Source organism: Eufriesea mexicana, unplaced genomic scaffold (genome assembly GCF_001483705.2).
Source record: "Eufriesea mexicana isolate 0111107269 unplaced genomic scaffold, ASM148370v2 scaffold1482, whole genome shotgun sequence".
Lineage (NCBI taxonomy): Eukaryota > Metazoa > Arthropoda > Insecta > Hymenoptera > Apidae > Eufriesea > Eufriesea mexicana.
Window position 1 is genome coordinate 2013352 of NW_016909634.1, and position 72089 is coordinate 2085440.

At 37.4% G+C, this 72089-nt stretch overlaps 1 protein-coding gene across 1 annotated transcript; it reads right to left on the reverse strand.

Annotated features, from left to right (window-relative positions):
- Window positions 1-11650: 11650 nt before the first annotated feature.
- Window positions 11651-38437, reverse strand: LOC108548274 (protein couch potato). The gene is made up of 4 exons (XM_017901125.1): window positions 38420-38437; window positions 37652-38070; window positions 12361-12588; window positions 11651-11666 (listed from the first exon to the last, which is right to left on the reverse strand). The coding sequence occupies exons 1-4, from the start codon at window positions 38435-38437 to the stop codon at window positions 11651-11653; spliced, it is 681 nt and encodes a 226-aa protein (XP_017756614.1).
- Window positions 38438-72089: the final 33652 nt, after the last annotated feature.

The following is a 72089-nucleotide window of genomic DNA, read 5'->3' on the forward strand; positions in this document are numbered from 1 at the left end:
GTTCAACAATAATAAATGCATCGAATCTTGCATGTACAGGGCGATTCAAAAGCAGATAGCCTCAGGAGGTCGTGAAACGTATATACTGCACCATTTATAATTCGTTATACTCTGATTTAATGGTGGTTTTAATACAGATTAAGGTCTTTAATTTATTACTCCCCGTGCATTAATTCGAACGGGTCGTTTCAAAAATAGAAGTTGAATAAAGAAAGCAAAAATGGAAAGTTTTCCTTCAGTTGGTCCAATTTATCCGAGACTATTGTATTCGTGAAATATTGTAGAAAATAGAAAATTAAAGAAACGGGAAAGCGGGTCAACAGGACAATGGAAAAATCGACGAAAAATCGACGAAAAATCGACGAAAAATCGACGAAAAATCGGAAAATATGGGAATTGGTGTTTAAAAAAAAAAGAAAAAAAAATAGGAATATCGTAAAATGAAAAAATAGAGAAATACGGAAATTGATTATAAAAAAAAGATAAAAAAAAAAGGAATATCGTAAAACGAGAGAATAGGGAAATAGAAAACTGATCAGTAGATAAAATTGAAGAAGAAAATTGAAAAATGGAGGAAAATTCTTCAGTCCAGAAACATAAATGAAACTCCTGTTTCTTTACTAATCTCTCGTCATTCTATCAGTGACAGGTTGGATTGCCATATATTCTCCAAACAGGCAGTCAAACAACATCAGAAACCACTTTGCAAACGAATACTCAACCTGTTCCAGCCTTCCTGGCCAAGGATCGTGGAATCTCAGCTCTAAAGCCATTCAAACGATCTCTCCGCTCGACCCAGTTGCTACAACCGCCCACTGAGCTTCTTTTGTCTTAAACACACTGTCCATTATCGTAACACGTCATCCAGAGAATATAAAGCGTCACGACGAGACAGGATAACATCCAACAAGGAGAATTCCCGTGAGATTTCATGTACCATTTGCTGCGTGGCTGCTTCTTTATGGCACCCTAAACGGAAACGATTCGCAGAGGAGACCTGTGACCACGTGTGATGCCCGTGAAAGTAACGCGTGGACGACAGTTAAACGGGGTCGTGGCTAAATCGGCTGTTCCACTTCCGTGAGATAATTGTTACAGAGAAACGGTTTTCACGAATCCAAGTACTCTAAGAATCTGGTTTATATACTACTATACTACTATAGTATTATACTACTATATTATACTACTATACTACTATAGTGTTATGCTATTATATTGTGCTACTATACTACTATAGTATTATACTACTATATTATACTACTATATATATATTATTATACTGTAGTACATACTACTATATAATACTTACACGTATATATTGGAACTTTGGAAAACTAAGAATTTCAATGCGTCAGAAATGGAGCTGTCGTATTTTCAAGAGGAAGAAAATTGATGAATTGGGAAATAAATAAGTAAATAAATAAAGAAAAGATAGGAATATTTGGAATTTATAGGTAAATAGAATATTAGATGTCTGTTTATTTTGGAATTAGAATTAGTAAAAATTCTACTGAAATTTTGAAAAATTTATAATTAAAATACATCAAAAACGAACCTGTCGTATTTCCAAAGGGAAGAAAATTCACGAATTGGAAAGTAAGTAAATAAATTGGAAAAACAGCAAAATTTGAAATATAAAGGTAAATATAATATTAAGTGTCTATTTAGATTGGAATTTTTCAAAACTTGTATTTGTGTTTGGAATATATCAAAAATGAACCATTCGTATTTCCAAAGGGGAAAAAATTGACGAATTGGAAAGTAAGTAAATAAATTGGAAAAAACAGGAGGATTTGCAAATTTAAAAGCAAATATAATATTAAGTGTCTATTTATATTGGAATTTTGGACAAAATTGGAATATAGGTGCTGTATTGTCAAACATATGGAAAATGTGTAAATTGGAAAATTAACAGATAAAAGAACAGAGTACCTCAAATAAAAAATAAATAAATAAATAAAAATAACAAAACAGGAAAATTTGGAAATTAAAACCAACGAGTTAATAATAAATGAAATAATAAAGTAAAATTGTTCCAAGTGCCCTCTGTGGATAAAGTTGAATGTGCACGTTTGCTGTTAATTCAATATTCCATCACTCGCATAGTTACTCGCTCGAGACTGCTCGTAACCTAAATATATTTTCTACACTACCCACGCCATTTATTATATATTTAGTGCCGTTTAATGCGAGACTGCAATGAAAAGAACGACGAAAGCGATCGATCGACGCGAAGCTTCTCGGCCATCGGTGTCATCGTGGCTACGTTCAAACGAAGTTACAAAATTGATGGTGTAAACGGAACTCGATCGTGATTTCCGACGAAACTGGCGACGCACGACTGCGATGGTGATCTGAAATATCATCGTTAACCGCATTTGGACGGGATCCAAAATTAATGCCGCGTTTTTCGCGAAGATGCGACTCACTTTAACCAAGAAGAACCCCAAGACTTGACAGCTCGAGGCGTGTCCTATTTTTTTTCAAAAATAATGAATATTCTCAAGAAAAATCACAAAAATCCGTCTGTTAGGTAAACTCAGATCTCCCCTATCCAAAAATAATATTTTCTTTTTTCCAATTTACATTAGCACTGGAATCAGAACTGTCGCTGTAATAATCTAACAGGATTTCAGGCAAGATTGAATAAATTATTAACATAAGAAAATTTACAAATATTATATTTTATGATAATAATGGTACGAAAATGATTTATTCCATCATCACTGAAATTCATTGATCTCTAGGTATCTTTCTCAACTATCAACTCTGAAGTCTGACCTCAACTCCCTGATCACATATTTTTCACAACTTATCCCTGTACACGCAGAACTTGGCTCAGTTTCTCAGTTTCTCTTCCCTCCTGCTCTATCTTTCTATTTTCTTTGCTGAATATGGATATTCTTCGATGACACACAGACACTTCGCTATTCAAAATCTTGGGTACCATGCATTTCTTATTCATATCATGTTCTCGCACACTTTGGCTGGAAAGCTCTTCTTTCACGGTTTCGGTATATTATGCAAACTGACAGAGACGATAGTGTATCTATTCTGTCAAACAAGATGACTGCATCACGTGATAAGATCAAAAACCAAGCAGCAACAGGATCAGCATGGCGGACGAGGAAGACAGCCTAGAGGAGGAATCAGATCTGGATATTCCTGGCATACCTGACTATAGCTCCTCGGAAATCTTATTAAAAAGTCCCTCCGAAGGTTCCAGAGCTCGATCCCTCTCCACAGCAGTCTCGGTAAATGGGAAATCACCATCAATATTATCACAAGGATCACGCAGGAGCAGCCAAAGGGACCCTCCTAGTGTGCAGAGCAACGGTGTTCAAGAAGCTACGGAAGAAATGCTGTCGAAAAGCCAGGAAGAGTTGAAAAGTCCTCAAGATACGAGCTTAGGTAGCAAGAAGTCATCGTTGGAGCAACTTAGTAAGGAGAAAGTTCCGAGGGCAAAGGCCACCAGGGTATATCGACAGTGTAATCGTCGATTCAGAGAGATCATTGGTAAGAGGGAACTGAAGAACGAGGAACTAGAGAAGCACCAGAGCATTTTGAAGCAGCGACTGAACATCCTGGAGTGCTCCATGCCAGCTGTGATGGTTTGGAACATTTGGAGGATGACTCAGAGCCCGTGTGTGCCCAACCTGTCGCGTGTGCTGCAGAAGCAGTTCCAGGGTCCAGCTTCGGGGGAAGTATACTGTCCCAACACACCCAGTCGCCATTTTGACTGTAGGGTCAGAGAGGTGGAAGCTGAGAGGAAACAGGCTTGCAAGAGGATGGAAGAAGCTAAGGCTATTTGGACTGAAAAGATGGCTACGTTGGAGGACAGACACAAGAAGCTGGAAGAGGCTAAGAAGATCCAAGAAGAGACCAGGGAGAGGATTCAGCTGTTGACTCAGGAGGTGCAGAAGCTGAGAGAAGCTGCTAGTAAGGCGATTGATGATGGAGCTTGTGAGACTGGTTAGCTGAGACTTATTAAATATGTCAAATACAAAGTTGCTTTTAAGTGAATAAGTATTCTGGGAATGGAATCGAATAGATATGGTTCTGAGAGAATGTGAAGAGTGTTTGGCACATTGCATTGCAAATGATGGATGGAATGTGCAAGAGGATCGACTGGAAGGTTCAGGATGCACTTATCCCATGAGGGACAAAGTCTTGAGTGTGTCTGGAAAATGACTGACATAGCAATCTTGAGTGAACGTAATGAAACAAATAGAGTGAGAATGATCGAGGATTAGAATGAACAGGAAAATATATAATTTGTGAGGGTATAAAGGGTGTGAGGTAAGTGCGTTAGGAGATAGTTGTTGTTGAGAGAGTTGAGTCCTGGAGTTGACTTGGAGTCGAGTGAGTGGTCTAAGTCGAGTTGAGTCTAGTGACAGTTTCGTGAATAAGAGAGTCTGTGTCATCTTCTATTGCGAGGTAAACCTGTTATCACTAGCAAAAGAAGCGTCATTAGTTCTTGATGCTCCAAACATTTATCCACGAGGAATTGAATGAAGACTACTCCTATAGTATAGTTGTATAGTTGTATAGTTTTAAATAGATATCTTACTTATATCTGAACGTTCTATAATACATTCTAATTTGAGTTTAAAAAGCTCCTCTTTAAAGATTGAGGATTTACTTAATTAGTATTCCAAGACTTTAGTGTGCTAAATTAAATTAAATTTCTTATCTGTGAAGAAATGCTTTATAGTATGAGTGACATGCACAGTATCACTATTCTGTCATTGAATTTTTGCATTATGTGAGACAAAGTGTTAGTAAAAATTTGGAAACTTCCTCATTGAATCAAAATTAAGACTGTCAACCTCTAAGAAAAACCTATGCCTCGTTAGCTACAACTATGTCAAATAACTATAACTGAATATCTAGTCGCTGATACTTACTATAATATTATAGTTGTAGATGATAATCCTATTGCAGACAAAATAGCAATGATTCCGACTTTCACAATCGTTGTGATACCTAATCGAAAGCTAAATTGAATCCGATCCAATGATCATCCAGGTGAATGCGGTGTAATAGAGTGCAAAAAGAAATGGCTGGAGAAGGTGCCTAGTTGCACGTCAATTAAATCGGCCGACATCGAGTGTTTAGAGAAGCTCGAACTGCTGGCAGAGAATGAGGTGAGCATGAAGAGACAAATCGCCGACTTGGAAAGTCGGGAACAGGCCTACATGAGAACCCTCCAGCAAGCGGATGATCTGTGGTGCAAAGTAGAGAGCGACGCAGCTGGAACCATGAGCGGTTTACAGGACCAACTGAGCATGAAGAATGTGGCCAATCAACAGCTGGCTAATCGAATATGCGAATTGGAGGATGTGATAGAGAAACTTAGAGCGAGACTAGCAACGTGCAGAGGTGAACTGGAGAAGTACATGAGCGTGAGCAAAATAGAGGCTCTGATTGGCAAGGATGATGACTTCGCCGACGTACTTGACAAGGATGTGTTCGCCGGTGTGGATGTGACGGACAGGATGATTGGAAGGGTGGATGATGTTGCCGGCGTTGACGACGTGGGCATTCTCGCGAAAGATGAAACGAGAGATAGGGACATGCTAGCTGTAGCTGAACGAGCTGACGTTGACTCGGAAACGAGGCCTGAAATGGTAGATGCCGACTGGGGAATAAGTCCTGACTCGACTGAGACTGGCTTAGTGGCCAGACCTGACCTGGCTGACGTCACTGTGGGTGTTTACCGCGCTGATCTTGTAGGCGTGGATGATGCTCAGATGGGGATTCATCCGGATGACTTTGCCTACGAGGATGAAAGATTGAAGGAAGCTAGAGAGTACTTAGCGAGGATAGGGTCTCTGTCCGAGTTGGACAAGTATGGCGATGACTACATCTGTGCTCCAGACTTCATCTGCAACGATGTTGTGCTTTCTGAAACTGGTTTGACCGAGGAAGAAATGATTGCTCTGAGAGAGAATCGCGTCACGCCACAGATGCTACTGGAGAAGCATGGTTGGCAACTTGACTTGGAGTCAGGGCAGGTTACAGTGGTACCTAAAACAATGCTGAGAACTATTCCACGTGTTGAAGAGATAACCGAGGAGTTAGAAGCAGCTAAGGTTGACGTTGGCAAAGTAGAACCTATTGATAAAATAGAAGAAGAGAGTGGTATCGTTGACGAAATCGAAACTGTCGAAGATATTAAGCCCTTCGAAGAAATATCATCGATACAGGAGTCCAAACCTACCGAAGAAATTAAACCTACTGAAGAGATTAAACCCGTTGTGGACATTAAACCTGTTGAAAGAATTGCACCAAAGGAAGAGCCCACGCTTGCTGACGAAATTAAACCAGTTGAATTTCGAGCAATTGAAGAAATTTCACCAATAAAGGAGATTAGATCCAAGGAAGAAGTAAAGCCTATGAAAGAAATTCCAGCACCTGTTGAAGACTCTAAACCTACTGAACCGGTCAAGATAGTTGAGGATACTAAACCTATACTAGAAGCTGTCAAAGCAGAAGTAGAAGAACCTGCAGTTGTAAAAGCAGAGATGAAACCACTTCCCGTATTCCCAGAAGAAGTAACGGACAAGAACAATATTTTGATTCCACGAAATGAAATATTGTCGTGGCAAGATGACGTAGACTCGATTCGAGCAATGATCGCGGTACTACTTACATCATAATATTTATTAAATAAAGAAAGGGAAAAAAAATAATATCTAACCACTTTAACTGTTTTGAAACATAGAAATGTATCGACTGCGTCGTTGTAAAGCCAGATGCTGATAAATTGGCAGCAATGATGGCAGCGCACACTGGAGTAAGTATTTCAACATTTAGTATCTGTATTACCTGAAATTTTAAATCCAATCTGATGATGTCGGATAAAATACAACCCTGCCGTTTGAGTCTTATTTATCTTTAACGAAGGTTCAATTATTCGTGCACATTAGACAGGAGTGAAAGAAATAATCGAGACTCCCAGACCTCGTGACGAAGCAACTGTGATAAGACCTGAGGACGAACTTTCTGCAGAGATCGAAGTGCAAGTGAAACCAGAAGTTACAACGGTCGAAGTGTCCGCCGTGGAAGAAGTACCAAAAGCAGAAGTCGAGGTAATGGTGGAACCTCCTGCCCCGGAAGAGATAGTCAAGGAAGAAATTGAGACAGACTATACGACAAAGCCACTCACGACACCGTTGATGCCAGAAATAAGCGCGATGCAAGAGGATTCCGCAATACCAGAAGTGGTGGTTCCACGAGAAGAAACTTTGCCAGGTGCTGTTGAGGAGGAAGAAGCAGCTGAAGAAACGGTGAAAGTACCAACAATAACCAAAATGGAAGAAACTGTAGTTCTTGTAAAGGAAACACCTACGCCAGGTGTAACAGAAGTTAAAGAAGAGGAGAAACCTCCTACAACGTATATAAAGAAAGAAATTTCACCAGAAGGAATAGAAATGGCGACAGAAAAGCTACCAGCAGAAGAAGTCAAAAAGGAAATTGTTGAAAAGAAAGAAGAAAAGGTAGTTCCAGTCGAGAAGGAAGTTGCACCAGTAATGGAAGCGAAAATTGAACCATTAGTAAAAGAAGAAACAGAAGAGGCAGTCAAGAAGGCAGAGGAACTAGTACCAAAAGAAGAAAAGAAGGAAGCAATAGAAGTAGCGAGAGAAGAAAGAGGTGAAGAAGTAGTCAAAGTTGAATTACATCCAGGAGTAGATGAAGTTAAGGAAGAACCGGTAAAACAAGAAATCAAAGTCGAAGTGCTCGCAGAAGTAGAAGAGGTTGGAAAAGAACCTGCAGAAGAAGTAGTCAAAGTAGAATTGCTTGCTGCTGCAGAAGAAATTAAAAAAGAACCTGTAAAAGAAGTAGTAAAAGAAGAATTGCTTGCTGAAGCAGAAAAGATTAAAAGGGAACCAGTAGAAGAAGTAGTAACTGTAGAATTGATCCCTGAAGCAGACAAAATTAAGGAAGAACCTGTAGAAGAAGAAGTGGTAGAAGTAGAATTCATTTCTGAAGTAGGCAAAATTAAAAAAGAACCTGTAGAAGAAGTAGTAGAAGTAGAATTCATCCCTGAAATAGACAAAATTAGAAAAGAACCCGTAGAAGTGGTAGAAGTAGAATTGATTCCTGAAGTAGAAAAAATTAAGAAAGAACCTGTAGAAGAAGTAGTTAAGGTAGAATTGATTCCTGAAGTAGAAAAAATTAAGAAAGAACCTGTAGAAGAAGTAGTCAAGGTAGAATTGATTCCTGAAGTAGACAAAATTAAAAAAGAACCTGTAGAAGAAGTAGTCAAAGTGGAATTGATTCCTGAAGCAAAAGAAATTAAGAAAGAAGCGATAGAAGAGGAACTAGTAAAAGTAGAACTGATCCCTGAAGCAGACGAAATTAAGAAAGAACCGATAGAAAAAGAAGTGGTCAAAGTAGAATTACTTCCAATGGAAGAGAAAATTGAAAAAGAGCCAGTGAAAGAAATTGAAGTAAAACTGCTACCAGAAGTGGGAAAGGATATAAAAGAAGTGCTGATAGAAAAAGAGGAAGAAATCGTGTTGCCACTAGACATTAAAGATGAAATTGAAGTAAAAGTACCAGAAAAGGAAGATATAGACTTAGACGTGAAGGGGCTGCCAAAGGAGAAGATAGAAACTGTGCTAAAAGACGAGGAGGAAAGAGAACCAATCGAAGAGGAAGTACCAATAGAAGCTCCAAAGCTATCCACATGGATAAAGCCGGAACTAATTCTTGCAGAAGAAAAGGAAATCGTAATTCCTTGCACCTGCCCACCCATGCAGCCTCCTGTTAGTATTAAAATCCTCTTTACCATATAGACAGTCTGAAAAATTGTTCTGCGTCTTCATGAACATCCAATATTTAACTAAACCGAACACTCGTGTCAGGTTCGTCTCAGTAGAAAGTCTAACTGACGAATTTAATTTAAACAGATAATAATTCTTCGAACTGTTAATTTACAGCCCACAAAGAAAATCGAAATCACCCAGACAGAGGTGACAAGAATCGAGACCGTTCAAGTGATCACCCAGACAGTTGTCGACGTTGAGACTCAAACGACACCTAGAATAACCAGACAAGTTCAGCCCCAGCTGGTAACAGTCACAAAAGCAACAGATCCGGACTCAGAAACCATGAAGCGGCTGCTGACTTACAGAAAGCCCCTAAAGGAGCAGATGACAACAATGACTATAGCCGAAAGCTCGCATGCACACCTCGGTACTTCTTTCCATATGAGAAGCACTGGCATGGATAGGTATCCTCCGGCTTACGTTGCTCCCTCTCCACATATCCCAGCTGATCCTCGTGGTCTTGTTGCTTCTCATGCGTATTCCCCATCCCATCCACTCTCCGACGTTCTTCGATCCCTGAGAATGGAAGGTGTCCACATGAAATCCGACCCAGAGAAGGAACTGAGGTCTATCTATTACGGCAGGATATCTGGAGAAGTGGAAGAAGGCAAATGCAACTGTTGCCAATGCGGGAAGACAATGTCTAGTCCGCTTCAAGACTCCAGGACTCAAGCCGATGGACCACAGATTATGCCCACGTACAAGATCTTATCAGTCCAGCCGGTGTCAAAGAAAGTTGGCAGTCCGACTGACCAGACAACTCAACGCGAGGCATTCTGTCCAGAATGCAAGCTTAGGAAACTGCAAGAGGTTCTAAAAGCCCAAGACCCTCTGAAGAGGGTGGTCAAGAAGCCTACAAGAGATCAAGAGGTCTGCACGTGTATAACCGAACCTGGCAAAGGCCTGCCTTGCCAGAGGGTCAAACGAGTGTCAGATCAGAGCTGCATGGCGAAGATACCCAAGAGCAAACCTGACCGAGTGCCGAAAAGGATAGACGATGAGTATCAGGACCCAGTTCACTGTGCCTGCAGTGGTCTGATGGAAACTGGGAAATCAGGAGTGCTGAAAAGAGTGCACTGTGCATGCGGTGATCCCGATTGATCATTTGCATATCTCGTTCACCAAGGAAGTAGCAATAGAAGAGGAGTGGAAAGCCTTGCCTCACGCTTTGTTTCAAAATCCCATTAGCTAATGGTCCTCTTTCGTAGCATAGATAACCATATGAAGGATGACTTTCGTAGAGCACGTTCAGCGGATTTCCTATCAGATTCCAGCCTAGGCAGTGAATGCAAAGTTTCAGTCCTGTCTCCTCGTCGCTGCATACATCATCTGGAGGAAGTCTGCAATCTCCAAGCCTGTCTTCTGACAGGGAACAAGTGTATCGTGTTAATAGAACACCTGCGTCCAAAACTTCGCGAACAGGATGATGTATGCGTGAGAATAGAAGCTGTCTGGTCTGATAAAAGTAGCTCCTTCGTGGTGAACTTCTTTTCTCATCGAATCTCGGTGGTTCGAGGACAATAGCTTCGGCTGATGAAGTAGCCACAGGTACCCGTGAAGGGTTCCAGAGTTCTCTGCCGATGACAGCGCTTTGAACAATACTCATCGACTTCTAAAACGCCTTGAACGAGTAGAAAGAGGGCTGATTCGCTGCGGAAGAGAGGATCCCCTGTAGGAACGCATCGAGGAGACGAAGAAACGAAAGCCGGTCGAGGCTTCTCGCAGGGGTGAAAGATAGGGTCGAAGATGAATGCGACAAAGGAAACGGTATGTAATTTTCAATAATGTGGCCGAATGAATGGTGCTCTTTTAGAATCAATAACGCTCAGCTATTGTATCGAGGGACGATGGTCCTTTTCATCCAGCTGACGTGTAATAGGATCAACCGTCAGCATGAAATTAAATTTCGGATTATCCAGCTGGGGAGAAGCGAAAACGCTTGTGATATTCTGTACACGTGCTTCACGATTGTCTTGTGCTTTTTCAAATGAAAATTCGTCAGGTTGTAATAAATGCTGTTTGTCCATTAAGGAACGTTTATTTAATCCAGGCTTTATTAAGTTTGATTATCTCTGACGAGCGTATAATTTTCTGCTAATTTTCGTTCACAGCAAGCTACTGAGAGCTAATTAATTACGTTTACATTGAACAAAAGCGTTGTTTAAAAATTGAAAATAGTTGTCAGGAATCGATTTGCTTTCATACGTGATCTCGATAATTTACGCTTTAATAGATCCAGAGATATTAAGAGAATTCTAGGGGAATTTTTAGTACTTTTATGATTCACCAGATTTCGTTACCTCGTAGATCAAATAAAGTAGTTGGCACAGACCGATTACAATTTGTCGCCAAACTGAAACGAATCGAGTCCAAACGAATTTCTGTTCGATCGAGTGATTCATCGGGAACGCAGGCATTAAGCGCTGCAATGATTCATCGATCCTATTTTCGACCATTCCAGAAATTCTGATTTGTTGCTCCGAGAAGAATAGGGGCGGAAAGAATTCGCGTAAAATGTGGAAAGTTTCAGAATCTGGAAAAAGTAAACGTTGATGCAATGCAAGTTAGGTACCGTCCAGCTACAGGCTGCATCCTAATGGCTGCCCGACTAAACAATCAATACTGCAAGCAACAAGTAAAGCATAAAGAAAGGTCAACGAAATATTATCCGTCGCGATAAAACACGATGACTGCTTTGTCAAATCAATCACCTAAAGTTGTGTATACACTCATAAAAGTCTGCCTTCGATGATACTTTATTAAAAAGAAAAAATAATTAAATATCATTTTCATTATTTTACAAATTTCTTTGACTAAGAAGCACCCATTCTTTAAATATACAAACCTCTGAAGAGTTATATATTATATAGAAGAATTATAGTATAACATCATACAGTGTTTTATATACTCTGACCTTTCACTTCAACTAATATGATTAAAATAGGACTTTAAAAAATACGCGACCTTTAAATCATTCCCTTAAACTGATTCAAAATTGCCTAGACAGGATGAGCAATTTATCCCCGAATCGCCGAATTCTATTATTCTTTGCATGCACTCCCGGTAACGCAAATGTAATTAACCCACTTCAATCGGTCCTGCAAAAATTCCGATTCGAAACGAAATAAAAGTTAATCCCTGAACTGTAGCAAAATTATTTGCAAACGCGCTTTGTCTCTCAATCGTCGAATTCCATTATTCAATGCACATATAGTCAGTGACTCAAATGCAATTACCCGGAACCTGATTAACGCCTGAAATGTCTGAATTTGAAGTAAAATAAAAAGCAAGCCCTTAAACTGGGCCAACGTAATTTCCAAACGATGACCAATTTGCATCTCGATCGCTAAATCTCGTTATTCGTATCATGCACCCCTAACAACGTAAACCCTATTTAATATTCGAGCTGGAAATACGCGAACGATTTCCATTCCAGGCATGTACACGACGAGAGATTATTGGTATGAAAGCTTCTAATATATAATTAGTGGAATATGAAATAAAAGAAAGGTGCCATACTCACCGAACGTTGGCCAAAGTGTGTCTTCTGGACCTAAGGTTGTGGTAGCCCCGTAGCTCACCGATGCTCCCCTGTTCAGCCTGCATCCTGGCCTGTGCAGTTGCAGCTGCACTGGCGATCACGTGGTGCTGATGAGCCGGTGCACCTGCCGTGGTGATGCTTCTGCGCGATCGCCAACCCGTTCTGCTGCCTCCACCGCCACTTGGGGTCGGCGATTTCTTCTGGTACGGCCTACAGATCACCAGCCGCCAACGCGGTCCAATTTTATATCTAGCTTTTGGCTATCACGCGTCTGGGAGGCGTTTGCTTGATCAAAGACAACGAGCTGCTCGATTGGACGACGCTTTCCCTCTGGGATACTTGCCCCACTCTGCTTACCCAGAGGATCTTAACATTCGGGGCGAATGGGTTTGGGTTAACTGTGTGGATCCTCGTGAGAAAGATTGGGCCCGTGCTGTGCTCGTAGGTTAGGTATATTTGGAAGATAGGATGGGGATGGAGTTGTCAGAGAAAGTCATGTATTCCTAGTTTACTTATGGTCTTGTTGAGAGACTTGGATCTTTATTTGGTTCTGATTATTAAGGAGACTTGAATGTTCTCCAAGTTTCCCAATTTGAGATATTAATTATAAGATATATATGCCTGAGAACTCTTATTTGTGACTTTGAGCAATAGTCAGTTCATGAGCCTGAGATTATTCAACGGGGGTGTGAATAAATACAGGTTCACTGAGTTTGAATGAAGTTTGGAGAAGGTTTAAACCAGCATGAAGAAGTTATTACACGTTCGAGTTAAAGGGGAAGATTTATCTGTACCTTCATTGTGTAAATGCAGCTTGTTGGCTTAAAAGGGATTTGGATTATCCGTGACGAAGGGTAATCCCCTGTGACGAGAGTTTGACCACTTTGGATGGTTATAATTACAGAGTAACTATCGTAACACCGAATACCACTTCGCTTTAAGTCGACGATGAACCTGACTTAAATCAAACTCCATGGAGCAAATTTCTCCTGAAAGATGGAGGCATTGAAAGCAGGAAGAGGAATATTACAGTGGAAATTTGCACAAGTAGGTTTCCTTTCTGTACGAAAAGTGGGTCTGTTTGTTAGTTCCAGTTATTCCCAGTAATCCTGCGAATCCAAGAAACCCGTGAACGGTTTGCAGGAATAAAACAGAGAGGCGAGGAACGGCGCGAAAGCAATTCGCCAGCAAACTATCGCGTATTTGCACCGAAGCGAGAGGACTCTCGCGTGTTAATGCATCCGAGGTCCTCGTTGATTAAAGGATCGTGCTCGAGAATGCATCGATGTGCCCTGCACATGCATGAAATATTCATGAACGCCGCGGAAAACTGTGTTGCATCTCTCGATTGCTGTTAAGCACGTTATGCAAACATTCCCAACAAACAACTCGCTGCGAAGAATTTTAATCTCTCTTGACTGATCGTTCACCTGCTATGACAAACTTCCATTCACTGCACCTTCTCGTTCGTCCTACGACCAAGTTCGGAAGGTGTCAAGAAGGAATATTACTTGCATAAGTTTTGTTCAGTAACGAGGATTCCTTCACCTTTCCTCACTTTCGATAACGAAGAAACGAGGTAGGATGCATCTCATCATCTATCTAACCTAGCTCCAGTGGTTAGAAACGTTCGAGATTGCTTCAGATCGCCGTAATCGAAGTTCAAAAATTGACTTCTTTTCGCTAGATCTCATCAATTCTGCGATATTATCTTCGCAAGGTGGAAATTCTCCAATATTTCATTCTGTCTTTAGATAATTAAATGATGGAACTGCTGATATAATCACGTCATTATGATATTAACTTTAATTCAGGTCCTTAATGTCCGCAAAAGATCGGTTACTGGGATTCCTTGACCTTTTCCGTTCCTCGATAAAGATAAAACAACGTAAATCGCATCTCATCATCTATCTGACCTAACTTCGGTATTCAGAAGCATTATAAGTTGCCTCGGATTGTCGCCATCGAAATTCAAAACCTAACTTCTGTCTGCTAGTTTATGTCAATTCTGGGATATTATCTTCACAAGTTGAAAGTTCTCCAACATTTTACTCCATCTTTAGAGAATATAAATGAACTGCTGATATAATCGCGTTATTCTAATATTAACTGTACCTCAACTTCGTAGTATCAGCAAATGATCGGTAATAGTGATTCCTTCATCTTTCCCGTTTCTCGATAAAGATAAAACAACGTAGGTTACGTCTCGTCATCTATGTGACCTAACTTCTGTACCGAGAAACATTATAAGTTGCCTCAAACATTGGCTGTCGTGGTTAAAATGGTGACCTTTTTCTGCTAGGATTAAACTGATCCTACGCAGCAAACTTCCAGTTATCAAAGGCTCCGGATGTTTTATTTTATCTTCAGCGAGTATATAAATGACATAGCTGTCGAGACAACAGCTTTTCCCCTTCAAAGAACAACTGGAAGCTGGTAAATACTATAAAGCCGAGTGGCGGCATCTGTCATGTTAATAACGCGGCTCTGTTCGAGCTCGGAATCGAATTCAGCGTGTAAGCGCGCTCCATACGTTCTGAATAAACACGCGTGGCTGATGCTGAGCGAGGGTAAATATTTCCATTGCATTCCGGCTTCTCTCTCTTAAGCCTTCGAACACGGAGACCTAATGAGCGACTGAAAACTCCTGGACATCGGCCAAAATTCTATGCTAATCTCTGTAGCTCGTGCTTCTTCTGGATAAACTGGCTTACGTATCTGTATAGACTACAGCTTTACTAAGTTTACACTGGTACCGCGGAATTATCAGTTGCTACCTGTCTAACTCGATCCCTGCAAAGTAACCTTGAGTTTCTGAGTTGGAACTGGAATAAACGTCCAAGGACCATAAAACGACGAAAATTTCGAAGAACAGACTTCATCGAGAATTTTGGTAGATACAAAATATTCGAAGCTCAGAAAATGGCGGAAATCCGCAACTCAGCTATTTGAAATTAGAAAGAGAGGATGCAGGCGCCAGTCAAACGTTTTCAAATTAATTTTGCGTCGTACTATCTACGTCTTTCTGCTGGGATGCTATAATTGAACGATAAATGAAAATGACATGGCGTTTCCGGTATCGACGATTGCTGAAATAACAAACATCTCCGCTTTTCCAAGCTCTCGAAATTAGATGCGAGAAAGACGATGATGGAAATTCAACGGGGAAATGTGATGCTTTTTTTCGCGATAGGAATAGGGAACAATGGAGGTCGAGGGGGATGGGGAAGTTACTGCAAAGCTGGCAAAGCTATGGAGAGCATCGCGTGGAAATTTAACGAAGCCAAGCGTTTTCGTCGGCCAACAAGGCTGCATAGCTCGAGGGGATTGAAATTTCGAATTTTCATGTGTCGGTGAAGTTCAAACGAATAATGCTTTATGGCGGAGAAAGGAAAATTGAACGTGGACATGGGAAAATCTCGCATGCTCTTCGTTATCAGATTTTTGAACCGAGCTCCTCGGAGATACGTTCAACCTTCGCGGAAGAACTGTAACGTTTCTAAAATGACGACAGAGCAATATTAATTCCTGACTCTCTAACGGAATCGAATTTCGATAATTGAAAGTCCGAACAAAATTGGAAACACGCTGAGAGAATCCATTGGGGGTAGGAGATCGACGAGAATTCTTTGTCCCGATGTCAGACGCAGGTAGCAAACACGAGGTGGTTTTCCACGTGTGGCTTCAGGGTGCTCGCAATTTCCACCAAGGGATTCGAATCGTTAATTTCCAAAGCGTCTCCTTTCCGAGGTATTCTCCTTCGACGAATACGGTTATATCCATCAATAGAGCTGCACATCGCGAGTCTGACGCGTAGGTGGCTCGAACAGCGTCAGAGTCTGAGCTATCTCATGCTGAGCGACGCTTTTCGACGCCATTATCGTGCAGTTGCACCTGACACGTTCCATCTAACGGAGCGACGACGTCGTTGTCGACTGGCAATGAGATAACATCGAAGCTGAACGCAAACAAGCATGTTTATCAACACGTGCTTTGATGTTTGGTTAGACGTCAGGCTTTAGCCGATGAAAGGAGGAGTATTGTGAGGATTATAGGAGATTCTTTGAAGGATTATGCTTTTCACAACTGTACCAGAGCTGTGCAGAGGAAATAACGCTCAAAGCTTATTGAGAAGCGCGAATTCTCTGGAAGCTTTACTTTGGATGGTAAGGTACACTGTTGGCCAAAAATTTGCTACCAGCGTGCAATAAAGATATTGCACAAGATTATGTAAATACCACTTAAAGACCTTGCACCTAAAATTATATTTTCTCATCACTTAAAGCGTCTTCAAATCGGTAATTATGATAAAATGTACGAAAGAATATCGTGATTTCGAAATTTTGTCTAACACTGTCTACAGTCTTCTAGGTATTCGCTTTCTGTGGAATGACTGAAAGTAGGAACAGTGAAAGTGTCTGTGGAAAAGTTTTGTTTCCAAAACGATAGATGTCCCTAGCTAGGTATTCAGAATCTTGAAATCCTAGTAAAATTATGTAAATATCACTTAAAGACCTTGCATCTAAAATAACATTTTCTCATCACTTAAAGCGTCTTCAAATCGGTAATTATGATAAAATGTAAGAAAGAATATCGTGATTTCGAAATTTTGTCTAACATTGTCTACAGCCTTCTAGGTTTTCGCTTTCTATGGAATGACTGAAAGTAGGAACAATCAAAGTGTCTGTGGAAAAGTTTTGTTTCCAAAACGATAGATGTCCCTAGCTAGGTATTCAGAAGCTTGAAATCCTAGTGAAACTTTTTTCAGAGTACTTTCTTCCGTTTCAGATGTCGCTGTTAGAATACTCATCAGTGATAAACGTCTAACTAAAGAAATTTTTAATCACATTACTATCTTCTGCCTGCAGATGTCGCTAGTTATATCGTATAACGTATAACCCTAGACTCTCAGAAGACAGAGTCTCCTGTCAATGCTTTTATTTCCAATAATTCAAGATACTCCAACGGAAATTGTTCAATATAATTACCAAAAATGTTCAATCTTGACAGGATAAAGAATAAAGAGAGAAAAGGAAGACTGGGATTTCCAAAATCCATAGGTTTCTGTTGTTGAGAAGCTTTGGCTTCACGGATAAGGTGCGAGTTCCCCTATTACAGCGATCGATCTTCGCTGGCGGTGTTTTCGACGCAAACTCACGACTGAAGCAACATCAACAGGTTGCAACGCGGCGCGAAACAAAGTGAAGACATGAGAGCATGCCGCATCTGCTGACTCGGCTATGTTCCGTTGGCTGGTACATTGGTCTATGTCGCAAAAGAAGGCCCAAGGGCAAATGTCTCGCAGCCAACAGAACCAATATTGCATACATTCTTTGTGTCTTACAGCAAAACGAATTAATCAGAAAACTTGATAGCGAAGTCTTTGTCTTTGGGATCCAACTGATATATCCATAAACCACATTCGACGTAACTCCCTCATTTATTAGTACCAATTTTCTCATTTTCGAACCAGACTCTACATTTTAATACATTTTGCCAAATTTCTCCATCAGCAATTCAAAACTTGGTTCACATTTTAATTATATAATACTTCAAGCTATTGATATATTATAATAATAATTATAATTGTAATTGTATAATACTCATATTTATTGAAATGTATTCTAATTTCAGTGACTTTCAGATTCATTATTACTCCAGAAGTCAATTTGTTTTAAGTAAAATATTGCCCTATTAGCAAGTCCTGTGCCACAAAGTACTGTCAATAAGAAACCCTCAAGATTCTTGCCATACTTAACCTAACCTAACCAGATCTAATATCTGCATCATAATTTTATAAGCGAGCAGTATACTCATTATAGTAAGGAGATAATATCATATATCGATGGTGCGATATATCCTGTTGGTCAAGCATTCGTAGTTTTGAATTTGGTATTAGGGTGTTAGATTATGGGGTGTGGGTAAGCCTGAGATATAGCGCTAGGAGATAACCGGTAGCCATGAGAACCTTGACCCGATCGCGACACTTGCTACGCCCATCTCTGTTGGTCCGCCTGTTTATCAAATCCACTGGAACCTAATATTGCCCCATGTATTTCGTAGCTGAGTGTGACCCAAATACCGTAGGCTCAGTCATCTATTCAGTCATGCGATGACGCAGAAACGGGCAGACGAAGGGAAATGATAGCATGGACTCTGAATTCGCCTAGGGAAACGTGGCTGGCATACTAAAATTTCAGTGCAGCTTCGTTGAGATTTCCTAAATTAAGGAAAGAATTCCAGGTGCCCCAACCGACTGCACCTGGTTGAGTGACAGGGCACAGTGAGATTAGATTTCGTTGTTAGATAGATATCCTGATGCAAGAATTGGATTTGCTAAAGTAGAGTGGCTGGAATGTTAAAACCGCTTCGTATACCTCCTGTTCAGTTTCTAACCTCGTTTATGGTTGCTCGCGTATGAGACGAATTAAGTTAGATTACCTTAGTCCAGTTAGGTTATGTTTGATTACTGGCAGTATGTAGATATTCTGATTCGTAGATTGAATTTGTCGAGGAAGAGCAAAGGGAATAATAAAATATAGTGTTCGGTTCGTCGTGTTTCTAATCTCGTGTCTGATAGCGCAGATGTGAAATGCATTAGGTTAGATTAGTTTAATCTAGTTAGATTATGATTGACTGCTGTATAGGTATACTGGCACAAGAATCGAATTCACTGAGAAGTAATGACTGGAATATTAAAACCGTAGGATGTTCAGTGTTTAATTTCACTTAGGTCAACTCACATGTGAGGTGCATTAGGTTAGATTAGCTTCGTTCAGTTAGGTTAGGTTTAGTTGCTGTATAAGTATACTGGTTTACGAATTCAATTTAGCGAGGAAGAACAAGTGAAATTCTTGTTGGATGGTTATTAAAATCGTTGAACGATTAATCTCATTTAGGGCAACTCGCGTGTGAAATACATCAGCTTGGTTAAATTAGCTTGGTTCAGCCAGGTTAGGTTTGGTTAGCATATAAGTATGCTGATTTAAGAATTTAATTTATCGAGGCAGATTAAGTAGAATATTGAAATTGAAGGATGTATATTTTGTTCTATGTTTAATCCTACTTATAATGACGCAGAAATAATATATGTTAGGTTAGGTTACCATAATTTACATAAATTAGAATTGTCTGTTAGGTATGTTTGTAAAAAAAAAATAATTAGAAACAGGAATTTATTGTGGAAGAATAGTTAAACTATTAACATTGTATTTCATATAAAATAACTCAAATAAATATAACACAATTTTAAATGAAATATGTCAAAATTAATTCATCGCTTTTCACAACTATGCCATATATTATGAGAACCATAAATTACTTTGTTCTCTTCCCATACGTCATGAAGAAATGAAAAATTTTCAAACTTGAAATTATCTTAATTAGGTTAACTCCAATTCTGGCAAATACTAGTGAAATCTACCTCCATTTTACGACGAATATAAAAATGAATTAAAATGGTAAAGAATACACTCATTTGCCTTACAAATTATCTCAGTCTCCCAAATAAACGCATTCATAGATAACAAAACAGGGATTAAAAATTTTTAGAAGAAACTTATAATGTACACACGATATAGAGATAGAATTCCACTTTAAACGAGAATTATTCTCCAACTTATGATACACGAGAGGTGAAAATTATATTAAGAATAACGTTTTAATTGGTTAAATCTGGTGACAAAGAATTCTAGGTATTTCTGGTGAGAAAATATTTTCAGACATTCCCAAATAAACTTCCCAATCACCGTCTAACCCAATCCGCCTCTTCGTTAAGAACAAAGAAAGATCGGAAGTAGACCTAACCTCTAACCAGAATCCCCTCTAATCTAACCTCAAAGGCGAAGCAAAAGGATGTAATTGGCCAATGCGCCAGGCGTTCTCCTACGAACCCCATCAAACTGTCAGCCCATAACTCAGCTTCAAAGAATTTCTTAACGCTCTCGAATACTCTGGCCGCGTTTCCACCGTTGACAGACAGACGAGATTCGACTGTGGTGTAACGGCGACAAGGAAATGGCCGCGTTAAGCCCCGTTCACACGTATCCCAGACTCCAGAGGATTTGCTTCGAGCTGAATACGTCTGTATATACGACAAGCCTGTAACTTCGACGAACGATCACCTTGGTCGTTTAATTATACGCGATTCGTTTCAAAATTAGCCTAGCCAACGCGTTTATAACGAGGAAGGGAAGATCCACGATGAGCCTGGCTAATAATAAGCGACATTATTTATACGAAATGGCGATCGAGCTTCCGCTCTGAGGGGTGTATTTGTGGATTACGAATCGTCGCAGAGAATAGCAGACCTATCGATAAATATTCTTCATTGTTTATCTATAGTCTTCGAGGTGAATGAATCCTGTTCGAGTGCTTGCATTAATCGATTGTTACACAAATAGGCTGTTTTCTATCCAGAAATTTCCGTTACACAATTTCATCAAAACTTATCAACTTGACAACTAATAAATTAATTCCTTTTAATTCCTTTTTAAATTAACGTTTAAAATATTTTCCATTATTCATTCGCCATTCCTTTCGTTCTTTCTTAATTTTTATTCGGCAATTTGTGGAAGGAAAAATGTTTTCGAACGTGGATTCAGTGTGGGGCCGAGAAGGGTAGAAATAAATACGTGTCTAAAGGGAGTAGCAAATTTTTCGAGATTTCTACGTTAGTCAGGAATTTAATAAGAACCCTCAAAGGCTGTCTCAGCTATCCAAAGCGACTTTCCAGGGTATGGACAACGTTCGTTACGCGTTTCCATGGCGCCAGTCGCAATTGCGTTGGACGCTGGATAAAAAAAGAAATCGGTTTCAGGAGAGAGAAAAAGGCAGGAAACCGCGAGAGAGTCGGGAAGGCGGGTGGCTAAAACGCGTAAATTCGTTCACGGAAGAATGGAAGGGAAGGAGCCTCGCTTGGTGATAAAAGCGCGACGCTGGCAAGGTGTTGCGATTAAAAAACTTTTCGCTATGGGATAAAAGCCGCGAGAGAAGTTTAAACGGGAACAGAAAGCTGGTTGTACACTGGGGGAAAAATATCCACTTTAACGCTGGTCAGCGAAAATTTGATGCGCGCGGGAAACGGGCGGAAAAATCATATCGGGGTGAAAATGGGGTGGAAGAGAGAGAAAATAACGAAGTATCGCATTTTATTCCTAATTTTTTCCATTTATTTTTCGTTCGCTCGAAATTCGAATTTCTCACGGGACGAAAAATTTGACTTTTCGCATTTAACGAGAGACATATACGCGATTCTGTGAAAATGAAAAACTTTGAATTTACTTGTAAAATATTCGATTGCACTCTGTTGAACGGGATTTTTCCGAAAGCGAATTTTCAAACGCCGATAATTTCTTCGAATATGATATATCGACCCTCGGGTATCTGGATTCTGGGTGAAGGAAATGAACTCGTATTGAATTTGTATCGCACCTTCCGGAATTGGAATGGAAGAGATGTAGTGAAAGAAAATGGATTATTTCGTGAGAAACCCTATATCAAATTCATAGAGGTATTGTGCTCGATATTTCCGGTATGGGCATAAATCATTCAGGAAGAGTGGCATTGAAAAGGACAAAGTCTAATATCATAAATAGATTATATGATTATCGATTACGAATGATTCACACTGGTGTCTTTGTAGCTCAGTTCCACCCTAAATCTGTCATTCACGGATTCCTGACGTGTAGTCCTTGAAAAAGAATTGGGTACTTTCGAGATCCTAAAATTGCCTTCGATCAAGATATTTTTTCAATGCTTTGAACTTTGTATTTTATATAATATTTTAATTTTTCGAAAATTTTCTTTTCCTTCTGTTTTTTCCAACACTGTTATTAATATATCTAATTCTTTTATCATTGAGATATTATTTCCTGGAGCTTCATCTATTATATGTTCATATTATTATTTTGATTACTAAAATTCCACCCTAAATCTGTCATTCAAGGATTCCTGACGTGTAGTCCTCGAAAAAGAGTAGAGTATTTTCGAGATCCTAAAATTGCTTTCGATCAAGATATTTTTTCCAATACTTTGAACTTTGTATATTATATATTTTAATTATTCGAAAATTTTCTTTTCCTTCTGTTTTTTCCAATATTGTTGCTAATATTTCTAATTCTTTTGTATCCCTGAGATCTTCTTTCCTGGAACTTTATGTATTACACATTCATATTATTATTTTCATTACTGGAGACTTCATATTTAGGTTGAAATATTGTTTAAATAACTTTCTTCCCTTTTTACTCTTTATTTTATCTCATTATATTTGCAAGCTGGTTTTACTGATGACATCAATGATAGATTTTTCTTCCTTTATTTCCTTCATGGAGTTTCCCTTTACGCCCTGCATATTGTAATTTAATTATCGAGATTGCAATTGCTGGAGTTCTTTCCTTCATATCCTGGCTCTACATTATTTACTGGATACCCAGTTTTTGTGTCCTGCTTTGCTTCTTTCACTCGTAAAATTCTCCTTCTCTCTTCCTCTGAAATTATGTTTTTAATCTAGCTATTCCCTTAATACTCTTTACTGCTTTTTCAGTACACCTGCATTGCCATTTTCATAGCCAAGACTCCTTTTCATTACTCCTATGCTATTTTCTTCTGTGGCTGCAACTTCTTTTACGTTCCTCGTTTAAGTTTTCTCGTTTCTTCGAAATTCTTTTGTTTTCTTCTTTTGCAGAATTCCCACTTAAATGTTTCAATATTGGAGGAACAATTCGTGGACTAATAGATTACCTTCTATCAGTGATCAGTGGGTGAATACTGTCCATTAAAATAGTTTGGAACCACTAGAAAGGAACATGTAGAAGCGTCTGCAGTAACCAAGTGGTCCATGGAAATTACCTTGGAGAAAGTGACCACTAATTACCACTACCTGACCACTAAATGGACGGTATTCATGGTTGGTCCTCAGACAGGGAACAACTTAGATAGTTGTGGCCTTCCTGACATGCATAGTGACTTAAGACGTAAGAATTAACCGACACTAAACTTGCCACGACTTAATTGGCCATTTTTAATTTTTCAAATAAAATTTCGCCTTTATCCTTATTGCTTTGGTCACTTGACTATGTTATTTACCATTTAGTATACATATAATTAATTTTTCAATATTTATTTTGGACTCTTCTACTCTCCTCTTTTCATCCAATGCAAATATAACTGACCGTGCTAGGTTTAGTGTTAAGAGCTTTTCGAAAAGTTGAACATTTACCTATCTTTCATGGAATCCTGATCATTAAATGGCTATTTTTCAAATCACTCAATTTTCTACGAATATTTTCAGATATATATAAATGAATGAACATGAACTCGATTTAACTATCCTTTGATAAGGTAGATTGATTCGAATAATAGTACAATTCTTATGAATTTATGCTACTTCACCAGACATATCGTATCAAATATTAATATTAATTATTACAGTTATTATAGTACGATCAAATTTTTCCAAAAAGTAGAAACTAACCAATAAATTAATTAACAAATATATATAAATTTGAAGCAAAATGCTTCAATGACTTTTAAATGGTTTATGCAACTCGCGAGAGTATTCAGTAAAAGTTATTAAACCAAGGTAGATTTTAAAACCGAGTTTGACGAAGTGAAATGAAATATCGCATGTATGAGCAAGTTAAATGTTTCCCTTGGCAAATTAAATGTAAATATAAAGTCAATTTAAAAAAATATATTACCCAGAGGAAATCCATTTCGTTATAGAAAATACGATTTTAAATACATGATTAACTATTTAATATCGAATGGGAATAGTCAAAGTTAACGAGTTTGAAATGTTATGATCGATAAACCGTTAAAAATATAAGATAAAGCTTGGGAATTATAATTAGCATTTAGGAATGCAGAAATGTGCTTTGAACTTTGAGCTGTTATATTTTTACTTTCTCATATCCATTAAAAAGGACACGATACTGTATATAACCTTGAGTGTGATTATATCAATCAGGTCCCCTACTTAATACCTTAATTTCAGACCTTGCTGTATCATAGAGGTTGCTATACCAATTGCACGCCCTGGGAAATGTCACGAAGCTAATCGCCCTGGCCTGACATTTACGAGGATACTACTTAAACTAACAGAATAAGACTTCTCCTCGAATCAGACCTTCGATCCAAATTCTCGGAAGCTAAGTAAGAAATATAATACCGAAAAAATTGGCAACCTACATTTCAGATTAGCAGGAAAATGAGACAATATTTAAACTCCTTATACAAAACGTCAAACACGAATAGCAAAGCCTCACTGGAAAACTAAAAATAATATTTCCTTCGCGAATTTCACATGAAGAACTTAAACCTCGATAATCTAAATACATCTATATATTCTTAATAATAATCTAGTCATTAAAATTGGAAAATGGACGAAGTCATAGTACATACAAATTTGGATTATACAAATTAGGAGACAAATTTTACAATATTAAAAAATAATTCATTGAAGAAGTATCATTTAAAGGCTCTGAACCCAGAGGAGGGATTTAAGCTTCTTACATATCCTTCAGAATTTTTCTAGCAGACATCTTAACCTGTGCAAGAGCCACTTGAGTGCCATTAAAATTTTACAAGCTCCATCTTTAAGCAAAATAAAAAGCAGGTATAATACCCCATAAATTAACGAGTCAAATTGAGTTTTATGACATTGAAAGTGGGATTCAAACCTTTTGTGGGTCGCCAAAATTTCTTTGGCAGTAATTTTTATATTATAGATAGTCATATCTGCAGTAAGCAATATTTACAAACGAAGTACCGTAACGATTCAATGGTACCGCTGTTACGTCGCATTCTGTGGTAACCCTTAGTCGGACTTAGCTATAATTAGTGGCACATGCCGATTAAACCGTGCCACGAGCCGGCTTCATCGTGTCGAAAATTTTCCCGACTCGTTTGCCAGCCACAATGGCGAGTTAAAGAGCGGCAAAGGCATGGAACAATGTCTCCCTGCTCATTCCATTGTTCCCGTCGCGTAAACGCATGGAAAGGCTCGCGATCGTTGAATATTTTCCACCCACGGGATCCCGCTTTTTCAGGACCTGCCTGGAACAACGGAGTCGGAAATCGAGTTTATTTTACCGTAGCGAATGTCCAACAATGGGGCAGCTCCGTTTTTCCATTGGGAAATCTGTTTCGTTGCGAATCGCACTTCTGAATGAGGGTTGAGATTTGGTTTGGTTTATGACGGTTGTTCGACTGGGATTTTGGAGAATGCTGAAATGTCACAGTGATTTAGGCAATAGATCGACGAGGACCGAGTGATTCCGGTTACACTGGGAAATTCCCTGGCTAAGCAACGCGTTTTGTTTTTCCTTCCGTCTTTTTCCCTTTTTTCAATGGAAATGCCTGATTGATAGTGGAGCTCATGGCTGGGGTTGAGTGATTTTTCGGCCGATTTAGATGCAAATGGCAGATGACCATTGTAGATAGCTGATATGTCAAGAGAGCGAAATTTTTTGACAGAAATATTCGTTTCCTTTTTTCCTTTTTTGTTGAATATATAAATGGTTCAGATATGCAGAAGGCTTATTAGTCAGGAGAAAAGGATTTTGTAAGAAAATAACGAATTGTAAAATCAATAGGATTATTACTCAATTAAATTTAATTAAAAATTTAAATTAGTATAACTTGTGTAATTATATACGAATAATTAAGGTTATTATTTACGCAGTCAACGTTGCAATTAATAAGGAATACTGATTATTAGAGAGAATTAAAGGAACAAATTTGTATTTTATATTTTTATACTGAGGGTTGTAGGAATGATGAAATCCATACTAAACGAGTAATAAATGTCTGAATGAGTGTGATAAAAATGAGAACAAAGAACGTTTTAATATGAAATATTAAAAGTATATAATGAGCACATGTGTTTGTATCACTGTGACAGAAATGAAAGTGGAAGATGAAAATAAAATGCTATATAGACTGTCTACAAAGTAAGACACGATAGAGAAGATATAAATTGCTTAAGTATACTTTATCTGAAAGTGCCAGAGTGTCTTAGAGTGCAATAGACAGAGAATGCAATAGTCAGAGAACTAGAAAATGGCAGAATCTCTCATCGAAAACGTATATACATGAGAAATAGCGAGCTCAATTATACTAAAACTGAAACTGAAGTTGCAGTTTAGTCATTAAGTGATTATCACCCACTCACAATTTTATAACTAACATACTTCCCTATTATTTCCTGTAAATTTTATTGGAAAGGAAAGATATCTGACTGTAACCCTGTAAATGGCAGAATCTCTCAACGAAATCGTATATAGTTGAGAAATAGCAAGCTAAATAATACTAAAACTAAAACTGAAATTGCAGTGTAGTCGTTAAGTCATTATCACCCACTCGCAATTTTGTAACTAAACATACTTCCCTATTATTTCTTGTAAATTTTATTGCAAGGAAAACATATCTGCCCGTAACCCATTATTCCTAGAAGAGGGAGAGGTTTGAAAGGACAAAAATTGAAAATATGAGTGAAAAGGGAAACGGGTGGTTTGGCTTAGGTCAAATTCGCAATCTTTCAAGAAAATAAATACATCACGCAGGTGAAATGTGGTTGAAACGAATCTTCTTTGAAAGCAATCTGGTTCTCCATTGAACAAAGTGTACCTACCACCACGTAAAGAGAAATATCGCGAGGAAAGGGAGCGATACACGATTTGCAGCGCGTTCTCGGAGAATGGCAAAGTGAATGTCAGATACTCTACGAAATTGCCGTGTTTTTCGTACACCATCGCGAAACATGAGATCTGGAGATTGGAAGAATCGAAAGGGCAAAGTTGATATAATTTCATGCGAGTTACTCCCGACTCTTCCTCGAGAATGGCAACTTCTTAAGGAGATGACAGTCGAAACGTGACTCGAAAGCTACGTTCCATTTTTCAAACAGCGAATATCGGAAACTTGGAAGACTTCGAGCCTCGAAGGTCGGAAGACTTTAAATCATTTGAACCTTTATCCTGCAAGAATATATTGTCCTTCCACTTTATGAGAAATTAATTTCAACGGAAAGTTGGAAACTTCCGGACATCCCTGAGAAGCCACCCTTATTGGAATTTCCATTTGCATCCCTCTCAGATCATTTTAAGGAGTAGATATTTCACCTACAGGGTATAGGATTCGTTAATTTTTCAACTAGTTCTCTTCCAGAACTTCCACGATCTAACTTTACCACGGAAGAAGCTACTGCAGTGCCAGATGTGGCACTCAAGGATCCAATAAATTGACATCCAACTTCCAAACTGTCGATAGAATCATCTAAACTTCTGAGTGACCGAAAGTGATTAACATCGTCGTCTCATTGAGTAGAAAAATTAATACCCTTCTCATTGCACCATAATTACTATCATTTACTCTAAGACTACTATGAGTACTCTATATATACATATATATATGTGGGATTGGAATAAGCACGGCCCTGAAAGAATGCCAAGTGTGTTTGGGCTTAGGATGGAAGTGACCGCGTGCAAGCGAATTAACTGCAAAGAATGTTTATGGTAGGGTCGAGCGAAAGATTAGGGATGCGTCCAGAGTGATTGAAGTACCTGACCCACGGAGGTTGCGTGGAAAAGGGCATGATTGGAAAGGAAAGCCTGGGTATGGAAAAGGACAGAATGAATGTTTTAAATAAGGGTGCAAGGGCGCGGGTAGCTCCAGTCTACGCAGTCGTCAGTCATGAACAGTCTACAGTCTTTAACAGTCTTCAGTCTTTAAGAGTTCTTAAGCTAGTGTCTAAGAGTATGTTGGTAAGAAGTCAGTCTAACGTGCCCATAGCGAATCCCTCGTGTTTCATAGCCGTCAATCTACGTATAAGCTTATTGTATTTTATTAAGAAGTAAAATAACAGTATTTTAGCCAATCTACCCAAACCGATCCCTACATATACGCTATGATTATATGGATAATTGCTCTTGGGTTTATTGTATGAATGTTATGATAATTTCTCTTTGTTCTACTCTATAGTTGCTGGTGATTCAGTGAGAGGTTAGAAAATTTAGAGTCACTGTCTTCGAATTCTGTTACATAAATTCTGATCTCTATTGGGGTCCTTTGCTATTGGAACAACCACGAAATACGATATTGAATCTCTAAAGAAAAGGAGAAGCCTTAGTATGGATTTCTTTTTTGCATATTAATGGTATGGCATCATGTTCGATCACACGACTCTTGCCTTATATATCGCGTTGTTGCTGTATAAATTACCACCACGTTCACATTGGTTCCACTCCTGTGTTATGGTCGATCATCTTATCGATAAACAAGCGAGCTCCAGCTAATGGTCCTCCCTAGGGACTTTTCTCCCTTCACGAGACGCGGCGAGTAGCTCTATTGAATTTCCTACGGGCTTTGATATTTTGTTTGCGAGTTTTAGAACGCTATATGGAGAGGGACAAGGGATGGAGATGCCTTTTACGTTCAAGTTTGATCAATATCCTCCGTTGTATCGTAAATTTTAGACTTCTTTCTAGGCCTAGGCATAATCTCGGTGCGAACCTAACCTAACTTTCGTGCGAAGCTAACCTGAAAACAAATCGAGTACGAATCTCCTCAGTTCTTTTCTCTTTTCATTCTTTTGGTAGATAATTTTGTTTTTATCTTGTTTCCAATATCATAAATTAAAAATTTTTCATTTTACTAGCTTTCATTAATGTATTTAGGATTTCCTTTTTATTTATTGCAATTCTCTACTAAAGTATTCTTTTCTAAAATTCTTTTTGTTCTACCGGTGTGAAGAATCCTTTTAATTCATTTTAATTTTCTTGTGTACAATTTTTTCTTAAAGCTCTTTTTAATACCGAAGTGAAGAATTTTTTTAATTCGTTTTAATTTTCTTGTATAACATTTCTTCGTGGAAGTCTTTTTAATGCCGAGGTGAAGAATTCTCATTCTAATTTATTTTAATTCTTTCGTAAAGAATCACTTTAAATTCTATTTAGTGTTTTATAAGAGAATCTTTTCTTTCATTCATTTCAATTTTTTGATAAAGGATTTTACTTTCTAATATTTCACAATTCTGTGGTAAAGAATTTTCTCTTTAACTTGTCCTAATTTTCTAAAAGCTGTATATAAATCTATATGTACAACAATGTTAAATATTTATATCGTATGTACATACAGTAAAACCACTTGAAGGTTGCTCTGAAAACACAAAGAAACCTCTGACAGTACGTTCCTCTCACGTTCCTCTCACATTCCTCTCATACACTTTTATGTACGTAATACGAAAATTAAGTATACGTTAGAAAGTAATTAAAACAGTTTAAATACCGTTTAACACAATACATCAAAAAATTTTCATGGATGTCTCAACAGAGAGCCATTGAAACATACAAACATCTCGCAACACAATCTTCGACCTAACCTAACTTTCTCAGAACCATCCTCTACACAAAGATATTATAACACCATTAATTATATATTAAATATCTATTATAATTAATTTCAATTTCCAACAACATCTGATTAAAAAATCACCAAAACATACTAGGTCCTTTCGATCAAATTTCTACCCAAATCTAACCTCACTTTTTCACAATCATCTGAGCACAATGTGATCTTATACCACCAGGTGTGAAATTAATATAACTGATATTTTTATAATTGGTATTTTAGAAGATACTGATCAATATATAGCTCTAAAATATTTGCATTGATATTGGATCAACGAATCCATACAAAACATAGAAATCTTTCTGACAATGTTTCTAACCTAACCTAGCCTAATATCTTGAGAATCCTTTATACAGAATGTGGCCTTATACGATCTTTGGTACAATTAATACAGCCTTCAATTGACATTCCAGAAGATGATATACACAATGGTCTAAAATATCAACCACATCCGGATTTCGCAACGATATACCTAACCTAACCTAATTTCGGTAGTGTCGTTTTAAGTGCAAAGAGACCTTCGATAATATGTTCAATTCTCGTCTACAATTCCAGTGGATCCTGTATCCAAGATGTCTCGGTAATCCAATATGTTTTGCCGGATATCCGATGCCGATAACCATTAACGCAAAACCGATACCGGATCATCATTAGTGCCAGGTCGATGCGAACTGTGGGAGGAACGCCATAATCAGGGCTAAGCAAGCAATATCGAACAGGCCATTTCCTCTAGGTCCTATACACGCGAGTACACGTGTAGATTGCGTTAGCCGTTGTTGGGGGAAAATGTCGAGCAAAAGGAACCGCCATATCCTTAATCACGGTTTCATGTTTGATCCGTGGTGATTGAAAGTACCCCATAAGACTGGTTGTTCTCATTTTGTGGGCAGTTTGCTATCGATGTCAGGGTGTTATAGCTAAAGATGCTCGAACGGAACACAATGTTTCTGTACTGTTAATTGCTCCCGATTCATCAATATCGTGTTAACACGGTATTGGAGTTAATTTGAGTACATCGAGTACCCTGCTCGATTGGCGCATGCAAAATACAGTTTATATGACGGGGCAATATCAGGTCTAAAGTTTTATTATATCGCCCACTGCTATCGACCACCACGAAGATCGATTATAATATAAATATAATGGAATAAATTATAATTTCAATTAACGTTGCAAATTTGTTTAATGAGGCAGATAGGGCGCAGACAAAACAGAATTTTGCTGAGTAATGGAATCCTGTCATAAGTGAGAAATTTACGAGAGAACTGATGCGAATTATATTATGTTGCATAATCCAGTTTGAAATACAAACATTGACACTGTTAGAAATTATAACGTTTCCTGAACCTTGCAATTGAATGCAGATTTCCATTCCAACAAATTGCTCGATGACTGAATTGGTTTTAAACGAAGTTCTTCAATTCCAATTAATACTTGATTAATCCTTGAGGAAAATCTACAGTACCTACTGAAAGTTCTGACTGTGATACTTTAGAATGGCAATGAACTGTAAAATAATAATAAGAAAAATAATTATAAACTTGTCATTAGAGGAAAACAATGTACACGGATAATATTCCTCAGCCCAATTTCCAAATTTAACAATAAAATAACAGAAAACTACTAGAGAAAAATTGAATTACTCGATGTAAGCTCCTTGTTTATTTTGGGTCCCAACTGAAACCGACAGTTCTCGGCATATGAGCAACAGTAATAATAATATCGAACTAAGGGTTCCACGAAAACTTAGTTGATATCACACGTAATTGCCCTACAACCTTTCCCACTGGTATAATTCCTGAAATTATAATCCTACCCTATTCCAAGTATCCGAAACTCTGCCTGAGCTCAATCCAGGGCACTCTAACAACTTTAGTCGGCAAAAAATTCCGCCATTTTTATACCATGCGACCGCAGGATGTCCTTTGTGACACACGGCAGTCCGCTTTCCCGTTGAAGCAGTTCTCCATAGAGACAGCTTCGCTTCCTCTTTCATTTCGGTCGCCATTCTTCTTGAGTACACGCTTTGAATATTTCACGTTCGCATCGTTGCACACGCGTGAGATTCTAGTTCGTCAGGAGTTGTACAGAAGGTGAGAAGGTGTCGTGGCAGAATTTACAATATCCGTTGAACTGATTGGAACTCCATACACCATCGTTCCTATAATTCCGTGCCACTTCGCGACACTCCTATCTGTTCCTCACTTTTATTTCCGGCGAATGGAATTCTCGAGGAGGTGCATCTCGTCTGTTCGAAATTTCACGTCCGTGTGTTAGGTTTTATATGTACATGTGATAGGTGGTGAATTATCTTCTGAGTTAAATCCAAGTTTCCAGTCTATGTTTAATTCGTTCGGAATATTTTTAACGAGATTTAGGATGGGTTGCTGTGACCAACAAGACGATCTTTAACGAAGAAATTTATATATATTCTTTAGCAACCAAAATATCGAATATTGATCAAGATCTACAAGAGAAAGTGGTTTAATTGATTTGAAACTTTTGATTGGATTCGTAAAATCCTCCGTAACAGTCAATGATGAACGATAAAACTTTTGTTTTAATGAATCTAGTGACTATTTCGAATAGTCGAATAACTATACCTTTAGTTGTACCTTATAGTCATCACTATACCTTTGAACACCTGAGTTATCTTGTGGTACTAGTATACAAGATATAACGAGTATTTTGCCCAGAATATTAAAAGCTCGATAGGAGAATGTTTGGATTTGATATTTGAGATTATGGCGTGAACGAAGAGTGCGTATATACCCAAGATTTTTGTTCGACGAAGCCGAATATTGCATCGAGTGAAGAAGACGTGGAAGTAAGCAGTGAAAGTTCGAAGTTCAGAATAAGAACAGAGCATATCAGTAGAAGAAGTTACGTGAACTAAGTGGTCTGATGTGATTCACTTTCAAACTTTTCTTTTCCAGACGTCGTACACCCCATAGACAAATATAAATTTATGGCTTAGTGAGCAACAGCATAGTAGGAAAATTGGAAAATTTAATCTATGATCTTGACTTACGGAATGTCATTTTGGGAATATGTCAAGGTGACATGAGCCATTAATAAGTGTCTAACTGGGAATTGTTATCCAGTCATAAGTTAGACTATCTGTACACAGACTGTGCGAACAGGGAACCACATCATTGGCAGAGGACGCTTAAACAATTTATTGGAAACCATACGTCGACTTGTGTACGTGTCTGGTCTCAAACCAAACATCCAATAATAGTCATTGAAGACGTCGTTGTATCGAAGACTGACTATCACTCAACCTCGTACAATAAACTCCACTATTATCAATTTAACAATGAAGATAAATTCATTGTTAACGTTCACAGTAAACATTCGTGTACTGAAACAGAGAGCTTTCATCGAGAATTTGATGTAAAGTTGAATTAAGTAGAAAGCTACTCCTATTGCAAATCAGTTTGTTTATTCATTTACGGGTTGAATTCCAATTTATATTTATTTATAGGATTTATACATTTTTCTACAGATGTGTTAATACGGAATTAGTATACAATCAAGTTGTTTCAAAAATGTGATATACGCCAAAGAGGAATCCAATAGTGTGGAAAACTGATTTGCATATGTTATCATGTGATTTATACAATTATACAATTATTGTATAGTAGTATATTTATATAGTAATACAATTGTATAATTATACAACTATACAACTATACAAATATTGCATTGTTAAGTTATAGTCATTGCAAAACCTATTTTTTAATCAAATCAATTACTATCCATTTTCATTAGTATTCTATGTCGTCCCTATATCAATACGTTACCTTAATACGGAATTAGTATACAATCAAGTTGTTTCAAAAATGTGATATACGCCAAAAAGGAATCCAATAGTGTGGAAAGCTGATTTGCATAAATTATCGTGTGATTTACACAATTATATAATTATTGTATAGTAGTATATTTATGTAATAATACATTTATATAATTATACAACTATACAACTATACAAATATTGCATTGTTAAGTTATAGTCATTGCAAAACCTATTTTTCAATCAAATTAATTACTATCCATTTTCATTAGTATTGTATGTCATTCCTATATCAGTACGTTACGTTAATACGGACTTAGTACAGAATTAAATTGTTTTTAAAATTTGATATACGCTAAAAGGAATTCAATCACGTGGAAAACTGATTTGCACAAATTATCGTGCGATTCATACAATTATACAATTATTGTATAGTAGTATATATATGTAGTAGTATAATTATATAATTATACAACTATACAAATATTGCATTGTTAATTTATAGTAATTGCAAAACCTATTTTTTAATCAAATCAATTACTATCCATTTTCTTTAATATTCCATGTCATCGCTACATTAAAATGTCGATACTGTTTTCTGAATTCTTCATTCGGAAGAAGGACGTCTGAAACGTCTTTATAAGAGATTCGATGACAAATGATGTTGTTGAAACAGCATAAAAGTAAAATGAGACACCCGGGACCCTAAAGATATATTCTTATCAAAGAACAGCGAGTTTCAGAGGGAAAAACCATCTGCGACCAAAGGAAAACAGATTCTCGCCCCCTCTATAAATAAACCGTCCTTCAAATTCGGAAATCCTTTTCTCCCCTTGAAAGATTAATCTCGTGGACTCGGCCCAAGCTCCGCCACTAAATAATTCATCGAATACGCGATTCAATGGCTCACGGACACACGCGCAATTTCGGGAATCCTCGGACGAATTTCATGCTTCTAATCGATATTTCAAACTTGCCCGGTCGAAATGTCGAAGGACTAGCAAGAAAAAATGAGAAAAAATTGTGATTTCTTTCAGGATCACTAAAGTCGAGCTGAAAGTATCACTCGGAGTCGTCCAATTTCTCCGTTTTCCCGAGCTCTGATCTCTAATTCAAGGGGACGGCACCTATCTATCATTCCTCCCCCAGTTCCCGTACCTGGCCCCCGTCCTCCCATAATTCCACACGCTCCATTTTCTCCTTCATTTTCGACCTGCTCCCTTAGCCAGTTTGTTGCCCCCAGAGTAAGGAAACAACGAAGGAGAGGCAGTTTCAGAAAGGGTGTACTAGTATAAGAAGAATAGGGGTGTAGGATGAGGGCAGCCTAAAGGGAAGGTTACGCGTTATCCATCTAGTGTGAAACTGAACAGATACTTGGAAGGCAGAGATATGGTCACGTTAGGCTTACCCACATTCTCCAGTAAATCCTGTTTTACAAAGAACCACTCGTCGACTTTTCTTCTCTGGGTCAGAAAGTCTGTGCCCCTCACTTGAGAGCTATTCGGATAATATTCGGTTCCAGGCTGGAGCTAACCCACGAAAGCTGATCTCAGAATTTAGTTTCCGTGGGAGAATATTTATCGAAGGCTACTTATTCGGTTCAACGGTATTTGGTGCGACAATGGGCTTGAGTTATGCAAACTGATCTGGATCTTGAACAGACCCATATTTATTTAAATCCCTTCGAGTCGTGCGACATTTGGGAACTGAATTGTCCCTTTCATGATTTGAAATACAGCTACTTTAATTTAATCTGTGCGCTATATCGATAAGATAGAACCCAGTTTCGTTGGACTACAGTCATGGAATCTCTTTGTTCGGTAATAACTCTGTTGCATTCATTGAGGAACTGAAAAGATACCTCGAAATTTATGTCACAGTTACACTACGTTAATCTGGGTCCTAAAATAACACGATACAATCTCCTTTTGTAGGACAGGAATTGTACAAACATCCTTCCTACTGCTTATCCTGTATCATACCTTTGGACACGTTTTGAAGTTAAACTATAGTCTCAGCAGGGTCCTAAGTCAATATGAACCATATTTTGTAAGATGACAGTAGAATTGTATCTCCTTTTACACTAATTTTAGAATACTAACTCTACAACTGAACAGACTTCATCAAATTTAAGCTACAGCTATTTTAGACTAGCTCAGATCTGAATTAATGACGAAGCTCCTAAGTGTTCTAGCACGATATTTTTAAAATCCCTTTTCCTAATGCAACTTTGATAATATTCGATATAAAATTGACGTATCCCCTGAAATTTGTAACCACGTTTATCCCTCGTTATCCTGAAACTTAAATTGGTCTCACATAACCTAGAATCTTCAGATAGCACTTGTCAAATCCCTCTCAAATTCCAAATATATAATATTCAACAGAGAGTTGAACAAGCATTCTAGAATTTAAATTTCAATTCTTTTCTTCATCTTCTTTTCAAGAATTTCATACTATAGCTGTCTTTAGGTTCATGCTGAAACCTAGACTAGGAGCAATCTTCCTTGACAATCCTCACGTTACGTAACGACGTCTGGAAGGTACACAATGCCATTATTTCCCAAGGCTGAAGGCGAAAAGGTGTGAGCAAATTGTCTGAATTGCGTTTTAAGCCATAGGAGAGATTTCAGGCAGTCTGAAGGGAACCGGCTGAACGACGATTACATAAAGACTCCTATATCGTGATCCCAGACCCGATGGGGTCACGATTCCAAGCAGATTGAATTGCCTCTGTCGCCGTGAGTCTCAATTGGGCCGACGGGGGTTGACAGATCGTTAAAGCTTTACGTGCGTCGATCTGCCCGATATATCGAACCCTTGGCCAGTAGGAGACGACGAAAAATTGACAACAGGCAGCTAGACAATAATAGATATTCGCTGGAAAACGAAGGGAACCAATTTCACTGATTTCGCTGTTGTTTTTCTAGCGGGCTGAAACTGGATAAAAAGGAAATGGAATTCCTATAATGGAACTCGTATCCCCGATAAACAAATCAATCCTCCCAATCGACTTCCCCGCGTGTTTTACACACTGACCTGGATCTAATTCTCGAATTTATCCTAATCTTTATTGTGACTGGCAGAATGCACGGAAAAGTTGTGTAGACAGGAAAAGTGGGAAACTCAAGGTAGAGTTACCATTCTTTCGCGTCGGGTCGATGGAGAATAGGGGAGTTTGAAAGGCAGCCTTGAAAAGGAGACGAGCTCTCAGACACGTATGACCCAAAAGGGAAAGTTCGTCCACCTAAAGACAGTTATCGCAGCAACAGATGTCTTGAATTTCCAGCGAGAACGATTGCAATTTCTCTTCCCCCCCTCCCCCCCAGGGTTGAAATTTCGTTACCAATAATCACGTCAAAGTCAACTGTGGCATGCACTTAACTATAGTTGCTAAAAATTGACACTTTGCGAGCAACAGGTTTCAAAATAGTTACTATAATTAACACAACTCTCCGTCCGGGTTTCAAGTACATTAAGTAACTGCGATATCTGGAAGCAGCGAGAGTAATTAGTACTCGAAGTCACAAAACGATAACGAATTTAATTGCAGACTTATGCCCATAGCTTGTCCTACACTCATTGACTCTGTCCCCTGTATCGTTAATTTTATTAACCTCTTCAGGGATACTGACATATATATACGTTTAATTTATTTAATTACGATTATTATAGGTGAAGGGAAAATTAGAATCAGTTGGAGAACAATTTATCATGGAATTCCTCGATAATAAAGAAAATAATCACTGTTTGAAAATTATTGTAACGTTAACTGAAAAATAATTCGTCCCTGAAGAGATTAATCTCTATATTAACAGTGAAATGAATTTGATCTTCTGAAATTGAAAATTCTTGTTAAAAGAATTCTAGAACTATCTAGAGTTAAGAAAAGTTTCCAATTATGGTTTCTGGGTCGTAAAGAAATTTTCTTCTCTGAAGTATTTGAAACAAAATGGAAAGATTGAAACAGTGATTCGGCGCGAAATTTGAAAATGGCATAGAGCACAAGTCCGACTGTGAAATGAAACGCTCCCAGACGTAAGAAACCTGAGAAGTCAGTGCACTGACCTTTCCTTGGTGTTTCGGCCGTCTTCATCGTCCTCTTCCTCGATGTCGTGCAGCCTGGGGCTCAAGCGGTGCTGGGTGCCACCCTCCTTGGCGAAGTCCTCCTCCTCGGCCCTCTGCTCGGGCCCCTTCTCGTCCTCAAGGTCGTCCAGGTCCTCGTCCAGTTTGCTCAAAGGTGCCAATTCGTTGGTCTGCACGACCGCCACTATTTTCTTCTGTTGTTGCTGCTGATCCTTCTCCTGTTGCTTCTGCTGATGCTGCTGTTGCGGCTGCTGGCTCGCCTGCTGTTGCTGCTGGCACTTGTGGCCGGTGGAGCCCTTCTTGGCCTCGGGGGTGGCCCCCGAGACAGCTGCACCACCCCCACCCCCGCCGCCACTGGCGCACGGCAGGCAGCAAGACCACGCGCCCCCCACCTCGGCACCCTAGCGCCACTCAGCGTCAAAACATCCAGGGCCGGCTGTACCTGGCTCTCGTAGGACTCTTTGCACCAGCTCGCCTTATATGCAACCACCTTTCGACCCGTTTCCAACGGGCTACATCGCTTCTTCGACTGAGGCTGGGTCTGATCCAGAAGACTAGATCGATTCCTCCGTTCCTCTAGGCTCTACGAGAGTAGACCTAGCTATCGTTGCGTCTTCCAGGTCTCTAGATAAGGGAATCCCTTGGTTCGTGACGATCAGGATGAGTTGGATCAAATTTCAGCCTCAGGTGCTATAGTCTTCGCCCAGTCTCGGTAATCCCAACTGTTTCAGCGGTTCCATGAAATTAGACTTGACCATTTCTTGCCATCTAGAGACTCAATGGTGAAGATCTCTGGCCTGGTAATGACCAGAAGAGTTTTAGCTAGTAGTTCGAAAGCGAATCAAATTCTTGGCTCATCTGGAATCTTCATAGATGGACCTGACTGTTGTTAGGTCCCCTACAACTCTCTGTCACAGGTAGCAAACGGATTTTCTGAATGATTCGTAGTTTAGGCTCTCGTAGCTAGTTCCTTACGTACTTTCAGATCGACAATTTCAAAGATGTTCAGGATTCGTCACAGCTGAAGTGTCCAGAGTGACTTGGGACAGTTCTTAAAGCTGTAGATTAGGGCTGATAAAGCGTAAGTGTTATTGTGTATAATTCAAACATGCGGTAAGAATTACCTGGCTCCTTCGAAGATCCTTGGAGGCTATCGTCGAGTTAATAGAATCGTTTTCAAGCTCCCACGGAAGTACTAATCTGCAGCCGGTACCAAATTACAGCGGTTTCCTTAATGATCCTTGAGAAAGCTCTTAGGGTATCCGGTTTTTATCAAATGCTTAAGACGAGAACTCGAAGTATGAAGCGATGGAGATGAAGTTTGAACTATAGGCCTTTGTTCTCAAATCACGTACAAAATTTGAATGATTCTTCTTGGGATATCGATGAAAATGCTAGTTTCTAAGACACCTTGTTCCTCGTTCCTTCAATACCCCGATTTCAATTTCTGCCACGTGCCGAGAGACTGACTCGTCCAGAATCAAAGTCGGGATCGACGTCGAAACGACTTAGCTACCTTGTATCTAACTTCGTAGAGGAACATTAGCCCGCAGGAAGCTTAAACTTCAATGGAACGATCTCCTTAGATTTCCACACGAAGCACTGAGTACTCTTCTAATGGCTGTTCACGGACAGTGATTTATAGGATGTTAGAAAACTTTTGAACTCTCACACATCAACTAGAACACCGATTGCACACCGTATCATTAACCCGATTACGAGATCTGTTCTACTCTCTGGGAACACACATCACAACGCGAAGACGGGACTACCTGGACCCTACTACCGTTCTTCCATCGCACAAACACCGTCGGGATTCATCGAAGAGGCCCTCAATACGTCGTTAGGCACCGAATACATCTCTAACGTTACCCACGCCTGCTATTATCCTCCTTCCTCGACGTGAAAGCGCGGTGTACCAGGTGGAACGCGAGGACCTGAGCTAGTAGGAGCGATCAGGCGCCGCATGCTAGGATGATATCGATTCCCAGCCGCATCCTTTCACGCCGGTCACTCATTAATCGCTGTTCCTCTTTGCTATCGAGCTTCTGGACTAATTGAACGGCTCAGCTTTCAGCTCGGCTGGCCCGGTCTTCTATTTCTTCCCCTTCTTCGTCTGATAGTTAAAGCCTTTCAGCTGCGCAGCTCTTGGATCCTGATCAGATCCCGTCTCGGCCTCTGTGTCGGCCAAGATGATAAATCCGGAGGTGTGGATGGGTGAGATATTCGAGGGTATCGAGGATCCTTCGGATCTGAGAGTTCCAGTTGGACTGGTTTGGCACAGGGTTGCGTAGGAAACGTGCGTGGAAACCGACGATTGGCGAGGATGACGATGACCTGGACTGGTTTCGAGAGACCTCCGCTGTGTCCTCGTGCCAAGGAACACAGAACTGATTGTCGATGGTGGAAGGACTTACGGTCCCGTCGCTAACGACGCGAAAGCATCTGCTCTCTGCAAGATTCGGGCTGTCAGCTGATAAATGAGCTACAGAGAGTAAGAGAGAGGGGAGAGACGAATCGTGACTGACGATTAAGCTAGCTCGCTGATTTTAAGTTAGCTCTGAAGTATTTCATATCATTTTCTCTTGGCCCTGAAGGCCTTTCCCATATGAAATGTTCAACTACTAATCAAATGTTCATATCCCAAACCAAATGTTCAAGTTCTCGTTATATGACAGAGTGACTAATGGTTTAAGAATAATATTTATATCATTCAATGAATATTTTTATATATTAATCCCATCGTTTTAAATTAAATACTCGATGATCTTTTACTTGTTTGCTTCTAATGCTCGTGAATGCAAGTTTGTCCAAGTGCTAACCAAATGTTCATATCCCAAACCAAATGTTCAAGTTCTCATTATGTGACGAGTGTAAAATGTTTTAACAATAATATTTTTGTCATTCGATGAACACTTTTACGTATTACTCCAGTCGTTTTAAGTTAAATACTCGAAAATTTTTGACTCCTTCGTTTCTAATATTTGTAAGTACAAGTTGGTTCAAGTGCTAATTAAATATTCATATCCTAAACCAAATGTTCATGTTCTCATTATCTGACAGAGTGTAAAATAGTTCAAAAATAATATTTATGTCATTCAATGAGCATTTTTATATATTAATCCCATCGTTTGAAGTTAAATACTCGATGATCTTTTACTCGTTCGTTTCTAATATTTGTGAATACTAGTTTGTTTAAATGCAAGTTAAATATTCATGTCCTAAATCAAGTGTTTAAATTCTCATTATCTGATAGAGTGTAAAATGGTTCAAAAATAATGTTTATTTCATTCAATGAACATTTTTACATATTTCTCCAGTCATTCGAAGTTAAATACTCAAAGATTTTTCACTCTTCCCTTTCTAATATTTGTGAATACAAGTTTGTTCATGTGCTAATCAAATGTTCATATCCTAAACCAGATGTTCAAGTTCTCATTATCTGACAGAGTGTAAAATGGTTCAAAAATAATGTTTATGTCTCTCAATGAACATTTTTACATATTACTTCCATCGTTTGAAGTTAAATATTCGAAGATTTTTGTTTCGTTCGTTTCTAATGTTTGTGAATACAAGTAGTATGGATTGTATGTAGTATGGATAGATTGTAATGCAAGTAGTAATTGACTAGTAAGTAGTAGTATGTATGCATTGTAATACAAGTAGTAATGGATTATTATATTTTTATTACATTTGCCACAATTTGTATTCAGAGTGTATGTTGTTTAAGCAAATTTTTCAACTTCTGTCTGGTTATCCACGTCACTAAATAAGGAAACATATGTTCAAGTATAAAATAATTAAACAGGGAAAGTTTTATAAGGGTGCATTTCAGAAAAGTGGCCGAAATTAATAATTTTCGTTTATCACGCTTCGAGAAGCTAGTTTCACCACATGGCCATATTTGTTGCAAAGTTTCTAAAGCTGGGAACACGGTGTAGATTTCGCCGAGAAGTTCAAAGGGAAGAGAAAGACTGCTCAGTCTTTGCCAACCGGAAGTATCGATTAATCAAGAGATTCTTCCACGAGATTGCACTGAAAGTTCTATACCGTGTATAATAAAGTGTTTATCGTTGTATTCTTGAAAGTTATATTTACCTGAGTTATTAACTATGCCATCCACCGTGGGACGTAGATGTCTTTCGCAAACTTTTTATAAGGATTTCGTGTTTGAAAGATAGTTTCGCGAAAGATCGGAAACTTTGTCCGAGATTACGCTAGGTTGATCGAAAAGTTCTTTATCGAAACTTCTATTAATTAGTCTTCAATAGAATATCCATCGTTATTCACTTCCTCCCATCGATCTGAAAATTTATTTATTGCGTGCCTGCGCAACTTCCCGTTTCCGTTCACAAGATACTCTTTCACTGCCTTAAAACTTTGTTCCTCGATATTCAAACTTTCTTCTCGGAAGAAAGTTCGGGCAATATTTTAAGTAATTACCTCATATTTTTTAATATATCTATTATCTGTCCCATTTTATCACGAGAATTTATTATACATCTCGAATACCCCAAAATTTATAGAATGTGTCCGAATAAAATATAACTAAAAGCCTTTCCATCAACTGGATAATTTAGTGGAAGCAAAATTGACATCTTTCTGCCGGTTTATTCTATTTCTCCATGGAATTTCAGTGAAAATGTCGATTGTTATCTAATTTTTCGCCCTATCGTGTGTCATTTCCTTCTTCATTCGGTTAGAAAATGATCAATTCTGTTCCACGTGATCTCGCAACATTTTGAACCCTGCGCAGGCAGGATTTTCAATTTCCTGGGAAACTTCTTAGAGAAAATTTGCGAGAAATCTCGGTAAATGGTTTCTCGAATATCGATTTCTCGTCGACTAATATCGAATTCGCGGACGGAACGGCTCGATTTCCTGCTCGAAAGAGCATTGGGTATTACATGAAAATCCAATGAATCATCCGAATGAATATCGTTCTTCGGAAATATACGTGTGCCTATTTTCTCCGCGTATTAACATCGCGTTAATTATATTCCCCGAACTTTCGATTGAGATGTTATTCGATATTAAATGTTCGCGTGGGTTACGCAAGAGATAAAATTGGATTGTAGGATACCAGGAAATAATTTCGCAAGTTATTTTATATAACCTGTATTCTCTATTACAATGGCCTCGTTGTTCAAATGGGATTGCCTCATTTCGTATGCGGAAATAATTTCCAAAATGGATTTATATAACATGTCCGCTTTGCCTGGTAATAACACGGACAGCGAAATGGTATTTCGCTGTCATATCGGTAGAAATAATTTTGAAAATTGACACATGGCATCGTATTTAATAATGCTAGTTGGCAAACAATATTGAATATCGTTTGTAAAATTTTACACGTGAAAGGAATTATGGAATTATTCGAAAAATTGAATGAGCTAATTTTGAATAAAACTTCACCCGGTTTAAAATAAAAGTTTTAAAAAGAAGATATTTTTTCGGATTTACTCGCTTCATGATATTTTCTTTTAATTCCGTTTCAAATTTTAGATTTTATAAAAATGTTCTCTGCGAATAATTTTTTATTACATCGCACAGAGAAATTGTACATTTTAACCCTTTGCACTCGACGATTTTTTGGCCAAAGAAGAGTAGGAGTTCAAAGATTTTCTGCTATTTTTTTGAGCAATAAATAAAATGTTATATAATAATTAACACGTAGAATTATTTGATTTCGTTATCGCGCACTGTTACGTTATTTTAAATTTGATATATTAATTAACATCGAACTTCGAAATTTTACCAAATGACGACTGAAGGGCGCCTCCCAAGTGCAAAGGGTTAAATCATATCCTAAGGAATTTTATATTCCAAATTTTATTTCATAACATTATCAAAAGTACGATTAGAATGGTATTAACACTTGGTTTAAGAACGCTACCTGTATACCTATCTCTACATATTTGACACCTATCAAATTGACTGGTAAAGGAAACCACGTGCCTTTCTTTAACGATTAGTTTAATTTAAAAACGTTTACAATATTAACAGCCTTAATATAAGTTAACTAAATCTGTTACCATCGTATAATTGGAGCAACCCATCCGTAAAATTGACGGGTTCCGTAAATCTAGTGTTAACAAACTATAAATAAATCCTTTAAGGGATATATTCCCAAAATATTCGTCATACTAAATTATCATCGTTTTTAAATTTCATTATTCTACGCTACTCAATGAAGAAATTCCCATTTTATAAAAATTCTCACGATAATTAAAAGCGAATAATAATTAAACTTTACAATAGGCAATCATCCGCGGTATTTATCTTCGTGAGGAAATATTTCCACAAAACGTTACCGTTTCCATAATCATTGATCTATTTCCAACCTTCAACAATATTCGAGCAGAAAATTTAAAAACGTTTCTCCAGTTCTCGTCGAAAATTCGCGCGATGAGTATCGCCAGCTGTAATCACGGTTAAAAAAATAACATAAACGCGTGACGAGGCAAGGTATCGAAGCAATCAACCAGGTCGAGGCTGGAATTTTTAATTTTCTCGCAATCTGCACCAGTTTTTATTAACCATTAGCCCGCAAATTGGTGAGGAAGCTCTTTTTAGATCGTGATTGGCTGCGGTCTCTCCCTTTCCCGACCCCTCTTGCTATAGAAGTTCTTCAATTTTGTCGCTGAGTGGAAAAAAGATACAGAAAAAAAAAATATCGTCCAGAGTTGCAAGGAAATTGGATCCACAAAGGGAGGAGGACAGTCAAGGACCGAGAAATTTCGTCGAGAAACGCATGGAAACGCGGTTTAAAATGGGAAAACGTTAAACAATCGTACTCTTAACCGATTCTATCTGCAATAGCGATAAATTCCACCAAGCTTCTAAACAATAAAACAATTTCTACCGTATTCCGATGTTAAAAGAATCTTTCTCAGACGCAGAGAATGATTAAAACTTGTTAAAATTTAAAAAGAGAGTGATACCATGTCTCGTCTTAATTTCATAAAATTCCTGAAAATTTGTAGCAATTCTAGGAAGCATGGAATTTCGTTATTAAATTTTACTGCTCGAACAAATATTTTCCTTTCTATCCCGATTCGCGTTTCAACGCGTCGCGCGATTTAATTCTGTTTAGTCCATCCTTTGTTCCTCATTAACGATTACCGTTTAATTTAATTTCTCTGTAGATGACAATAGAATTTTATCACCGGGAAAATTCTGTTCGCGATTCTCTGAAAATTATTCAAACGTTCCCCGAAGCTGCTGTGTGTCTTCCGAAACAATTGTTCCACGAATCTGGCGGAACCGGATAAGATGACATTCTAATTAAGATAATGGGAAAGGCCATGCTTGTATTTTCTAAACTGCAGCTAGTAACAAGGAAGGAGATCCGAAATTAAAATACGAAAATAAATATTGCCCGTGGAACGAAAGAAATACGATAAAGAAAATTTTCAATCAAGAAAAACGAATTACACAAATAAAATACCGGTGCTGGCAATTCCGAATGAGAAACGTACCCGGAGATTGCGAGTTTCGAGGCTAGTGGAAACCGCGAATTAACCCCTGGAGACCAGCATCGATGGAGCAGAATCCTCGAATTAAGAAGTTCTTCAATCAAGAATAAAATTTACAGACCAAACACTCCTGGCGATTTAAACATTTCGACCACGCGGAATGTTGTATCTGAAAATTGAATGTCACGCCATCTGGAAATTAAATGTCACCCCCTAGAGAGTCGGTCTTTTTCATTATTCATTCCCTTTTCTTTCCTTTTTGAATTACCTTTGGCCCCGAGGCGTGAGAAAGGAGGCAAAGGCGTAAAAATAAGATTCTCTGGTGTATCTGATTTTCCATAGCTCAGCTGGCAGAGGTTCTCCATAGGGTACACAGGGGTGGAAGTGGCAGCCCTCTGTAGGAAGCATTCCATTTTCTTTGGAATCCGATTAAGGACTTCCGTGTATCGAATAAACAGGAAATTGGGTTACGTTATTAGGTGACACTTTCTTCGGGCCCTTTCGCAGCCAATAATCTGCAGCCAAGCCGGGTGCTGATTAATTTCTCTTTAAACGAAAACTCGCGCAGCCACTCAACCGGCAAACACCAATCGATCCCACGCGCCACCCTTGTTCCATCGAAAACCGTCTTAACCATTGATAACAGTAAACAGGATTGTGCAATATCGCAGAATGTTATTTTATCAACTTGTTTCAATATTTCATTTTTCATTTGAATTGTTGACATAATTGAAATTGTGTATCGGTATAAATTTTCATTCGTGCTGTCAACATTTTCCTACTTTGTATTTCGAATTCTCAGTTGAGAGTTCATTAAATGCAATATTTTTCTGTTTTTATTTTCCTCGTTATATTAATAATTTACTCTTCTGGGTTTCTGTATATGGATTTAATTCATATCAAAATAAATTATGACAGATGAAGTATTTTATGATGTTCGATAAATTTTTAGGCCTCAAATGAAATATATGTCAATATAAATGTGCATGGTGGAGTGTAGAAGTGGTATTTTTAATATATCATTTGATTATAAAGTTTGTTTATTATATAGTGCATTTTTAAAGAGAATAGTACTTTAAAGATACTTCCAAAATATAAAATGATGCAATTTTTTATTATTCTGTAAAAAATGCTCATATAAAAATTGAATTAATTATGTTAAAGGCTACTCACTAATTTTTCTTCAATTTCTTTCTGCTTAAATTTTTAAATAGTAAATTGTTTCCAATTTTGGAAGGTCAGATGTTCTAGAAAAGATTACTAGAATAAAAGGATTAGTATTCTTACTGAAGAAGTTTATGAGAAATTAATTCACTATCACTTTCCTTCTCAACAATAGTTCTATTTTTATTTATATAAAAATATAAATTAGTTTCAAAGCATTGACTAAAATGATACTAAGACTAAGCAATGTCACGATTGCGAATTTTACTCTATTTTTCTTCAATGTATTCGCAAAGAAGAATTACTACAAAATTTTCATAACTGTTAAAATTTATAAATTATATTTCAAAATAACCTAAACAATAATACTGTATATCAACAATATTTTAAATGTAAATTAATCTTCTCTACTCTCCTGCTTTTGAAACGTGAAAATATATTATTATAAAATTTCTACAAGCTTTGAAGATTGATAATTATTTTCAATATTAATTAAATTATTTTCAATTATTTTCATAAATTCTTGGCTTAAATATTCACCAATGTTAATATATTCTGTAATAATCTTGCAGTCCCCAAGAATTATGAAATATGCCTCAAAAATAGCTTGAAAAATAATTGTCAATATTATTGAAACTAGTTTCCAAGCAGAGAGAGGTAATCTCTCAAATACCACTATAGCAAATACTAGCTCGAAATTCAGAGAAATTAGCTTTATTTGACGATGTGGTGTCGAGGTCAGAGTTCACGTCAGAGGTCAGGCAAAATGAATCGGATTGGACAGTGTCAAGGTTCGAGTTAATGAGACTAATTGTTACAAGATGTCTCGTGTGTACACCCGTAAGCCACCTTCCAGGTGGAAGTTCGTTGTAGGGCAGACGATTAACTATACGTCACGTGACTAATTAATATGTGTGCCAACATACTCGTAAGCTATTCATCTTGATCGTTCCGCGAGAATTGTTAATTCCGTTCTCGAATCTAGCTAATTGCGAGCGAACAATTTCACGAGCTAATCGTTTAATCCGCGTGTAAGTTCAATTACTGAGAAATTCATCGTTTGATACCCATTGTAATGCATGAAGTTCTGAAATGAAACTGCAGCCGAATTTTAAAGATTTTCTTGCCTCGAACGATCGTTAATCTCGGTAATTATTGATTAATAGGATTTTTTTTTGAGATTAATGAATTTATAATTTGGTAAGACAGGTTTAAATTGAAGGCAAGAGCAAAGAACAGCGGAGTAAGTAGAAAGGGAACGTAAATGGTCAGACGCGAATAAATTTAAGGAAATACGAAGTATATACTATAGTGGGTTCTTGTACCTAGAAATTTTCTAACTTTCTCGTCAATTTATTCAAAATACATTCCTTCTGAAGTACTCTGAGCGAAGGGAAAGTGGTGCAACTAAATTCTTTCAAATTTTGGTAAAGGGAGTTCCAACTTCTTCAAAGTTCCACCACTGCAAATTCTCACTAGCTTCAAAATTATCGCAAAACATGAAAACTTTACTTAAAAAATGGCCATAAAATGTCTGAAAAAGTGCATCCTCGAGTTACAGTGCAAAATATTTCTCCAGAACTTCTGAAGTACGAGTAAATTCTTCGAATCACCACAAAAGTACCTCAGGCTTTCCTATTCTCCCTTGACATCAAGAATACTGTAATTTCTAGTCCACTTCACTCTAGAAACACCTCAAGGCAGCAGCGAGTAAAATCTCCCTTAACTTCCATTTAATTCCACCCTGTTTAACCTTGCAAAAGTACTTCAATTATTTCTTCCCCAATTAATTACAATAACGAATTATTTTCAACTAAGACAAACCAAACTTAATTCCAAAAACTATATCAGAAAAGCAGAAGAAAATTACTTCAACCATTAAAAGAACTGGTATCTTCAACCCTCATTACTATTAAATCCCTTTTAATTCTGTTCCCTTTAATCCTCCCTTTAACTACTTCAATTATTTCTAGTACAACCAATGACGATTCCAAATTGCTTCCAACTAACCCAAATAGGACTTAATTTAGAGATAGAAAAATACTCAAGTAAATAACTGAACAGATCCAATTGGAGAAATCACGAATTCCTCTCAGAAGGGGTTGTTTCGTCAACCCTAATCTGTTGCAGAACTGTTTCAACACTTTGACTGCCACGTTGGTCATATATGACCGGCCACGATTTCTCCTGTGACGCCAAAGTGGTCATTAGTGACCGGAGCACTTGAACCACTTACAATTGTAAAAATCGAATGAAAATTAACAGTTAGTGCATTTTGAATATAACCACTAATTAGAAGATACTTTGAAATAGAAAGTGCCCCATTGAACGATTAAAAATTTTTATTAGAAGATCAAAAGGATATCAGAACAAATCTCGCATCTAGCCATGCATTCCCATGGTGTCCTGAGGGAAACACATGATTTCGGCGTGGCAGTCAAAGTGTTAACCGTTTTAACGTACCACGAGCCACTTTCACGCTCTTCAGATTTCGCGTCGAGGAATACCAGCGCATTTGACCGATACACACAACTGACAAAACCGTCTTAACCATTGATAACAGTAAACAGGATTGTGCAATATCGCAGAATGTTATTTTATCAACTTCTTTAAATATTTCATATTTTATTTGAATTGTTGACATAATTGCAATCGTGTATCGGTATAAACTTTCATTCGTGCTGTCAACATTTTCATACTTTGTATTTCGAATTCTCAGTTGAGGGTTCATTAAATGCAATATTTGACTGACAGTGCACTCGCAATTTGTCGAAACGTGCTTCTTTTCAGTGCTACACACTGCGCAATTTCGTAAGTTATGTTGTGACAACTTTACTAAACCAAACGTATTTTCATTTAACACTTTGACTGCCACTTTGGTCATATATGACCAGCCACGAGTTCTCCTATGACGCCACAGTGATAATTAGTGATTGGAGCACTTGAACCACTTACAATTGTAAAAATTGAATGAAAATTGGCAGTTAGTCAATCGTTAACAGTTACCAAGTCACCACGGTGATCGCCAGTAAGATAATCGCCCCATTGGATAAGAATATTATTCTATGTTACCACGCGTTGAGAATGTAGAAGTTGTTTCCATCTTAGGAACGCGTGGGATGCTCTAGACGTTTTACGGTCTAGAGCTGTTAATTTGGTAGACCAAATGTTAACTTATTTCGTCTTGACTCCTTTCCTCGGAGTCGCGATTCTAACTCTTTGAAGGATCGAATTTGACTGACTGGAGTTTGAATGTGACTGCTCGAAAGCTACAATGTGACACCTTGAGAGCTTAAATTTTACTGACTTGACTTTTTTCGCTATCCGGTCCTCGCCTTGGCATGTCGAGGATGCGCGCTGATTGGTTATTTAGAGAAATGTTAATTTCCCAATCAGCGGCATCCTAAGTGTCGTGATCACCCTTCCCTGCGCCCTTGGCGCGCCTTCTTTCGATAAGGGTGGGTCAATACCTGAGAGGGCGTGAGGTCATGGGTTTTGCCCAAGGGTTACGGTATTCCTCCAGGTCTAATGCGTCGGCAGTTGTTTACCCATAGCGGAACTTCGGGATGACATTTCAAAATTACCGAGGTTTATAACACGTCTTTTGGCTATTGAGCGTAGACTAAATTAAGATTTGAAAGACATTTGTTTCATTGCACTCCAATATACCTACAGCCCAACTCTAAATAGTATGTCTTTACGATCGTGTTATAAACCTTAGAAATACTAACCTCGCGACATTTGTTTCATTGCACTCCAATATACCTAGAGCCCAACTCTAAATAGTATGTCTTTACGATCGTGTTATAAACCTTAGAAATACTAACCTCGCGGTTCATTTAGGGATGCCAAGGCGGGATATTCCATGTGCACCACGTAACCATGTTGATTATGTCACCAATTTATTATTATTTCGCCATTATATGTTTTGAATAATAAAAATACTCCTGTGGCGTCCTGAGAGAAATAATTTCGGCGTGGCAGTCAAACGTTTAATCTGCGAAAGCCATAAGTGCATGTTTCTTTTGTGCCAGAATTTCGCTGTTGTTGTCGTCTTCCCTCATTGCATTACCTTTCCGGGGGATGAAATGGCGCTGATAAAAGGGCGATTCCTATTCAGGGTTGCTTAATTAAGCCACGGTGGCCGCCTGGTTCGCGGTGAAAGAGCCACTCGCAATTAAGCCTGCAATGCGCGATGTTTTCTTGTCTGCCGGGCTAAGTGTTGTTGATAAATTGAACGGGAAACGAGCGACTTTCTTTCTCGCCCTAGGGACGCTAGCTTTCTGCGCCCCTTGGTTTAAAAACCGTGCGCGCAATTTCGTTGCTCGATTAAAGAGTATCGTGAAATTCGTTTCGCTACGTTGAACGTTTGACTGCTCCGAATGCCTCGTACGATGTATTTAACCCCTTCGTTCGTGCTCTTTATTCAAAACCGTGGAGACCATTGCGCAAGAATTTACAAGAACGGGATGAAAGTGAAATGAAATGGGAATAAAGGGAAATTGAATTAGAGGTAAAGTGACTGAAATGTGAAGTAAGGGAATTAAACGAAGTACAATGACAATAATAGAGGATCCTTTGTGAGGTACTGTCTCGTTTTACTACCGTTTGGCAGCACCTCTTTCAGTTTTATTGGCCGTTATATTTTTCAGCGTTCGCATTTAATACTTTGGTGAAAGAATACGTAACGTAAATGTTGAGATGAAATGAAAATTCAACGCGTTCTTTATTTACCGAAATGAAGATAATTTTAGCAAAAATGAAATGTATGATAGATACTGTAAAAACACTTGCACTTAGTATAAAAATGTACGTATACGAAAGAAATATGAAAATGTATATTATTTTAGTAAATGAATATAATCTCCTCGAAATCACGCATAATTTGGAGTATGATAGAATAGTATGTAATAATAAAGTTCACTCGGTTACATCATAGCAAGAATAACCGGCTCGAGGGTTCATTGAGAGCTTCCTTTGAGGGTGTGGATAATTTTATTTTGTATCACGCTGTTAACCATCCGGTGCAATTAATTGACACATACCAGGGGTTCCGCTGACAATCGATGACTGCCCGCAGGCACAGTCATCGAACCCCTTGTAATTGATAACAGAAGCCGCGTACGATAACGAAGTCACACGCCGGAAATACCTGTATTGGAAACATCATTTCAAACAACACATTTTCCACATATCCTTAAACGTAAAATATAATTTTCCTATACAATTCAGTGATGCATTAAATAATTTGGCAACGGCACAGTGAAATTAATTAAAAAATCAGATAAAATGCAGTTAACTCGTTACAGAAATTCATTTTTCCCGTTCAACAACGCGTTATTAATAATATTATCCACAATGGTAGATTCTATATAAAAAACTGAACAAAAAGTGTGGAATAAAATTTTCACGTACACTGCTTCGTTTTTCAGATACATAAATCTGAAGTTTCGTGGGCTGCACCCAAGTGTCGTGCACCCTAAGAATCTTTGAAGTCTGCATACTCCTAAACGAAGAGTCGTATGAAAAAATTGTATAGTACATTTTTGGTCTATTTTTAGACGAAGAATCTTCCTACATTAGTTTGACGTAGAAATTTTTGCACCTGTAATAGATATCGCTTAATTTGTAGCACATTAAATAGCGAACGAGCTCGTTTCCGTTAAATGGTTCTGCAGTTTCCTGTTTAATCTTTCCCATCTTTTTCGCTTGTGCTATTCGATAAATTTCGTGGATCCGGCCGTTAATGAAACGAAAAGAAAAGCTGAATACGGGCAAGGCTCAGCGGAAGCTGCTGGAGGCAGCCGGCTTCCGTTGCAAGTTTTTTCATTGAGGTGGATGGACTTTTCGTTCGTTCGACCATAAACGCGATTTATCGCGGCAGCTACGATGAATTCCCTCGGTTTTTTACCCCCGGTTTCCTCAACCCCGCTATCCTTTATCTCCCCCATTTCCCTCTCTCGAAAACGAATATATTTTCCCACGAAAGATTGCGACCCTGGTGAAAACGTGATACCTGGAAAAAGTGCTATCCTTTGATACTGATCGCAGTATGAGGGAAGTAAATTTAGTTTCGATGAAAATGGGAAAATTTGGTAGATTTCTTTCGGTACGTCCGACCATATATATTCCTATTCTACTTGGCGCAGCGGATGGAGGTATAGCTACTGCATAGTGAACCTCTTTCCCGCGCGGTTCATTAATTATCGACTAATATAGTATACTTAAACTTTGTATTAAAATTTTGTTATGGTTTCTTAATTTTATTTTGTGTTATACATTTTATATGGTAACAGTTGCTCATTATCTTTATCGTGAAATATTACAGAATGCAAATTAAAATTATGTAGTCTGACTTAACAATATTTGGCAAGGGTTCAGTAGACTTTAAAATACAATATATAATTTTTTAAATAAATGTTAGTCCTTTATCTTAATTTTGTTTGCTATTGTAAAAATGGACCAATAAAAACGGAGCCAAAAATTGTATGAAGAGGTTAATTGTCCAGGTTCATGCTTGCTTCGCAAATGTAACTGAATGTATGCATCGCACATCCACATGACTTTTTAAATATATTCACTATCATTGTACATTTCAAATTCTAGGCTACACGAATACTTCGCAATAAGTTGTATTATACAAATTAATTTCCATAAAAACGTGTTTTTCCATTCATAATAAACAGGATTTTGCCAGACAATATTCTTATTTTGTTAATTTAATAAATTTTTAAAAATTAAAAGCTAATAAATATAATTTATTATTAAACTTATTAATTTTAATGAAATTTGTATGAAATGTAAAAAGTTGAGGTTCAAAATTTATTCCAACGTTGCATCCATTATTTCTATTAAAAGAATTAAATATTCATAACAAATATACACTGTTTCATCAACTAAAAGGATGAACCTGTAAAAATAGCCTTGTTGAAACAATTCGTCTTTCTCCATCACCAAAGTATAATTCATCTCAGTTAAATAAATCAGTTAAATATACACGTCAAAATATCGTCAAATAAATAAAACATCCTGTATTTATTTTATACCACTGAGATATTCTCTGTGATATAATAATTTGCTTCATAAACATCCGCGAATGTGTTCATACAGGCCTCCAGGGCTGGTCAGGTTTCCTTCAAACTTTATCAAAGCGAAAAGGTATGATCGCGAACTGAATCGAAACGACTCGTCTCTCTCTCTCTCTCCCTCCCTCTCTCTCTCTCTCTCTCTCTCTCTCTCTCTCTCTCTCTTTGTTTCTTCATCGAATCGTCTGGTGCGTGACGCGATACGACACAATCAAACTTCTCCGTGGGTTTGTCTCTGACAATGCCTCCGTTCAAACACGAATAAATCAGACATTTTTGCTCGCGAAAAGCAGCTTTGTCAAGCATCCGCTTTGGTATTGCTCCCTTGCCGGAAGTTTTGCTGAAGAGGTACCTTAATAATGTTGCCACAGTGCTGCGAGCATTGTTTAATTCGCTCATCGACAGTTTGTGGTAGATTATGACCCTCTCGCATTGGGGGTTGAAGAAGGTTGAGATATATTACGCAATAACTGGGATTTTGCTGTGCCTTAATCGCAGATTATAAACTCCGAAATTTTAAACTCAATTTAGGGTTGAATTTAAATTTTTCAAAAGAAAATTAAGTTGAAAGGGATTAATAATATTTTTATTTTTATTTTGTTGAACTTGAACTGATGCGATAAAATTATAAAAATCTACAACAGCGTGGGCTAGGCTAAAAGTAAGTTATATAAGGTGGGCTATTAATAATTTTTATCGCAATGAACAAATTGTGAGAACAATAGAACACAATAATTATGAAATATCAAACATAATTTGTGTATAGAAACGAATACGTAAAAGAATATAATATATTGTGGAACAGAATGGAATAAAATGTAATATAATTATAGGATATACAGAAAAATATAATGTGGAGCATAAAATAAAATAGAATGAAATATAATAATTATAGTATATCCACAAGAATATGAAATATAATATGAAGAATTGTGAAATAAAATATAGCAATTACAAAATAATTATTAGTAAATGTAGAATATAGAAAATAGAATATAGAATAAAATAAATAATAATATGCAAATAATAAAATATAGAATAAAATAGAAAAATTCGAAGTAAATATAAAATGAGAATATAAACAATGAAAAAAGTAAGTAAAATTAAATCATTTGATCTATTGTCACACATGACGCAACAGTATCATTGGATGTTTAGAAATATTCAAGTATGATAAAATTTGGGATAAAACAGTATGGAAATTTCCATTTTTGAATTAACACTTGAATCTATATATTAAAATCCATCTACCAGCCTATCTATAAAAAGAATTAAATTTTTCTATTGGGAGATAATATTGGAATATCTCGTTTCATCGCGGAGTTTGACACTTTTTAATAAAAGAACGGAATCACCTTTTTGCTCGTGACAGGTAATAAATCGTTTTCCTAAAAATATGAATTCGGGGGACGACCGTTTTAGTTCGTCAAGCTACGATTAAATTTTACAACACGATACTCACGATTCGTTGAAAGTTTCGCGGCACAGTTTCCCCGACTTTCAGTCCGGCAACAAACTTCTGCCGATTCCCCCAGGATTCGGCTGACTAGGCACGCTTTTATTTCACTGCGTCAGCGAACCAATTTCGCGCGAACTTTAAGTCGCTGCACCTTGCTCCAGACATTCGCCTCTTTCCACCTCCTTTTCATATTATTTCCTCCTTGACATTTCACCGTGGTACTTCGAAAAGGTATAAACAGGGGTCGAAGAATCTTCTTCAAATTTTTCCCAAGTTCAGTTTTTACAAAATTTTGTAGAACGTAAATATACCGAACACAAATGAATGGAATAAATATATCAAGTTGACCAGAACGTTCTGTCTTCAGAAAATTTTGCCTGTGATACAAGAAACAGTGAACGATAGGATAAGTATATCTAAATACTTTAGTATTTTCAATTTGTTGTCACGTGGAATTTATTTATTAAAAATTGCGTCATTAAATTTTAATCATTAGAATACCCATTAAAAATCTGTTGTCGTTATAATGATAACATTTATGATGAACAAAATTTGTGGGAAACTATATATATTTGTTTTAATTACGAAATCGTTAACAAAAATTTGTATCAGATGTAATCTATATAAATTTCTAATCTTGTATAGCGCAATTACTATTTTTTGAAACGGTATAAAAATATTTACACGAGAATAAATATTCAGCACCAATTGTTGAAATTAGGTTACCAGAAAGTTATAACAATTTTTCAAAAATAAAGAGAATTCTGCATCAACAGAATAATCAAATTTAAAGGCAGCTTGAAAATAAATCTAAATAAATATCTAAATAAATTTAAATAAAGTTTATGGTCAGTTAACAAAATTCATTTATTTTGCTGCTAAACTATACCGACAGAACTTTCCGATCTGCCTAATAAATTCTTTGATTGTTCAGACTCCATCTGCTTGAACAAACAGTAGCTTGCACTCCAGCTTTGCATAAGCAGATTCCACGACACGAATAGAAGAAAGAAGGAAAGCTGCGATGGAAATTTGAAGGGTCCAAAGATTGGTGCTTTTCGTCACGTTCTATCGTTTTAATGGTCGATTTTCAAACGCGAAAAGGAATTTCTCGGCACTAGCTAACCGAATCCTCAGAAAGCTCGAAATACCAGTGCTCACTTGAAAATACCATAACTGGAAAATCTTTTCAATTCAATTATATTTTTATATCAACCTAAGTCACAATTTAACAAATTTCTAATTTTACGTCTACTAAATTATAGATCTATATCTTGAAATTCTCGTTATCTTTTAATTATATGTACCATATAGTACTATTATCCACAGTCACTAAAAGAACCCTAACTATAGTGACTGTGAACCCATCCAATCAAACTGTCCCAAACCCACTATACAAACTACGTACACAAGCATATAAACATCCAATTCCAAACTACCCGGTACTCACTGTACCAGCCACTGACACTACCATGAATATCCAATTCCAAACTACCCCGCCTGGAAGTTGCTGAAAATCCCATTAACCGGACCCCAGTATCGAAAGGATCTCCAAACCACTCGAAACCTTCATATTTCTGAAACCACGGTGGCATTCGCCGGAAACCACACGCCTGTCATCAACAAGTACGAGCAGGCAGCTAGCGTCCACTGGCCTGTGAACCCAAACATTCAACCCCTCGCGGCATGGAGGCACCCTTAGACAGAAAATCACTGGCAAGATCGCCAGGCGAGTGGAAGAGAAGGACTGACGATGGCTCGCGTCACGCACAGGCACGTTCGCGTGGAAAAGTTGGCGGCCGTGGGCAGCAAACAACAGGTAGCAGGTCACACGACCGCACAACTCTATTTTAAAACACAGATTTTTCGATTCATTTGCCGGCTTACTGGCTGCCTTGGGCCTGCTTCGCTTCTGGCTGCTTCACCAAGAATCGAGAGCGCGTAGTCCCAGAGGACACGGGCCTGCCCACTGCATCTGATCACAGAAGTGCCACACTGACGCACCACACGCACTCCCGACACGATCGCACACTACGGGGGTGAGAAATCCGGGGTGGAAGTCAATTGAATGGAGTTTGAGAACGAATGAAGGGTTTCGGGTTGATCCGAGTGTCTGTGTGTCAAATAGGGTGTGCCTTGCACGCTGTTTGCGATCAGACCGAGGTGTTTAATGCCGTGTGAGGATGTTCAAACAATGGAATGCCTGATTTTCGTACTAGATAGTGTGAACAGATCCACGTAGTATCATTTGTTCCCTGTGGCTAATCATTTTTGACGAACATGCAGCCTTGTAAAAGATTGTTTGACTAAGTTGGAGGAAGGTGTTGTCTATTATTAATTCATTTTTTGATATCGGATGAGCCAGAAATTTAAATTGGTACTGAGAATGGACTGAAAAATTGCTTCTCGCGGATTTATAAACCGAAGTGCATAATCTGAGACGTAGATACTGACGTTCATAATAAAACAAAGAATTTTTCCAAATTTATTTACGGATCGAGAAACAATGAGGACTTCACCAATTTTTATGATATATGAAGTCACATTTTACGCTAGAGACGCGTAGAACCGGCGCCACGTGCACGAGGACCACCCGGTTCTTACGTTCCTGTCACTACACAACGATCCTCGACGCTTGAGGATCGACATCGAGCAATAAAACCCGCCTGCAATCCAAAATACCTGCAGAATAACAACACCCCACTGTTCGATGAACCCAGACCCTCGATCAAACGTGAAAGCTCCTCACCCACGATCCCAATGTCCACTCGAAACAACAACTAACGGCGACAAAACACACGGATATCAACACTCTGGACTGCCGACAGAGGTATATACCAAGAAATTAGCACGAGTCACCACCAGCAAACCCATTAAACGCGTCTGAAAGCCAGCCTAACCTTAAACTGACCACAAAAACACGTCTGACAGCCTAACCAACGGCGTAAGCAGCGACAACAATGGCAGAAATCACCGTTGCATCCGCATTCCCTCGGTTGCTCCGTTGCAGGAGACTACCTGAGTCCCTATCGAACCGCTTGTCGCGTCCTTTCACCCCACTTTGCACGCAGACCGGGTGCACGAGCAGTAAACCGCGTTAATTCTGTCGCAGGGCACCTGGTCCAGCCGGATACTGGGCCTAAAACCCGACACAGACACACAGACACTGGTCCAGAGGCTTTTACAGGCACCTGGACCGACAGGACATTTGGTAGTTAGGGGTACCGTGGTGATTATTCGAAACACGGGAGTGGAATAGGGTATCGTGGCAGGGCTATCTGCTAAAAAAATAGATTAGGAGGAAGTGTGGTGGATGATAGAGTGGTTTCCGTACCGCGAGGAAGCTCGGTGCTTCCGAGCCGAGACGATGAGCTCGTGCGCCGTCGTATTGACGTTGACGGCGGCCGAGACCCGACTGACGGAACGATTCTCTGTGTGGCGTCGCCGTGGCACAGTAACGTAGCATCCGGAAAAGCGGAGGGCACCGCGACGCCGCCGTTCCAATCCCTTTTTCTTTGTTTTCTCGCTGCCTGTTGATGACCGAAGTCTGGCCTCCAGCGATTGATCCGCTTGCTCCTTTGCTCAACCCGTACGTGCCTCACCTTCGGATCATCATCGACTCGCGATCGATCTTCTTCCAAATCCTAGGGTTTATTGATTTGTGCAAGGCTGATATGCTGGCTTTTCGGGGTTTATGGCTTTCGGATGGTTCCTTGCTGATTGGAAGGTTTTCGTGGTTCTCTTTTATGATTATACTGCTGGCAAGAATTGGGATCATGGGATTGTTGGATTTAATATTTTCCTCGTTCTTTAGGATCTTCTTTCTCTTTTCGAGCACATTCACGTGGGATTTTGAAAGTCAGTGTGTCACGTTGAATATTTGATGCAAGATCTTGAATAATTTCAGGACTTCAGGACTTTGTGTTATCATGAATACTCTAAGATATGAGGATAAGAGTTTTAAGCAAATTCGCTGCAAAAGGTTCCTTAACTAGAGGAGTAAGAAATATTGTAAATGTAACTGCAGAATTTTAATTAAAAATTAAAATATGTTTCGTTGACATTCGGTGTTTCGATAGTCGGACCAATACCACGAGAATATTCAGACTTTATGACAGTCGGGTTAAAGATTTCCAATAGGAGTAGGACGAAATAGAAGATAGTAGGACGATAGTCTGACTATCATATATCATATAAGAAAATCTTCAACCATAGACACTACAATTATACTCTTAAATGATGAAACGAGTTTCCAATTAAAGAAAATTCATTAATTGCTAATAGTTGAGCAACGACTATCATACCTATTCCTAAGAGACATCTAACAAGAGAGCTTTCAATTAATACTGGAATTACCAACCCAGTCAAAATGACTGTTCCCAGAATTTTCCTTTTTGCCATCACCAAACACATACGCCTGCTTTAAGAATAAAATTGGTAAAATAGTTAAAAATAAAAGGGACTGTAATCAATATATTCACTCATATTCATCGTATCGCTGAAATTACTATAATCTGTGAACGTTATAGTTAGGTACTCATTAAAGATCGGTAGTTCTAGTATTAAATGTATAAATAGTCCATTAAAGCAAGCTCCAGTGAGATCTCAAACTATAATCTCGAAGAACCCATAAAGTAATTCTAAGTTACTATATCAGTTACTATATCAGTTGCTGTATCAGTTTCAGCATCCCAGAGACTATAAAACCCGCATTCGTCCAATCATAAGAAATTACGATGAATCTTGGAAGTACTTCTGTTACAAGAAATTGCGAAAGCAAGTACCTTGCAAACTCGCCTGTAACTTGCCCATTAAACTTTCGCGTACTATAATCTAAAGTCACAACTGTGCCGGATAATGTGGACGACGTCGCCGGTAGCCAGCATCCAACCAGCGCACCTCTGCACCGGCTGCTTTGCAAAAATTAGGTCAGCTGTACTACCCCCACCACCACGTCCGCATATATGGCCGCGCGCACGCAGTTCTCTGTCTCTGTTGCACTTTTCAGTGGCGCGTCCCGCCGTTTGTTTAAAGAATCACGGCGCGCAGATTTCTGTGTTTAATTTTGGAGTGTCTGGCCTCTCTGGGGCTGTGACGTTGCCCGACGTCAACGAGCTTCCTGTTACCCTATCCCGTGCACCACTTCCGCTTTCCGCTGGACAAATACCCCTGCCTACTCGGATCACACGTTTGCTCTGCCCTTAATGCAAAAATCTGACAGATAGACAATGACGTCTCCTTTTTGGTCAGAAATTCTTGAGACGAAAAATTTGTTGACTGTATTTTGAGATTAATTTATTCTTTTTTGGCCCTTATATGGCGAATTTTCTGGAAATGAACGTGGATTCCAGTTTCTGAAATCGTCGTGCAATTTTTCACGTAAAAATGAGTCGAAAATATACAGCAGAATTTTTTCATATGGAGCTTCGTTTAGGTGAAAATTGAACATGAACATCTGTTGGATGCGCGTGCATTTAGACCCGCTTTGCGCTCGGTACGTATGCACTTAAATTTGCACTGTAATAGGACTTTAATTAACAGTAAATTGTAAATTTCGTGGTAGATATAGTGTATAATAGTGATTTACAAATGGTTCAAAATGAATTAACGAAAATTAGGTATAGGATAATGTGTTTTCACTGATTGCAATTTTGATTACTTGTAATAATTATTTCCTTCCTGTGATTACCTACATGAAAATACGAAACAATGATATCTAGTGATTTCGAGAGCCACGCGATAGTTCCGTCACGGTCAGCAGACCGAAGCAGATTCTATCTAAATTCATGCGCACCCAACAAATTTTCAAATTCAATTTTCTCGAAAAGGATGCCTCGTATGGAATAACTTTATTCTACATTTTTGATTCAATTTTATGTAAAGAATCGTCTCCCTACAGGTTGCACCACGATTTCGCGAAACATTTCACTAGATTTCGTTTACTTCAAAACGAACCTTGTGCTAATAGCTATGGATATTTTAATAAATATATTTAATAAAATATAGTATATGGAGACTGGATGATACAGACTGGTTGGAAATCATACTCGATATGTTTAGATTTTGTATGTTTCCAGAAAAATTTTAGACAGGAGTCTGCTTACAATTAGTATTATTTACCCAAATTGATTATTGCAGATTAATTTCATTAAGTAATTATGACTATAAGCTATAGTTACAGTATAGTTACAGAATAATTTCATTAAGTAATTATGACTATAAGCTATAGTTATAATATAGTTACAGAAAGATTTCATTATGTAATTATTACTATAATCTATAGTTATAGTATGGTTACAGAATACTTTCAGTAAGTAATTATGACTATAAGCTATAGTTATAGTACGGTTACAGAATAATTTCATTCAGTAATTATGATTATAAGCTATAGTTATGCTATACTTATAGAATAATTTCATTAAGTAGTTATGACTGTAAGCTATATTTATAGTATAGTTACAGAATAATTTCATTAAGTAATTATGACTATAAGTGAACTATAGAATATGGTAATTCATATTAAATGAATGAAATATTTATGACACTGAATTAAATACATATATAATGTTATGTGTGTGCACAAATTTTGTGGTTTTTGTGGATTTGTAAGAAAATTGTACGAAATTAGCTGAATTTCAGATAATTACGTGCTTCTTTTGTGAAAAATCGGCGAAGAGATTAGATTATGCTCGTCTCGTTGCCATTCGAGAGCGTTGTCGACGTTGAAGAGTGAGCACTCGCGAGTCGGAAATATCTGAACGAGGGCGATAAACCGCGTTACGCGAGAAGAAAAGGAAACGAATGGCTCTGGTTAACTACACTGGCACCTGACAGCAACTGTCGTAATCCCTAAACGTAGGGGTGGTAAATAATGCGAAGGGGTTGAGGTAGCTCGGACGACTTTATGTTGGGTAATTGAAAAATTTTGTTGGGACATGTAAGAAATAAAAGGGTGACCATAAATAAAGATGTAAAGGGAGCAAACAAAAATGAAATAAAACATAGTGGATGAGAAATGAGGCTTAGAATGAACATTAAAAGTACGATGGAATTTTTATTTAAAGCCATTTCCTTTTAAATTAGAGAATCTTATTATCATATAAAATTTAAAGGAATGCAAAAATAAAAGGAGAACAGGAAATGTAGAAAAATATATAATTGACCAATAACCAATATCAGATTTTTGCTTTCTTTTTCTTTTTATGAGTACAATCCAATGTTCCTGTAACCTACAATATATTTAATTAAAATTATTTATTATACATCGTAAAGATCATGATACCATTTTAAACCGGAAATATTGACATCATCTCTAGCCAACTCAATAATTGGAGGATGGCAAAAGATAAAAGGTAATAAAAGTAAGAATAATTAAAATTCGTGGGAAACATTTTTTATTAATTTTATTAGAAGTTATATTTTGAAATACTGTTTGTGTATACATATGTATGTTTAAACATTCGTATCAATTTTTTCACAATTTTTATGTCTGTAGCGTTTTTTTATTCGATGAAATACCAGCTTGGTCTCAAATTTTGAGCTGCTAAAAGCGTACACAGTTTTTATCACAGAGTAACAGATTTTTATTTAACCGAAAGCAGGATAGTTTGAAACGACAGCGAGCGTTTTACTGTAGATCAATTTCGTTATCTGCTTTCGTTACAACAGTGAACGATGAAAATGGTGGAAGTTCACAGTTTACGGTCCTCAATATACCATTCAATTTTCCAATGGCTTCATTGTATTTTGACTGCAGGCTTCCATGAAAATTCCATGTGATCCTTTTGTCAGGAAAACTGACGATCTCGTAACTGCGCAAGTCTATCATCCCAGTGTTGTATCAGGGATCTCGTTTAATTCGCCAAACTTTTTCTCACAATATTCAATAAATAAACTTTTATTTAATTTATATGGCAACTACCGCGAATTTTTTAATTATTAAAAGATATTTGTGACATCGAAGGCTTTGATAATTAATTAAATTCTCCGTAATTAAACATTCATGTAAATATAATAGTAACTCCACTTAAACATATTTTATCCAGTTGAAGTTTCAATACTAGAAATTATTGGCGTAATGATAAAAATATTTTTAAAATTCTTTTGAATTAATTATATCTTATCCTTCTTTTTCTTCTCTTGCTACCTTTTTTCAATTTCCTTATGACAATTTTTGTATAGTTTATAGGGGTGTTCTGGGAATTCGAGATGAATAGAAAATTAGGCAAAGGTTATGGAAATTTGAAGCATCCACAGTGAAACTTGACGTTCTTTATTCGTAAATAGTTTAAATTTTGGAGCAAGTTACTAGGCAAATATGTAAAATTCACCATTTAATTCCCCCCTCGTCGCGGTACGTTTAATAATTACCAAGGTCGAAAATCGATAGTGAGACGAGTTAATTAATCCGTTTTGCTCGATCTAATTAACAGACTAACTTCCTGCTCAATTCGTTTAACGAAACGTCGTTTTCATTTGAAAAACAGAGAAGAACAAAGGAAACGACAATTTTTTTTTTTTCTTTCAAGCAACAAGTTAATTATAAACAGAAGTTGATTTAAATTATCCAGCATGTTCTTTAATTGTAACAGGTAGCGTTCACTCTTAAAATGTTTAATTCGTGGAGTATATACGATCTAAACTTTAAATAATTTTGCACGGTCCTTTCTCCTTGAGCACGTGATTTAAAATAGAATTTAACAACGGATTAGGCATGCTACTTTTTCAATGGTTGGACTTGTTTGCGTAGTTTCCGTTGTGAGAAAGTTACAAAATGTTCCTATTGACTGGTTAGAAATGGAAGTGGTAACGAGCAGTGAATATGAACAAAGTTCAGAGAGTAGTTATATGAAAGCTTTAGGCGAGTGAAGAAAGTTGGAGTGTGTAACTTTTCCCAAATTTTATGAAGATTATTCATACTATTCTATGCTATTTTATAATAATTTATATAATAATTATATAACATTTTATAGTCATTTATATGATATTTATATAATATTTTATAGTAATTTATGTAATTCGTAGTAGTCTATAATATTTATATTAATTTATATTATATTATTTCGATTTCATATATTACACTTAGTTATTACTTTAACTATAACTTCGTACTTCATACTCCAATCTTTGGAATAATCTAATAGATTTGAAGATAACTGCCTCTTCTAAGATTCTCACAAAATGTTATATTTCTTAATATCTAAATTGCTCTTTCTTAATATCTAAATCATAAATTCTCAAACAATAATGAGAAATTTATCAAGTTTCAAATTTTGATGAAACAATATCAAGTTTCATAATTGCGCCTCAATTTCGACCTTGAAACGAACCTAACCGTAATATCCAGTAGTTTAAAGATCTTCCCTGAATGTTCTATACAGGGTGTCCCAAGACAAACAATATAATTATTCAACAGATAATTCATCAAATCTAGCATCAAATATGAAGAAAGTAAAGAAAAAGGAACAATAAAATTCATTCGATTTCGAGTTTGAAAATTCATAATTTACCCTCAACTGATTTCGAATATCCTGTATGATGGTTGAAATAGTATCAACAACCATCATTCCAAACTCCATCTTTTGAACCTTCGAGAACGATTCAACCAAAAGTACAAAGAACTTCGTTTATACGAATCATTGTTTATCACATAGTATACTACAGTATACTAGATAGTACTATGCTATCACAGTATACTACGTAGTACTATACTATCACAGTATACTGCATAGTACTATACTATCACAGTATACTACATAGTGACACTAGCTACTACATAACCACAAGTCACTATATGACCACGATATACTAGTACACTATATAACCATACCTATTTTCAAAGCACCCGGTATAACCTCGAATTCGCAATACATAATCTCCATTCGTCACATAGGAACTTATCGAAAAACAATAACCATTCTGAGCCACGGTCTCCAATATGTTCATCGGACAAGTACAAGACGTTTCAATCGACAGACGCGTTACATAAGGAAAACACCGTCCTTCGAGGCAGTTCTCGGCTGGATAAAGCGGAAATGCACGCGTGTGCCCAGCAAATTGTGTCAATCTTCGCGGTAGATAGCCGTGTTATCATTTCCTACGTCACACAAGTGGGTAATGGACGGCCGGCTAGCCATTAGATCTGTCAGTTCTACTTAAGGCGACACGTTGGTCACGTGACGTGAGTTATGGGACACGCGAGCGACCTGCACGCGAGTAGTTCGCGTGTCCGGCGTTAGTCGATGGGAAAAACGTGATTGAGACAAACGATACCAGAGAGGGAATATCTCATCGTTCCTTCTGTCTCTGGACCGACGTTAAGAGTTAAGAATCGGACGTAGTTGGTCGTGGAGATTTGAGGAATTTTTCAAACGTTGCTACCTTGTACTTTATACGAGAACTATTATGGAAGAAATGGTTACCTGTTCAAACTAACCTAGTTAATCAATTAACACTTTTTGTATATGAAATTAAAATGGAATTATTAAAATATGATTTTGGATATGTGGACAAAGGATGAGGGAGTATGGTGATATTTGGAAAAGAAGACTTCCTTTTCCAAAGGTCTTTATTAGACTAACGCCTCTTCGGTTAGAAAGGTTCGACACCCCTCGACCTATCGTTTTGTAATCAATAGGCATGAGCATTTTAGACGTGAACAGTCGGAAACTCTGCCTGTTTTTTGACTGTTTACGGCGTCTATTCTAAAAATCGCTTACAAATAATAATTATGTTACTATATGACCTAGTCTTCCGACAAAATAATTATATATACGTAGAATTGGGACGAGTGCGGCCCTTAATGAATGTAAAGAGTATTTGGGACCTAAGACAAAAGTGACAGCATGCAAGAGGATCGATTTTAAGGAATATTTACAACAGAATCGAGTACAAACAATGAGCAAATTCAAAAAATTCATCTAGAATAATTAAAGTACCTGATCTACTTAGGGCGAGGTTACATGTGAAATACCTGATTGAAGATGAAAGCCTGCGTATGAAAAAGGACAGAGTGTAAAGTCAAATAGGGATGCAAGGATGCTCGCGAATCAGTTTTAAGTTAAAAATCTAAATGTTGTCAATATTAAAAGTAAGTTTGAAGTCAGCAGAGCTGGAAGTTAAAAGCATTGACAGTCAGTTTGAAGTCAGCAGAGTTTTAAATCAGAAGTCATCGAGGTCAGCTGGAAGAAAATGGTGAAATAGTTGCATAGTCACTATTGTACTACATTAATCCGTTATTTTATTAGTAAATCTTATTTTGTTCTATTAAGAATCGCGATATTATTCTGGTCGGTGCCACCCAATAGTGATCCTAAATATATATGTAGGAATGGAACGAGGGTAGTCCTGAAGGAATGTTAAGGGTGTTTGGGACTTAGGACGAAAGTGACAGCATGCAAGAGAATCCATTTTAAACGATATTTATGACAGAGTCGAGTGTGAGCAACGAGTGATAGTTTAGGAATGTACCTGGTTCACATAGGGCATGGTTACATGAGAAATGCGTGACTAACCCTTTCGCTGCTACGGGTGACTATAGTCACCGGTCACAAGACGCCACCCACACACGATGGGTGACTATAGTCACCGGCCACAAAAATTAAGTCCTAAATTAAGACAAATACTCCCGTTTCGTTTAACTCCCTTCGCAAAGAATTGCAACCACTATTGCGATGATCGTTCTTTCTTTTTCTTTTCCTTTTTTTTCAAAAGACTTGTCCCCGAATTCTGAACACTACGCGCGCCTAATGTTTCCATCTTTAATACTACTCTTCGTTTTACGGAAGGGACTCTGCAGCAACTGCCACCATAGCGAAAGTGTCAAGAAAGAAAGCTTGAGTACGAACGAAGACAGTGTGCAAGGTTAAAATAAGGGTGCAAGGACGCGGAAAGTCAGTCTTAAAGTCATTTGCGAGTAGAAGTAAGTCAAAGGTCAGTCCTGAGGAAGTAGTCAGTCGAAAAAGTTGTAAGAAAGTTGTCAGTGTGACAGAAAAAGTGTTGTAAACAGCGTGATAGTGAAGGGTTGAGTGAAATCATGGTGTATAGTTGTTACTTTGCGTTACTCTATTAATACAGCCCATTTTATTAAGCATTACAGTATCACTATAGTCGATCCCTCTGAATAGGATCCAACGTATATATAGAAATATTTATTGCTAATTAAAAGCTTCGTAGAACACGTGATATAATATTCAATATTGGAAAATGGTGGATAAAATTGGACCTTTGTAGTCCACTTGCCTCTTCAGTAGTGATATATATCTCAGAATATTAATACAAATTATTGTGGGAAATTATGGGATAAGTTTGGACGAATGAGTAAGGACTTTTGTATTAATGCAAACGACAAACGTACATTTGTATGTAGCTTTAAGTCGATAAGCAGAGAGACGTCGTGACATAATTATCGCTTAGACGACGCCGCCTTTTAACGACAGATATTTTTGGAACATCCACGCATTTGTGTTATTACGGGGCTGTCGGGGTTTCAATCACTACATGTATCTATAAAAGCGTGGAAATTTATAACGAAATTCTCAAAATCTCGTGTTTAAAATTTTACAAGCAAAGGTTTATTAAAAAACTTTCGCGATAAGGAAGAAAGTGAGTGAATATTTAAATTCTTTTCGTGTACTTTCTAAACGTCCTTTTGACAAACTTTTATTCGTACGTGCGAGATATGTCAGGTATTTTTTCGAATTTTTCTTTCTGCTTTTTTTTGTTTTCGTTGCGATGCGAAATACGCAGCTGTCAATAAATTCGCGCTGATCGTTCGTTCTTTTTCGAATCCACCGGCGATTCTTCTGTTTTGACTGGGCAAATAAATCGAGTGTCATTGTTCCGATGTAATGATCACAGGAAGAATCGACGGGACTAAACAAGTACACAAATGCTCCATGAAAAATCATCGTTTCTGCTGGAGGGCGTGCTTCGGGACACACTTTGAAGTCTAGACAGGTAGGGAAGTGAGGGGTGAGCTTGAAAGCTCGGTAAATAGCAATTAAAAATCTGCCTGGGACGCTTCATTACGTATTCCTCATGGAAACACCTCTTTTTATTGCATAATCGACGATTTTCTACATTTTTTCGTGTCTATTGTGTAGAATGTTTAAAGTCTTATGTAATATCTTCCTGTCACATTATTGACAGTTCTTTGCATAACAAGATTTTTATTTTTCATCGTTCTTGCATAATGTTCATTTATATTAATTTATATAACACTGTTTCTATAACTTCTATTTTTTTTTCTTTTTCTGGTAATATTAAAAGAATTATTTTTCGCATTCCTTTTTCTACAACAAATTTTTGTTTCCTTTCCTGTTTTCTCTGTAACGTTCTTTTATTTCTTCATGCTACACCTTTTATACTTTTTTCGTTTGTGTAAAATATCTTTCTCATATAACAGTAAATTCGTTCACACATTTTTCGAATCCACAAAATAATATTTTTTGTAATTCTTTTATTTATACCTCTCATCGTTTTATTAAATAATCGACTAATTTTTATATCGTATATCCTTATACAGTATCAGAATATTATCTATGACAAAATAATTTGAAAAAATTATAACGCGATTTTGATTGCATGAATAATTAATACATTGAAATTCAATGAACGTAATTTTCAGCATAATTCATATTTCATTAAGGATATTACAAAATGACCGATTTATAATCGCGTTTAAATTACTCAAAATCGAATCGAATTTTCGTATATCTGAAATTCGATTATCCAACTACTCGTTTATTCCATTAATGTCATTTGCAGTAATGGTACACTTAAATTGTAGTACTATACATTACTATAGAAATTCCAAATTTGATATGCAAAATTTTATTCACATTTTAACATTATTTTAATTACTCCCTCGAAATTTTTTTAAAAATTCGAATTGATGGGACAATCATAACTACGAAACCTAACAAAAATTCTTTTCAAATGTTACAGGAGTTGCTTCCAGTGGATACTAGTGAGTTTAGTGATACCTTGGGCTACTATTTACAAGCAGCCTTCTTCACGGCACGCTTCATTGCCTCGTGGAATTCGTCGTCGTAAACAAACCCAGGTAGTTGACCCGCCTCGACTTTTCCCTGGCTCGCAAATATGTATAAGCGGAACGCGATTCGTTTTCAGTTGTGGTTTGTCTCTCGACCAACGAGGACGTCGTTGACATTCACATTCGTTTCCTACGAATAACTGCCTCGAAAATTGACTTTAATTGAGTCTGCTAATTGCGTTATCTCGTACTTTATTTAACAAGTGCGGTGCTTTAAATTTTCCTCCTTATTGTATAAACACGGTGTTTGCGAAGAAGGAAGATGAAGACCACAAGAGGGAGATGGAAGCAGTAAACGATAGCATCATGGATAATACGTAATGTAAGTAGAACATTTACTGCAGCTATTTTTAAACATTACATATAAAATTTATTTAGAGTCTTTTTATTAATATTGTCTTGTTATATTATTTTTTAACGAGATGTTTTAATATAATTTTTTAAATAAATTCATTTGTTGTTTAGCTACTATACTTTTAGTCATTAGATAACTATATATTAGTTATAAAATATATAGATATTTATTAGATTATTTTTAGACATTATGTATAAAATTTATTTAGAGTCTTTTTATTAATATTATTTTTTAACGCGATTTTTTAATATCATTTTTCAAAGTAATTTAATTTATTAAATAACGTGTTGACGTTATTTGAATAGGATAGTAGGCAGCAATAAATAGTAGTAAATTATATGATCAAAAATAAATACATTATGGTTTATAAAATCTGCGATAGGATGATCGATCATTATATATTAGTAGAGCAAATTTTAATCTTGGTAAGATATAAATTAAAGGAGGATTTTTAAAACTACTGGAGAAGGCTTAATAATTTAATGAAAGAAATTTCCACATTCCAAATTCCATATTACAATCTGTGCTTGTACAAAATTACCCAGACATGTGCGAATTTCACGCAGTTTAAGCTTGTTATTCGAGTCAGGTTTACTTAACCTAGAGCAATTATCGTGCGGTTGTAGTTACGAGACGCAAACCATTCAAGAAAGTTGAGCAAAATAGAAACGTAGGACCTTATATTAAAACAGTGTGATCAATCGACGCATACAGGAAACTTTAATCATGTTCAGTAATTATCAAGTATAATTTAAAAACATTGTTTCACTTATACATTCATTTTGGTCTATTTAAAAACATTTTAAATAATTTTTCGGAAATTTGGAATCTCACCGTTTAAAATTCAAATGTCGACGGTCTCACACTTAAAAATTTGTACTGATTACTCAAACTTTCAATACTCATTACTCGAAGACTCAATAATTTGAAATTTTCCAAACTCGATAGCCACATTGCAATAGTGTAAAATTTCCAAAAGCCAAAGTTCACAAACCTGAGTATCAAAAATCTCAAAAGTCCCTAGGATTCAAAGACAACAATCTCTTAACCTCTACTTACATAACTTCAAAGTTACCTCCATTCTAATTTTTATTCTACAGGAACTCAGCATTAGAAACTCGTTACATTAAATATGAAATTTTCAAATAATGTACATACAAATTTTTCGGTTTCCACTGATGAAAATAAACCACCTTCTTGGATATTCCACATCAATAACCTGATTTTGAAAATACTCTCGAGTCGACATTCTTCATAGCTCTCGTGACCTTCTTACGAAAAATAATAAATAAACCGTGTTGCTGGATGTCTCGAACATCCACACGTTTCTCTATAGCTTTTCAGTAATTCATAAACCTAGAAAATATAGCCTAACCTCTATTAAGCAATGGCTACCACCACCAGATGGTCTTGCCCTTTTCCTTCGTTTTTTGCACGCGTTGTCCGTCCAGAAATAGTATCCGTTCGCGTTCTGCGTGTGACTTGCTCGTCAGACCGATAATCAAGAGTAAATAAAGGCAAAAATAGCAGGTTCAGGAGTTCTGGACCCAGTCGAGGGGAGCTCCTACGGCAGATCAAGTGTAACGAACGAACCTGTGTATGTGAGCTCGCATGGGTTTCTCATGTACGTGTACGTGTGCGAAAGACTGAATTATTACACAGTTCTTTTCGAGCAGGAAAACCGGTAGCAAGGTATTTTCATGGGAAATTCGCGGTTGTTTATAGAGAGACAGACGGTGGACAGGTATTTTATTAGAGAATCGCAAAAAAATGCGAATTGAAGTGGTAAAAGCTTTGTTATTTCTCGAGTGCTTACTCTTTTTTATCATTCAGCTGTACAGGTTTTCTTTTCATTTTCTTACGTGTGCTGAATATACGACATTTTTTGATCTTTTAAAACTGAGAGAAGGCTAAAAAATATTTAGAAATTCGAAATATCTCGCGTGAGATTTTTAATTAGTACGAATTTTCTTAAGTAATTTTTCAACGGGGAGGTTGATATACTTCATTTACATATAAATCAGCCATTTATTATCAAAATTAAAACGCGTGCAATGAATTAATTTGACAAACTAATTAACACGATATACACGTAATGCCCACTCGAATGTGAAATGCGGATTAAAAATCGCGAAATTTTAAATAAACTGCAGAATAATTCGTATTAAGAACCTGTGAAAAATCTTATAGCCTACTATGAAATTATGTATGAAAACTAATATTAGCATACGTAGCCTGTTCAACAAGTAATGAGGTTGTATGAATTAGGTTCGTAGCCTCGATAGAAACAAGTACAATAATATCAAGCTGCTATAGTCTGCAAAGTTTAATTTAAGTACCCATGGAATGCATAATACATGTAGTAATCTTCACTATATTACTTGTAGAAGTAGAGAGTATTAAGTTATATGGCATTTCGACGTCAATTAGAGCTATAAGTAAATTCATTGGGGCACTTCCACGATGTATAGTTCAACACAAAGCAACACAAAACTCTCATTCTCCTCTTTACACAATGGCTACCCAAAACTAACACATGCCTCTATCGTGCACACAGTATATACTAACACCCGCACATTCTCTCTTCCTCTATCCCACATTCCCTTTCACTTGATCCAGGCAAGCTATGCAAACATTCCCAGGACACATTTGATCACGTCTGCTCAGGAACTTTGAGTAGCTATGCACTCTTCTTTCACGTCGCAATCTCAAGCATTCTGTCCTTACATGCACGTCTGATACTTGAAACTCGGGCACTCGAGAAATAAATATTTATACTAATTTCTAGCTACTATAATTTATCTCGTTCACGTGTGCAACTGA

Bases quoted from the DNA above. Each gene is read 5' to 3' on its own strand.
- LOC108548274 (XM_017901125.1), bottom strand. The intron at 12,589-37,651 runs GTCAGTGCACTG...GGTGATCTGTAG, and splicing joins GGCCGAAACACCAAGGAAAG to GCCGTACCAGAAGAAATCGC.